The sequence below is a fragment of the Glandiceps talaboti genome, chromosome 3 (assembly GCF_964340395.1).
Source record: "Glandiceps talaboti chromosome 3, keGlaTala1.1, whole genome shotgun sequence".
NCBI classification, from domain to species: domain Eukaryota; kingdom Metazoa; phylum Hemichordata; class Enteropneusta; family Spengelidae; genus Glandiceps; species Glandiceps talaboti.
The window spans coordinates 18,099,073-18,171,161 of NC_135551.1; the positions used below are offsets into that span (position 1 = coordinate 18,099,073).

General features: G+C 35.4%; 3 protein-coding genes and 1 long non-coding RNA gene across 6 annotated transcripts; 2 read left to right on the plus strand and 2 right to left on the minus strand.

Annotated features, from left to right (window-relative positions):
* The first annotated feature begins 5,336 nt into the window (after window positions 1-5,336).
* Window positions 5,337-7,424, plus strand: LOC144433428 (uncharacterized). The gene is made up of 2 exons (XM_078121744.1): window positions 5,337-5,382; window positions 6,763-7,424. The coding sequence occupies exons 1-2, from the start codon at window positions 5,369-5,371 to the stop codon at window positions 7,268-7,270; spliced, it is 522 nt and encodes a 173-aa protein (XP_077977870.1). The 5' UTR covers window positions 5,337-5,368; the 3' UTR covers window positions 7,271-7,424.
* A 4,685-nt stretch (window positions 7,425-12,109) lies between these two features.
* Window positions 12,110-50,986, minus strand: LOC144453951 (palmitoyltransferase ZDHHC18-like). Of its 3 annotated transcripts, XM_078145323.1 has the most exons (10): window positions 50,616-50,986; window positions 34,774-34,934; window positions 33,822-33,977; window positions 31,926-32,063; window positions 31,376-31,427; window positions 29,805-29,907; window positions 22,216-22,325; window positions 21,004-21,121; window positions 18,958-18,960; window positions 12,110-16,046 (listed from the first exon to the last, which is right to left on the minus strand). In XM_078145323.1, exons 1-10 carry the CDS (start codon window positions 50,792-50,794, stop codon window positions 15,690-15,692), a joined length of 1,377 nt encoding a protein of 458 aa, XP_078001449.1. In that variant the 5' UTR covers window positions 50,795-50,986; the 3' UTR covers window positions 12,110-15,689. The 3 variants fall into 3 exon arrangements, with proteins under 3 accessions (XP_078001449.1, XP_078001447.1, XP_078001448.1); XM_078145321.1 differs by lacking the exons at window positions 18,958-18,960; window positions 29,805-29,907 and adding an exon at window positions 24,440-24,542; XM_078145322.1 differs by lacking the exons at window positions 18,958-18,960; window positions 29,805-29,907 and adding an exon at window positions 27,084-27,186.
* Window positions 50,987-51,141: 155 nt separating this feature from the next.
* On the plus strand, window positions 51,142-56,704 carry LOC144432951 (transmembrane protein 242-like). Its single transcript, XM_078121264.1, has 4 exons — window positions 51,142-51,355; window positions 54,092-54,192; window positions 54,989-55,132; window positions 56,192-56,704. Exons 1-4 carry the CDS (start codon window positions 51,244-51,246, stop codon window positions 56,363-56,365), a joined length of 531 nt encoding a protein of 176 aa, XP_077977390.1. The 5' UTR covers window positions 51,142-51,243; the 3' UTR covers window positions 56,366-56,704.
* A 6,811-nt stretch (window positions 56,705-63,515) lies between these two features.
* On the minus strand, window positions 63,516-66,372 carry LOC144432909 (uncharacterized). Its single transcript, XR_013480752.1, has 3 exons — window positions 66,284-66,372; window positions 64,564-64,691; window positions 63,516-64,213 (listed from the first exon to the last, which is right to left on the minus strand). It is a non-coding gene; the product is annotated as an uncharacterized LOC144432909 (long non-coding RNA).
* Window positions 66,373-72,089: the final 5,717 nt, after the last annotated feature.

Consider the following 72,089-nt stretch of genomic DNA (forward strand, 5'->3'; position numbering starts at 1 on the left):
TCTCTATACTCATTCAAAATATCTTTTTTGTTCACAAGAGCTGGTGTTGAATGCTACGATACGTTATTAAATGACAAACTAGTTTCTTTCTTTCTCTGATTGCTTTTTTTATTTAAATTGTTACATTTTGATTTTGTTTAGAACATAAGTCACTTCCTAAAGAGTGCCATTAGGCCAAATAAAAAAATAGTGTACTTTCGATAACCCGACCGAGCCTAGTTTAAGTCTATTTATGTGTACACCCACATGCCTTTACCTCATCTGTGGTCATTTTAAAAAATCGTATTCCAGAGAGAAACCAGGTCTTTTTAGACTATAACAGAACAGTCTGCATAACACGTTCTTCTACTTGTCTTCATTTACTTCTTTTACACCTAATCAAACTCTCTCGGAAGTGTTGCTACCGGCATATATCTTATCTTTGGGGTCGAACTGATTATGGTAAAATAAAATAAAAATTCCGACCTACCGTATTTTCTGAATATCATATTATTTTTGCTTATTGTTAGTAATATACGAATGAATAATCATTATTTCACTTAATTAAAAGTGAAAGCCGCTTGTAAGATATATTTTATGACTCCAGCTGTGATGAGTTTCTAATTTTGATATATATAACTCATTACTCACCGATAGCAGTGACGTCACTGCACACTGCATCATAAACGTTGGTACGCACGTAGCTATTGTGTCAGATGATATTTAGTAAAGTGGTCAACAGACTTAACAGTTCCTTAAAATTAGTCATCTTCCATATCAAAAATTGATATCCATCATCACGCTTTCATCATATGGTGACGGTTAACAGAGAATTAATATTCTAAGAGATCTCTTATCAAAGAACAGTTTTTCTGAAATAAAATGTGTACGTGGCGGCTTCCATCTTTAAATAGTAAATAAATAATAGTTTTTTTGTTTTTTTAAATATTACGTAATCTTATTTGAAACGCCATTATAAGTTATCGTTATAAAAACTTGATATTTTTTCTTACACAGCACCGTTTCAATTAATATTATGGATATATAATGATGTATTTTAATTACTCCAACTAATTACGTAATCCTATATACAATGCAAATTTTACTAGCATGTACGCAGTCCTGCTAAATATTTGCTGAACTGCATGCAATTTGGAACGGTCAAGCAGGACTTAGACCTAGTGCTAAAAAACATATCACTTTAGCCTTCCACAGAATGAATTGTGGATGAAAACAAAGCTCGCATCCATACACAACGTGTTGTTGGTTCTGTTCTAGCTATGAAGATAGGTTTGCAAAAATATGTCAACTAAAGTTTATAGTATATACTATATGAAGAACGAATGGGTGTAAAGAGTCGGTTTGGAGCACTAATATTACTACTGATCTTCGCACACAGCTGATAGACCAAGTAATAACACCCGAATCACTCTCATATCTCATATCTGACTCAACTTCTGTATGTACGTACCAGGATCACACTTGAACTTTAAAGGGAATTAGCTCAGACTACACAGTTTTATGTGTAAATCTACACTCGAGACCAAGGCAAACACCCAGCATAGTGCCTCGTTCATTGACTTCCCGCGAAGCCAAGTCCTCTTGCCAAATCTGAGCTGAAGTGCCTGTCTCAGTGTGCTTTATTGTGACGTCCTTAAAGTCTAAATATACATAACGCATGGCCAATGGCCACATAATTAATGCACTCCATATAGAGTTTTCATGGGCGTTATAATACCCTAAAAGTAATTTTAAAATATTGATGAATGATCACTATGAATCCTAGATATTTATGAAATGCAGACCGTCGTCTCATGTATTCGAGTATGCTTGGAATCCTGTGTGGTCTAAATCCAATATCCTTGAGACAGTCTATTGACCTTTCAGTCAAACTAGGACATGCGATGTTGTTAAAATATTAAGTTTACTGAAATATAAATATGTCATCTGTGACACTTTCCCCTCTTTCCAAAATTTGTAACGCCCTCGTTACAGACTAAAATATCTAAAAAATAATTTACCCTTCATAAATGAAAATTGAAAAGTCTTAGAAGTAATTAATGCTGTTTCGTATGAAGTGTTAGAAATGTAAAATTTATACGACCCTTGAAAACTAAGATTGCTAAAATCTCAAATTCCGAACCAGATATACTTGTTTCGTCAACATGTACTTTAATGAATAAATGACATCAAAGAGAGACATCACAGATAATTAGAAAATTGAATCGTAGAATAATTTTATATCCTGAGTTGGCTATTGAATTGTGTACTTCTCAATCACATCACAAACATACGTTCGACTGGCCAGTCTTTTTCAATCATTCACACAATCATACTGATAGATATGACCATCCATAACATACTGTTCGGGCCCCCTCTATTTTCATTAACACTACCAGACAAGTACAGTCATCAATAGAATTCTCAGGTCTAAAGAACTTTGCTAGGAATTTTATATCTGCAGCATTTAAAAGTTGAACATAAAGAAATATAAATAGAAGAATGTTTTAACGTTGACCAAGTTATACCCGATTCATCGTGTACATAACTGAATTATAACATAAGTATTCCTATCTGAAAGGAATGTAGGTATCTGTCTTGTAAAATCAAATGATGACATTAAATATCTATGCTATGAATAAATATTAACTCTTAAATATTTCATCACGCCAATATTGAAAATTGTCACTGACAAACGGTCAGCATGCCATATTCGTGATCATATTCCAAATTGAATCTTTAACTGCAGACGAAATCAATATTATGAAAAATGGTGTAGCATAAAAGTGTGTGTCAGTGACGTCGTCTTTGTTTAGTGAAGTCAAAATTAACCAGTCAATGTTATTCAAGTAATCTAAGTCTAGTAACTTGTGATTTCACCCTGATATCAGCTATCAAGAACACTGACCTAAATGTATTGTCTTACAGCTATCCTTAAGTTACACTAACTAATCAGCTGTTACAGTCATCAAGAGAAGTCAGTTGCGCCAACACAATCATTGTCGTGTAAGAAACCCTACGTCATTATTTAAACATTACAGGCATCTTAGCTGTTCATCCATGTTTAAAATTTGACATCTTCAGTATGTTAACGACTTGTACAGAACTATTAAGACCATTAATATTAATCCAATAAGTCAATTTAGTTTTCATTACAAGTAACCTGATTGACCATAAGTAGGTTGGCAATTTTCTCATTGCAATTCAATATACCCTTTGAATCTATACCACTAGAAATTATGCACGCAGCTCAAGTGATAATGGTCCTTTCTGAGGAATTTCATAAATTCTTGCGGAATTTGAAAGGAAATTTGTATAGACATTAACACAGCTCATTTCGGTCGGATCTCTGTTTTACACCCAATTCGAATTCAAATAGTTATCTTGTACAGCAGATTCAAAAAAATACTATATCAATTTGGTTCCTTCCTTTACCATAGGAACCTTACATCACAAAATCATACTCAACGTGTGAGCAACGCATTTATCTGTAGCGTTTTCGGCTCACTACAACTCAGAGTCAACAAAACTTCGAGGAGTTTCCAATACTCCATACTTCAATAAATATTCTTATTAAAACTAAAATGTTCTCCATAGAAAAATCATTAATAATATTCTTTCTGCTTGTACGCGACTGTTGAGGTGTAAAACAGCATCACTGAAATGGTTGTGATAAGAAAATGGATTTCAAAAGTGTTTGTCGTCAAACTAAATCGAGCATACAATTATTATTTCTTACACATTTCTCTGTACACACAGTACAAAAATTGCTGATCATGAATAGAAATAAATTCGAGGAATAAAATAATGTCAATCTTTAGCAAATCTCTACTACCGTATGATTAATGGGTTGTTTGTCCTTCAAAAGTCTTGAATATATAGTTCACATGCGAACTGCTTCGGTCTGCATCAGCGTCCGATACGTGATATCTCCAATCGCATGGCAGCTGTTCGGTCCCCGTTGAAGGTTTCACTGCTACAACGTTTGTCAAAGTCTCTATCGCTGTCTACTTATTCACAATTCCACGCTTTGAAACACAATCCCGCCTTCTGAGATGTCTTAGTCCATCACTGCAATATTTTACAAGTTCTAGTTCGAGTTGAATTCCCACCATTGCAACATAATCATTAAAAGTTTCCTTTCGAAAAGTTCTCGAGTCATCGATTTGTCACTCACCCAGCGGCGTTGTGTTTTCTTCTTCTCAAAGGTTGTCAATTATTCTTCATAAAGTTTACATTTGTCTCATTACGCGCACAATGGTCCTTCTAGTCCAAGGACGGTTTTTCCACCAATGTAACGAATTTGGGGGGCCTCTACTGTTAAGGTAACCCCCTTCAATGTTACTCTCTCTCTCTCCACTCTGTACACGGGATCGACTTGGACTTTTAGGGAATTAGCTCAGACTACACAGTTTTATGTGTAAATCTACACTCGAGACCAAGGCAAACACCCAGCATAGTGCCTCGTTCATTGACTTCCCGCGAAGCCAAGTCCTCTTGCCAAATCTGAGCTGAAGTGCCTGTCTCAGTGTGCTTTATTGTGACGTCCTTAAAGTCTAAATATACATAACGCATGGCCAATGGCCACATAATTAATGCACTCCATATAGAGTTTTCATGGGCGTTATAATACCCTAAAAGTAATTTTAAAATATTGATGAATGATCACTATGAATCCTAGATATTTATGAAATGCAGACCGTCGTCTCATGTATTCGAGTATGCTTGGAATCCTGTGTGGTCTAAATCCAATATCCTTGAGACAGTCTATTGACCTTTCAGTCAAACTAGGACATGCGATGTTGTTAAAATATTAAGTTTACTGAAATATAAATATGTCATCTGTGACACTAACATATAAAACACTTGAATATCTTACAGCTATTGTCGAATGTCCGCGGCAGTTACTCCCCTTAATAGTTTATAAAGAATACACTGAATGAAATTATTTTCATAAGTTCACTGAGCAAATATTAAACAGTGAATCGTGTGAAATGATTTTTTGAAATTAAGCTTAATCTTTAGATTTTATGAGGTGAGAGGGATTTTAAGGCGAATTAACAGATGTACATTTCAATACTCTGAATGCCTGGGGAAAAAACTGTACACGTGTCAATATGGGTCTCCACATGCATCATTATCCACACCTACGCATGACATCGAGGATGAATATTATAACCACCTAGGATGTTTATGTTATGTTATGTTATGTTACCAAGTAACAGATGTGACGTTATGAATCGTATGAACATTTCAAATGTAGTTTGTAGCCTGCAAGTATTCATCACATGCTAACCTTGAATGTTGTATAAATTATGGTGCATGCTATGCAGTATTCATCATTTGCAACGAGAGCATCTATGAGCAACATCTATCTCCTGAACAGAAAATGGACATTACTAGGTAAGTATTAGAAATTATCTCTTTTTGCATTGCTATCTTCGATCATCAAATGCAATCATGTTGCGAATTTCTGATTTAAGTGCACCATAACTTGTTCAAATAAGTCGTGTTAAATGACTGTTTAATTTATACCAGTGAGTGATTTTTTAGCATCAGCTTGAAAGTAGTTCAAATGCTATGAGTCGCATAGTTTCTATGTAGTCATTAACTGTGTACAGAGATTGTATATTTTGATGCACAGTGTTTCATAATTTGACAGCTGTTTTTAGAGTTACTGTACTAACATGTCAAACATAAAAAAAAAATTCTGGTTGAATAAATTTCGATTCAATTTTAATTCCATGTCCGAGGCAATTAGTGTCATTCATAGTTCATTAAAAACGCTGAATGAAAATATGTTTATAAGTTCGCTAAGTGGAATCCTGCGTATGAATTATTTTGTATTTTGTAAGTATAATATCGATAGGGTTGTTATACCTCGAGCTCAATATATGTGGGCACTTCGAAGCGTATGTGTAGGCCTAGCAATTCAATATAGCTGCAGACATACAGTAGATTAGTGTTGATAACATCACCTGTTGTTGCACTATTGTGTGATTTTGGCATAATCCCACCACTGCCACCAGTTCCAAGTACTACTGCTGCCACATACCACCACTACCACTGTTGTTGTTGTAAAGTAATATCATAAGATAGCAGTGAAATACAGTAAAATAAGTGTGAGTTGTGGTTTGCGGAGAGGAGGGGGTCTTACAGTAGTAATGGGCCGGGGAACAGCACGGCAAGATGCACAGCGGACTAGGGAGAGGGTCACATTTTATGCCACAGACCGGGTTTGATTTCTCTAAGCCTCCCCTTGCTATCACTGAAGGCTTCCTAAACCATCACTGACAAATTGACTGAACTAAAAGCTCGTATTAAGACATAACTTATAAACAACTCGATGACGTCATTTACTCTCTATGTATTAAACAATGTAGGAATTCTCTACTATGCAATATAGAACAGTTCGAACAATGTCGAATGGCAATTGTAAAATCATAGAAGGCATGCATAGACCATAGACACTCGTCTAAGCATAGCCATTACCATTATACCAGAATAGTTTAGTTAGGATTTTATATAAGATATTTTAACTTGAGCCAAACTCTTTAAAATTGTGTCACCTTACTGTTATTCACTACGCAGTAAATGTCATATTTTACATGTAATACAGTTTTAATTTGTCAAAACACGGATTATTTAGTATGTTTCATTTCCTTTCGCGTGCGTTTACGAATATGTAATCAATCAACCATCGATGTTAAAACTGTTAAAGTAACTCAACATGGTGTTTCTATGATTGATCACTGCAAATAACCACCTATTCATTTCTTTCAGAACCCTCCTCATATGTTATTTGTCAGCCATCCTGATTGTATCTGCTCTTGACGGAGAGTCTGAATATTCCGTCCGTGGCTCAGATTGGGGAGAGTTTGAAGACGCAGTAGACAACACCGAGACAAATAGCGAGTTCAACAGTGACTACTTCCTCGACAAATATAGCCACAGTGGCGCCATTCGATTTTCTAACGCAGGTGGCGACGAAAGCACGGCGAGTGACACGGCGAATTCTGGCTTCCTCTTTCGAGGAGCGAGCTCTGGGAAAGGTGGTGCGTCGCCTACACTGAGGGACATGCTGAAAATGATAGCTGATATCACGCTGCGGTTAGATCAAGCCGGCAAACTCTCTATGCACAAAAAAAGTGAGGGGGCAAGCGATCTTCAAAGCGAGAATGATAACTGGAGAAATAGTAGGATTTTTATCAAGGGATTGGACTTCAACGATAACTGGAAAAGATCAAAACGCGTGCGTCTTACCGAACAAAACAATGACGTTGGAAAATAGAATTAATAGCCGTAGAAAAATCACCAACACTTTTGAGTAAGCTGAATGTTTTGTAATTGTATTTGTAATACATGTACATGAAAGTCAGAAACCTTTAACAATAACCATATTATAATTTTAGTTGAATGGAACGAAATGTTGAAATACATGGACACTGGAGTTTCAGTTTTGTTTTAATTGTGATTTAACCTTGCAAATGATTTGTTTTGAATTACATTGACAGCGAATTTTAAAGATTGATGACTTTAAAAATGACAATAAAGTCTTTTTTTATCATTGACGTCATGCATATGTTGTTTTTCATTCAACATTTAGAGTCAACACACACAAGCGCGCACACACACAGATTACATACATACATACATACATACATACATACATACATACATACATACACACACGCATGCACGCACGCACGCACGCACACACACACACACATACATACATACCTACATACATACATACACACACAGACATGCACGCACGCACGCACACACACACACACACACATATACATACATACATACATACATACATACATACATACATACATACAGACATGCACGCACGCACGCACGCGCACACACACATACATACATACATACACACACACACAGACATGCATGCATGCATGCATGCATGCACGCACACACACACAGAGACAGACAGACAGACATACATACATACATACATACATACATACATACACACACAGACATACATGCATGCATCCATGCATGCACGCACACACACACACACACACATACATACATACATACATACACACAGACATGAACGCACACACACACATACATACATACATACATACATACATACATACATACATACATACACACACATACATACATACACAGACATACATACATGCATGAACGCACGCACACACACAGACAGACATACATACATACATACATACATACATACATACATACATACATACATACATACATGCACGCACGCACACACACACACGCGCGCGCGCGCCTGCCTGCCTGCCTGCATACATACATACATACATACATACACACACACACACACACATACATACATACATACACAAACATACATACATACATACATACATACATACATACATACATACATACATACATACATGCATGCATACATACATACATACATGCATGCATGCATGCACGCACGCACCAACACACGCATACATACATACATACATACATACATACATACATACATACATACATACATACATAACTAGACAGTAGTCACCTCTTGTATAAAATGAATTTATTCAAACATTTGAAGAGTGAAGAAATATGTACATGACACAGGTGAAACAAAATCAGGTGTTAATTGCGAAATGATTGGACATTACAAACATGTAGGATGCTACACCTGATGAGTACACCAATAGATCCACCTTCAAACGATGTACGGTCACTCGTACATCATATCTGCATTGCTGTTTACAATACTAGTTGCGATGGTGTAGGGGGCCTGTCATTTTAAAGACTGGGGTGGTGTTACATGTCTATATAGAATTTATGAAGCACGTGGGTCATTTTTAAGGGCATCTCAGTTCACAACACAAATCCGGTTATACTGATGCACGCCCATTGCGGTTGATGTCGTCAAATAGACCTTCACTGCGAGTCTCGGTTACCAGCATACACAGACTCTTGCCGTTGATGGTAAGAATCTGTGCAACCGAGCGAGACATATATGTCGCTGCTGGCGTACTAGTCGCCATGTGGCATATTTCTCCATAGCTATAGGTAGCTAAATGGTCCAAAATTGAACAGTTGCGGGGCAAAGTGCTAGATCTAGCACTTAGACAGTTTTCGCCGAAGTGCTAGATCTAGCACTTCACCAGAAAACAACGAAGTGGGGGACTGTAAACAACGAAGCGATACACGTCACATACATGCGTAATGTAGTCCGTGTACGTGGTCGTGTGGCGCATGATCGACTCCAAAACTTATCTTTGGCCGATTGTAACAACGACACGATTTATCTGAAGTTTGTTAAATGTTTGCATTGCCGAGTAAAACGGCCGGTTGAAAGTTCACGTTGCCGTACGGTTGTGTCCCGGGGTTGAGTGTTCTGTTACAAACATGCCTTGTCAATATCTCGCGGCGCGGTGGGTGGACTTGCGCGATCACAGAAACAAGTGTTATTATTTTACCCCTTTCATATACAATTGGCTAAAACAGGTCAATATCATCGATATTATCGGCACTGTATTGTATTCTGATAGAAACATTCTGATACATATCTCGGGAAACTAGTGCTTGTGTAGACTAGTGGTCGGGACTGTAATTCAGAATCTGCAATCTACTCTGGGACTAGCCACTCGGTATTTCTTGTACCATGTCTATTTTAGAGCGGGAAAGATATATCAATCGTAACGCCTTGAAATAAATTTGAAAATCACTGAAATCTTTATCGAGTATCCATCTTTCAGTATAGTCACCTGTGTGCTTATTTTCATTCTAATCCATGAAGTAGTAGAAAAAGAATATTGTGCAAAATCATGTCATAACTCTGGCGACTTACACGAGGTAGAGCCCCTCCGGGGACACATTTTAGTCATTTATTCTATAAAAATCTTTTAAAATTTCTCCAAACTTTTTGAACGGATAGTTTTACAAAACAGTAGTAACGGGTTATTTATAGATTTCTATCAAAACATTAACAGCAATGAAGGGCTGAAATTAAAATTGTTCACACCAATATGTTTTCGCACATATGTTTTCGATAGCAATATTTTTTGTCATCTATTAACGATCCAATAATACTGAAAGAAGTGAATATATTCAATAGAAATATAGTGAACATGATATAAACTTACACCCAGACTTTATTTTCGTGTTCAACGATCAAGAAAAATCTTCGCTCTCGCATCTAGACACAGACTAAAACACACACACACACACACACACACACACACCAAGAAATTCAGTTTTCCTTGATATTCTTTCTTTGTCATGCAATGTCACAAATGTCACTGCCATTAAAGCTGCAGTATGAAGTCTGTGACGCACGCCGAACAAAATGTTTCTTCTTCCTGAAATCTTCGAAGATTCGACTGTATATGGGAGTGCGTTATTTGACGTGACAGCTGTCAAAATGGAGGTCTGCGGTTAAGGTTGTTGGTAGTGGTGTCAAGCCGTTGTCAAGTACGGAGTTCGAAACGTGGTAGAGAAACGACTACGTGCTATAGTTGAAGTCTGTGACGCACGCCGAACAAAATGTTTCTTCTTCCTGAAATCTTCGAAGTTTCGACTGTATATGGGAGTTCGTTATTTGACGTGACAGCTGTCAAAATGGGGGTCTACGGTTGTTGGTAGTGGTGTCAAGCCGTTGTCAAGTACGGAGTACGAAACGTGGTACCGAAACAACCACGTGCTGTAGTTTTCGCCGCATAGAAGTTGGAACATCGAAAAAATACAAAACTGGACGTTTCTAAAAATTACGAAGTAGAAACTTGGTTGTGCATTGGCAAAACAGACGAAAAACATACGGAAAATCAAACTCTAAGGTCCTTAAACACGGGAAGTAACACTTTACACTGAGAGCAATAACATGTCCATTAGGTATAACATAACATATTTACCAATGACTTAGCACTTTGTCACTCTTTTTGAAGTGCTAGATCTAGCACTTCGCCACTTTTTGACAAAGTGCTAGATCTAGCACTTCGCTAAGTGCTAGATCTAAGTGCTAGATCTAGCACTTTGTCAAAAAGTGGCGAAGTGCTAGATCTAACACTTTGCCCCGCAACTGTTCGATTTTGAATTCTTTGTTATGATTATCTCAGTTAACTGACGAAATGAGTCATAATATACGAATGATAATCCAACCAATCTAAATTTATTACAGTCTTAGGTTTGATGCTGACTGTCATCATCTTATCTCCGGTCCTATTAGCTACTTTTCTGCCAAAGAGTACACAGATTCCAGGTTATAGTCAGGTTTACAACCTTGGTTAAGCTTATATTTTCTTGACCAGTCCTGTTTTTCATCCGTTGAAGTTACTTGAAGGAGAACAACACCAACGGCATTGTAACATAACTATCTTTACAGTTCTAAAAGATGTCAAATTTGCTTACAGTTTTCAGCAATAATGCTTATCAAAAAACAGAGGTTAAACATCTAATGATCTACAGTCTATCCTAAAGTAATGAAATTTTATCAAACCTTATACCCGGGCTTAATTCACTTTTCTATTCCTCATTCAACAAGTCATTGATAATGACATAGTTTATGTTGTCATTTTCAAACCTGGTTAATGTTGTTTGGCAAGTTGTCTTCATTCTAGACTGTCACTCCAAATTGCACGACAATATAGAATTAATCACAAGTTACATGTTACCTGAAAACATCAAACTTTTATAGTGGGTCTGAATTGTGATTTTAGTGAGTACCAAGAACTCCCACGTTGCTTGCTGCTGGTTGTGGAAAATCGCCCGGTCAGACGAAGCCAGCTTCAACTTCCGGGTCAAATCAGTCGTTTTCTACCGAAAATTCTTGAACGGTCCGGACCGTTACACAACGAGCCTACTAAATTTACTTGCCATGGTTATTTAAAACACATAAAAATCCACCTTTTTGTGAAATTTGTAAACATTCCGGTCCGTATTGAGGAAACTATGACTCGAGCGAAAACCGGGTCGAAATTTCAAGGCCTCAAGTATGCGTCCCGAATTCGTCGGAAAATCGGTATTCCTAAATGTAATGCCAAAATTTATTTTGCTGGCACGAAAGAAGAGATGTCAGTTGAGGTTTAGGCGTTTTCAGTAACCTTTATAACAAATGACAATGTGACACTTTTTGGTAGCAATCACTGGGGTTTATTTCAAGTATATTATGATTCGGGCATTATTACACGTACAACGAATTTCCCCTTTTTTTAAAAATCAATAACTACACTTTGATTTTCACAGATAACAAATTCTTTAGGTACTACAAAAGGGTTTTTCATAACAGTATAACATTCTAACATTACAGCTACAGTGATATTTTCTTTCAATTAAAAATATTTCAAAATATCTGTACATCTCTGGAAAAGAATGACATTTTTAAACTATTCTGTAAATGAAAAACGTAGCTACAATGATACATGCCTTGTGACTTGTTTATGCTTCACATGAATTGCTATACATAACATCAAGTTTGTTGGGCCAAAGTTATCGCAATGTTCCAATAATAAGTGACTTCATAAATGATATATTTTAAAAATTCCAAGTATGATATCCTACCAATTTGGTCAACCAAGTAACATATTAATTATATTTAAAATTTTGTATAACATTAAGGGCTATTATTTTCATATTCACCACCTTGTCATATCTGTGTTGGGCTTGAACTTGAAGGTGTTTGATGTAGTTATACAATTCACGGTGTGCCTGATGTAATAAATTGGTGCAATAATATTGTGATATCTTCAAAATGTATTTTTGGGGTAGAAATTTGGAAATATTTAAACATGACATATAAACCTCATTTAATTATGTGACTATAACAATAACAATTCCAAGTTCTTTTGGAAAATGGTAGTCAATGTCAATATACATCACACTATGTCGAAACTTATGCTGCACTTACAAAATAATGTATACCTTTCTTGCCTTAAGGTTTGAACGAATCAGTTTTGTGATGTAAAATGCTTGAGATGTGGATTATCCAAAACTCAATATTTCTCCCATTTTGTCATGGACGGGATGTGAATTTTTTTTTTATGGCAAATATCTGACACCTATACTGCAACGCTGAAATAACACTGCTTTGATAATTGAATTTCAGTGGGAAGACATAGTACAATTTCCGCATCCAAAATGTATACGTGTCAACACACAATCAAAATCAAACGTCCATCATTTGTAAAACTCCCAACAAAAATATTTCATCTTGCATTACCAAGAATCATTTCTGTGAACCCACTATATTCAGCAATGAATATGCTGCAGTATCAGCCTACCACATTATACTGTGTATAACAGTTTATGTATGTTGCACATGTTTTAGGATATTTCTATGCATACCTTACCGTTTATTAGAACTTGCAGTGTATCATTCCTTTTCAGTTTTACACAGATGTAAGTCAGGCTGTGTACCTACTTATATCTTGCCTTTATACTTGTTAAAGAAGATTAATTTGAAATTTTGGATTGTATTCGTTGATCAGGACTGTTTTACTCATTACTTATGCACACATTATACTGTGGGTATATAGTTATATAGTTATTGTTCAATATCAGTGTCACGCTGAATGCGATGCTTACACAATGGTTTTGTGGAATTCAAATATGTTTCAAAATGAAAATAAATTTATCCATAGTGTAAAAACTACTAGAATGTTATGTAATTACTGTGTTTACAATTCATTGTAAGATGCTAAAATTGTTAATTTCCGTATATGAGTACAGCATCATACTTAATGCACCGCTTGAGAAATCAAAATAATTTTCTTATCAAGGTCTCAAACTGATTTGAAGTTGCTGGAAATGGGTTAGTGGATGTATAACATGATAAAAATTGAACATTCAAAACATTCAATATCTGCCAGAATGCTATGTAAAGTAACTGTAATGCAATGGTTGAGTGCAGACTGACACAAAAGGTATCCTACATTAGTGGTGATTTCTGTTGGGCAGGATACTGGAGTAGCAAAAACTGCACCAAACCTAAGAAGTGGATGCATTCTCTCACACAGGTGTCTCCATTTGTTATTTCTGTATCAAAATCATAGTATGAATTTTACATCAATGAAGGAACCTCTCCTTGCAAGTACGTTTTGTAAATGCTATATGTACTTGAGCTCCGACCTTCAAAAATAATTTGGCTCAACAATTTCCAGATTTATGGTGAATATAGCTCTCAACACCATGTGGTTTTTAAATTTGCTTCTACATATTAAATCTTCACCTTAAGACTCTCATAAAGAAAGAAACAACAACAAAAACATATCTATAAAATTAAAAAGGACACAAAAAAATTATATACACTGATACATTCGGCAAATCAAACTCTGAAAATCTCTCAAATATGACCCTCATCATATGATCAGAATGCATCAAACTCAGAGAGTGTTACATTCAGTTTACATACTAGTGGTAAAACAATGATTGATTGTAAAACGTAATAAAAATTGTGTGGTTCCGATTCTGGTACATTCAATTTTAGAATAGGTGGGGTAGGTAAATTTTGTTTTTTTAATTCACATGTGAGTGTCTAGTTCAGGTAGTTCTGTTTTCCATTATTTTACATATGTGTCATCAGATGTACAGCCATTACAGATTGGAAGAACAGTTTTATATTGTCTTTTTAAGTTGATGTCAGTTTCCAAATCCACTATTTGTTGCGAGACTTCATGATTTTCATGATTTTATTATTTTTTTCCTTGAATACATAAAAAAAAGTTTATGATTGGGTTACTGGAACCAAACAACTTTTTTTATTAGACCTAATTGGTGTTAAAATGATCAAAATCCGAAATACATGATACATCTGTTTAATAAATGGCTTCCAAACTGCAGAGGTAAGTGACGCTCAAAAGTTGCATACTTTTATTTATGCACAGCAGTTGTATAGATTTCTACACTACACAAATTTCAACATAATTACCCAAAACTCTAAAAACCATTTCACAGACAGAAGTGTTACTGATCACAGAATTTTACAGTTACTACCATATTTATACATAACATTTTAATTATAGGGCAGTATAAAGTGATTTCTTCGTTATACAAATTTCCTATGATTGAGCAAATCCCCTCGATTTCATATAATTAGTTTCTATGAAACTCCACTGTTTTATTACTCTTGATCATATTACTACATAATTGTGATCCCCAACCTCAGCGAGTAAGAATTCATAAAACATCAAAGTTTGTAAACGCATGATGCTTCACAACTCAAAGCATCACATTGAATCAAGATTAGTGCAGACAACACGATTCATTCAACAACCCCCTGTGCATATCCAATTATATCGGTTTGGAAAATAAATTGTTCTGATACAAATCAATATATTATGATTTCTGCCATGATAAATATACAGCTAAATTATTTGACCTTCTAGCAACATGAGGGTCTTAAAGTGAGCTTCTGGACACGAGCATCACAATGTAGGAAGTGTATGATTTCTCCCCCATAAGCTGATTCTCAGTTGTGGGATGATCCAAATTTTATCAACCACCACTGAATCAATGTTCTGTATGAATGCAATATTATAGAACTTTGCACCCATTTTTGAATAGTCAGTGTCTTCAAATTAAGCTAAGTTCACTGTACACGTTTACCACATTTGGTGACTTCAGAATGTGTTAAGTTTTACATGCACACTACAGACTTTAGTTTGCACTTAATTTTCTTATGTAAAGTCACTGACGTCAGACTTTTAATTTCAACAACACAGTCTTCACACTGTGCTGAGTTTCACTAACCCCATGGCACTATCTTCAGCCAGTGAGTCAGACTCCTGTGAAATGCTCGTTTTCATTACCGGTCTTACTGGGGGTTGTGCTCCAGGGGGAGGTGGTGACAAGGGATGTACCACATTGTTCCTGCTTTTTTCCTCCCCTTGTACACCTGGTAAATGATTTGGTGGCGAGAATACCAATGACGTTTGACTGACTGGTGTGACATCATTTGCAATGGGTGTATTTACTTGGCTGCCTGTTTTGTCAGGATCTGTGCATTCTATGTTATTGCTATCTACTGCAGTCACAAGTGTTGTGTTGGTTTTGCTGGCTTTATTATTTTTTATTTCATCTTCCTGCAAAGAGACACACACAAAAATTAGAATCACAGGAAGTAATCAGTAGTTCATACCTTATGTGATTGTGCACCTTTCACCCATCACCACCACCACCTGGACAGAAACAGAGAAAGTATGAGAATTACCATCTTGGATATCACAGGTTTTTAGTCGTACATACTCAATGGCAAACGCTTCACTGGTGACTGCATACTGAGTTTAAATGACAACTCAAAACTTCACAATCATGACATGTTACATGTTTGCCCATGTAGGGGTATGTTCAATACTTTATAACCAGCATATTCATTCAAGGCTAGCTATGACGATTATAGAATTGAAAACCCCTGATTATTTCAGATGGCAACACCCATGATTAGACAAACTCGTGTCATGCCTGAAATGGTGTGTACTTGATCAACTGTGTGTAATTGGTTGAAAGAGGTCAGGGTTTCTAAAAAGTGCAGAAAAGAAGTGAGCAGTCAAAATATGTAAATATATGTAAGTTTGTTGTCAATGTGTCTTTGCAAACCTCTTGATACCATCACCAAATACTGCATTCCAACACTTAAAGATAACAACAACAAGTATCATAACCGTAAAATATGTATTAAACCATATTCTGGTAAGGTATAAAAAAAAATTGTATGGTTCCGGTTACATTCAATTTTAGAATACAAAGTAGGTGGGGTAGGTAGATTTTTTTCATTATTTAAAAAAAAATCATACTTGAGTGTCGAGTTCAGGTAGTTATATTTTCCGTTGTTTTTCATATGGTCTCTGTGTTATTGATTTCTTCTCATAAGATAGATTTATAGCCATTACAGATTGGAAGAACAGTTTTATTTTTTCTCAAATATGTAAAAAAAAAAAAAATTTGTTGGGTTGGCAGTGAAAAGCAAGGTGAGGTCGGGTAACCAGAACCAAACAATTATTTTTTTAGGCCTAACAACAAGAAGTATCATAACTGTTATATGTATTACATGATCATACTCTGCTAAGAGTGGCCATTTTTATTTTATGTTTCCTGTGACCTGACAAACCCTATCGTTCTTCAATCCATCAAAATAAAAGATATTATGTCTGCTATGGCAGGATTTGGGAAGAAAATCACGCCACTTTATAGTAATATGGCGACACAACAAATGCATATCTAGGCACAAATTATCACTTATTTAAGAAATGCAGGACCTTTGATAAAACAAATGGTCCATGGTATCCTTTCACCTTAAATTATCATTTCTATTGGCATCTAGACTATTATTAACATATTATGAACGTGAAGCATAAATCCACTTTGTTTCATGATAACACTTTTTACCTTGTTATCTTAACCACATAACCCCACCAGTCAAACTACGCAGCACCATGAATGAAATTTAAAAGAAATTATGGCATACAATGTAGTAGAGATTGATAGATACACATGTGATGATATGGATGATATTGTATCACGATAGCTTGCTTACATTGTGATCTGTGTTTTTGCTTCGCTGCCTCACTTATCATCTCATATTGCTAGCAATGGCAAACAATTAATGTTGTTTTGACGTTCATACACTCAAACTGATTAGTTGCAATGGGGAATGATAATGTACATCAGCGTAATTGACCATATTCAAATGAAGTCAATGTGTAAATGTGCCCTCACTGAGTTGAGTACAAGAGTGCCTTAATTTCCATACAGCGAATAGCATGTAAATATATCTACAAACAGGCATGCTAATTGCCCTTGGGAGTGTGGCTAAATTAATCTTTTGCTGTTGCTAATATTACAAGCTGTTTGTGAGACAGCGAAGCAAAACACACAGATCATAATGTAAACAGCCTAGTATCACTACTGAATTCAGCATCAACTAAAATAAGCTCAGAATAGTTTACATTGTCATGGGATGGAATATGGAAATACTGAATTACAAAAAACATTACAATGACTATTTTGACAACCATGTTAGATATCTCACAAATATTTACACAATATCTCTGGAAAAGTATACTGAGTATGTATTCAAATTGCAAGTTCTGATATTGTTAAATATCACTGTTATAATAATGTTAAATGTTAGTTTTTATATAGCACTGTCCCAGACCGTGCTCAAAGTGAAAATATCTACAACTGCTACCCTTGGTATGGACCTATAATAGCCCAATGGTTCTTCATACATCCTCAACTCCCCGGGGAGCACACAATCCATTGAAGCCTATACTAGCACATAGGATAAAGCATTCACATTGCAACCTCTAACCTATCAGGTCCCCAATTATGTATCTGGGTTGACTAGGGCACCATTGTTATTCAAACCCTGCTCGAAGGATTAAATGGCAGTGCAGATTTCCAGCTGACCTATTCTCTAATTATTCAACCATCATAGATCCAATAGATACGCTATGGGTGTTTACTTTTATATGCAACATGTTATCTATTTCTTAAAACTTATTTTTATAAGCCAATAACCAGTAAGTCAATGGAAATGTGAATAGAGTCAATCTAAAATGAAGCTTGCAAAAGTCAACAAACAGTAATCCAACCCCAAATCAGTGGAGTTTACCATCATGTATGCATGTGTAATGTAAGTACACTCTAGGTACGTGACTGTATGAACTGGGATATGATAATTCTCAAGAAACCAGTTCTGTTGAGAAACCAGGATTATGGTAATAGTTCAATAGTCAAGTTGCTACAGGATTCTATTCGTTGTGACTTATTTGAACCCAAATAAAATTACATTGTATGTAATCAAGAAAAATCAAGAAAAATAAGAGATAAATCACATAAATAAAAGTGACAAAAAAATTATCAGTACAAAGGTTCCAGGGTATGCTTTCAGAAAGACAGACATTAAACTTACCTTCATGAAATGAGACAATATCATTTGTTAATACTAAGAGACACACAGATTGCACATACCCTACGCAAAAAGCACTGCACTTCCTTATCTTACAAATCATGGTTAACAAATCTTCATAGAAGACACAGTTCCCCTCAAATACCTTACTTCTATATTACTGAATGGGAACATGATTTGTGTGACTGTATTATTAAACATAATCTAAAAGAATTTAGTAAAATAATTGCTAACAATGGCTTAATTTTAATAGTCTACCCTGAAGGTCAAGGTCAAAGGTCCCTTTCTTACAAGAAGAAATCGTGCATGTGATAACATGGGGTTAGACACTTGAATTTAGTGTCTATAATTAAAGTTTTTGAGTTATGCATTAAATATATTGATTGTTACCACAAATATGTAAAAAGTACCCCAAAGTACTGTTCGTATATATATTCCTTGTCTTCTATATTGGCTGTACAAAGATTTAAAAGAAATTAGCAATACATACATACTACAAAGTGTCTGTGATACCCAAGAAATGGCTTAATTTCGATAATTGACAGTGAAGGTCACATACAAGGTCAAATATCATGATCTCTTCAGAAAGCTTGCACATGATAATATGGAAGTAGACACTTCAAAGGAGTCTCTATGTACAGGGGTATAACAGTTTCAGTTATCCAGTAAATATTGATTTTCAACAACAATTATGGCCGGTATTCATTCAAATTTGCATATATCATGAAACAAAGTGACGTGCATATGTCCCAAGTAATATGCCACCTTTGTGCCTGGTTTGATAGAGAACGGATTGTGCATTTCTGAGAAATGACATTACGACTGAACGGACACACACACATGCTTACAAGCATGAACTGATGGATGGAGCCCATTGTCATACATTTGTAGTCCCCCTTTGGGAGACTAAAGAAGATAAAAATCTAACTAACTTGAATGTAATGAGACTAAAACCAAGTCCTATGACTACCTTACAATTAACTTAAATTTGAAGAGTAACACTGATAACACTGATCAAAGCATTGCATTGAAGTGAAATGAAATGAAATGAACAGAACAGATAGTAACGATACAGAGAAACCAGGAGCTTTGAGTTGACAACAGATTATACTAATCAATTTCACATTTCCTTGGAAAGTCTTTGGAATGTCTCTTTTTTTCTTTACCAGAATGTTAACTTCTACATCTCAGTGGGACATTATAATTGTGATTCTTAATTCAGAATTCAGAGAATTTAAGAACATATTATGATTCAGATATAAATTCTGGTTCTGATTCTGAACCAGAATTCAGGAATCCATTATGGTTTTAAAAATATGTTCTGATTCTCATTCAAAATTCAGAATTTGGGAATACATTTTGATTATGATTCACAATAAAATTCTGATTCTAGTTCTGGTTCTAAATTCAGAATTCAGAATACAGTATAATTCAGAGATGCATTCTGATACAGTTTCAAGATTCGAATATAGGGACACATTCTGAATCTCTTTTAGGACTCTGACTTGGAGAATCCAGTCACATCAGACCAGCTAATCTGTTGTTGTCACTCAAAAAGCATGTAAACTGCTGAGTATAAAACTAACCTTTGCTGGGGTGGGGGTTAAGACACACATACTAACGTCAGGGTTTAGACTCAGTGGAGGTATCATCATGCTGTAAGTCCACTGTATCCTACATGCATGCAAAACACAGCGGCAAAATTAATTCACGAAAGGAAAAAAAGTGTGATCACAAAGTTTACAGTATCAAAACTTAAATCAACGGAAAGAAATTTCATGAAATAAATCCACTAGTAACAGTTTCTGACACATGTAATCGATACTTACATGCTAAGGGAAATTATTAATAATGAATAAATACCACAAGTAACAAGCTTTCTGGTGACATTCATTATCATACAAAACAAAACAAAATATGTATATTACACTGAAAATATCAGAAATTAAAATTATTTGTGAGAAGGGTAGGCTAACATCAACTTTTGTACAGATTTTGTCACGTCAAGAACTTTTACTGAAATTGGGAACAAAATTTGTTCAAGACTTCTCAAAACTAATTTTCATTTATAATATTTAGATATACTTATATACCAAACAACATTAAAAATAACGCAGTAAAAGACCTACCCTTGGTTCTGTAAACGTGGTAGCTCCATAATTTTGAGGTGATTGTTGCTGACTTGAACCTGATGAACTGTCTGGTGTAACAACTTCTGGTATGACCACTCCCCTTCGATCCATTAAACTATGATAAATACAAAGTGTATACTGTAAAACTAGAAATTTTTGCTAAAGACTTATTTTCGCTAAGTTCACTGAGAAACAAAAATGCCAAAAAATGTAGTGACTAAACTGCCTTCTTGATCATGAACATAAAGTACCAGTCTGGTAATTAGTAAAAATTAGTCTTTCAGAACTAGCTGAAGACTTTAAAATCGCAAATATTATGTAGGAGTGAAAATATCTAGGTTAACAGTATCACTGGTTGGCACACCAATCATCCATTTAAAGGGGAATGCCACTATGAAATGATGTCATTTTCATAAACTATGGTCTTTGGAGAGCCATTTCATGATTTTACATCACCTACAATTACTTGCGCTTTCAGAGAAACATTAAGTTGATCTTGTGCCTATATTAGTATATCTTTGCTGAGGGCCAAGGTCTCATTGGAGTCAGGAGAAATAATATATTCATGTTTGCACAATGATATATTCACGACATGTTTTAAACTGAAGGAAATAAGCACCAGGAATCATGAATATTCATGTTGCAACCATGAATACACCACAAGGGTTACTGGAAAGCATTCATATATCTTTAAGTGAACATTATTTATAGAGGACTATATCATAAATAATGCGTTTACAGACTGTTCACAGGCTGAGTGACACAACATATCTTTCAGTCTACCTGACACATTATTTATAGACGAATATATCATAAGGCCTAATGTGTGGTTCCGATTACGTTTAATTTTAGAATAGGTGGGGTATGTAGATTTTTCATTTTACTTTAGTATTTTTTTTTTTTTCTGTGAGTGTCAGGTTTTCCATTGTTTTCCAAAATGGTCTCTGTGCTGTTCATTTCTTCCTAACAGATGTACAGCCATTACAGATTGCAAGAACAGTTTTAGAGTGTCTTTTTAAGTTGAAGGCAATTTCCGCATCCACTATTTCTCATGGAGACTTCACAATTTTTGAGATTTTTTTTTTTTCGAATATGTTAAAAAAAAGCTTAGGGTCGGCAGTGAAAAGCTAGGTGGGGTCGGGTAACCGGAACCAAACAATTTACTTTTTTTAGGCCCAAGTAATATTTTGTTTACAGTCTGCTCCGTACCTGGTGTGAGTTGGACCACACAGAACTGCACAACAATTCCTACATATTGAACCGTAGCTATATGGATTGTAATTGTTTTCTCCTCGCTTTGATGACCATGATCCTTTTATCTGTAAGATTGAAAACATACAAGTAAAAGTAACAATCATCTAATCCTAGTGTGATAGTATATGGCATACACAAAACTTTTTTAGTCCAACTTTCTCATTTCCATAGCAACTGCAAAGCACTCAAACAATGCATACGTGTACTGTCATCACAAACTTAATATCAAATGATGACTAACAGATTATTAGTGTTATGTGTTCAATAATCTGATAGAGGTTAGCAAAATATCAAAAGCCAGGCTTATGCCAGCTGATGAACTAAAGGTGTACCATGTCCCATGTTAGAATTATGCCAACACACACACACACACACACACACACACACACACACACTTTACCATGCTACTATTAAAGTCACCCTTATATTTGGGCACAATAACACAATACTTATATTCTTCTTCTAGAAGAAGTCAAAATGTTATAGTCTTGTAAGGAACGCTGTGACAGGGTGCCCTCACACATCGATCAACCCCTTTCTTAGAGCAGGTCAGTGATAGGGAGCAACACGACGTATCTTACAGTTTAAAAAGGTTCTTGTATTGTAAGAAAAACGAATGTAAAATTTTTTTAATGGGCAGCCATTTTCATATGAAATATAGATTACATTATGGTAACTTTGATTTATGATAGCACATTTTCTTCATTTTAGAAGCAAGCTTAGATCTCGGTTCCTTATTAGTCAGAGATACAAGGTATTGTTAACTTAAATATTCAAAATCAATCATTTTGATACACACAACGGATAAGGCTCATGACATTTCAACATGCCTCATACTAAAAGTATAACCACAACTGACTAAACTTTGGCACTAACAGATTTTGGGCAGCCAAAGTTGCCATTTATAATTTAGGTTTCCAGGTTGAAGTAGGAGATACAAAATTTGAAGATACACTTTGGTAGCTGTTACAACTCAGACAAATTGATAGCAAATGCCCATTATTCATTCATTTCCACCATGCACTATAAGTGATTCTGGCACACCAACTTGAATGAATTGATATGTTTGTATCAATTTACAAATGTGAAACGGTAGCATGAGAAATTCTTCTGCAGCAAAAGACTTTTGTTTGTGATGGCTAAATTGATTAAGGAGTCATCCCTTTTAAGGCAAAATACTGAGAGTAGGCATTGACAATAGCTTCAAGGTGCTTCTTCACACAGGAATGATTGTCCACATTGTGCATTGCGCAGACACATATGTACAAAGGACTGTGGGATTATCTGTAGTCTTTATAATACCTAATTTATGGTGATCAGTGAAATAACCCCAAGGCAATGAGTCTTGGTATAAACCAAGACTAGATTATTAGTGGCTACAAAGAATACGACATAAATTTTACAACAGTAAGTGATTCAAATTTTTCATCACATTCTCAAAATGCATGTTCAAGCTTCAAAATACTGGTGTGCAAGTTCCCTATCAACAAACTGGCTACTGACGTACTGTTATCTTAGAAGATTCGTTTAATTGATCTTTTAGTTTGAATGATGTCCTACACATAGAATAGCACCCTCTGTTGACAGAATAGGGAGAGATAAGCATAGGTCAAAGGTTATCAGATTTGCATATACTCATTGAATCATACTTTTATTTCACTGAAATACCACTGACATGACACCATATACGTGTTGATTGAATTTCTTACTTTTCTTGTACAATGAAAATGTGTGTCTATCAGTCTATGCAAAGTTCACTCATAATGTACAATATGAAGGTAATTAGTGTATTGTTTGTTTTATGCAATTACAATGTGAGTGAGTTACCATTGTCAATGAAGAATATTCCTAATCTCAGATTATGTGCTCTATTATACGCCCATCTACACCACTGCATATACTTGTTCAATAAAAATATTTTGACTAGTAAACTGGTGTAATATGAACAAAACTATTTGCAAAGTTTGAAGCAAAAGAACCGTCTCAAAAGTTGGTAGCAAAAAAATCAATCACACCTCTGAAATAATCCATGGAGACAAATTTGTTACTGTGTGAATCAGACTCTCTCAATTTTGGTGCATGGGATTATTTCCCTAGGAAAGTGCAGATATGTGTGCTTACTCCACCCACCATCCCGAAACCTCATCCGCATCCTTCTTTAACCTAATATAAGACTTACTTCTTCATTTGTAGTGGCATTTACGCATACAAGATAAGAGTGGTAGCCACACAACCCTATGACTGTCATAAAGGAGAAAACAGCTATGACACCAACAATCACAGTGCGAATGAAGTCAAGGAAATTAATCCAGCAAATAAAGCATGCATGTGAAATAACCTACTTATTTTCTAGTTATCTAAATGAATAATTGTGTACCTAAGTTCAAAAAACAGACTTCTACTGACTCTCGGATTCAACTTTAAAGGTTACATTTTCACAAATTATTCAAGTGCTAAACTGGTATTTAAAAAAAAAAATAATTTTGCTATATTTTCAAGAGACATAAATATTGGCCTATTCTTACTTAGGATGACAGCATAGATAGTGTTCTAGCAATCGAAGTCTCGGTTTACTTAGATAGACACTATTACTGTGTTGCCTCTGTTGTGCGAATCTGATGACCCTATGATAGTGTAACCTGAAGTAAGTGATGTAAGTGATACCTCAAGATAGTGCAAACACTGGAAGCCCCCAAAATTGCAAGATCACGGAAGTCATCAGAAATGCAATCCTACTTTGAATACAACAATATCCCCTCAATAGCTTATTATATCAACATGTCACAATAGTTTTAGTTTGTGTCTATCTTTATACACCAAGACCTCAATTGCCAGCGTATTAGCATAGTTGAACAAATCTAATCTTATATTTTTTCTTTACATGGAATCAGTCCTGTCCAGACACTGAAAAGCATTGTTCAAATGGAATACATCCGGTCCAGAAACACAGTTTTCCTTTGTACTAGTATCTCTAAGAACATTTAATTCAAATAATTCATGTATAAAGCCAACATGAGTTGAGTTTTCCAAGAGTGGCAATAAAATTCTAAAAATTTCAAGACAATGTTGTAACAAGCTTGATAAGGATAGTCCTTGGATTATATCACTTTCAAATGGAATTTGTTCTCACTAATCTAACTAAAAGTCTTCTTTCTTTTCATCTTGACTTTTTTTTTTGCATGTTATTGTAGATAAGTGAGAAAGAAAGAAATTTGCATGTACATGTAATTCATTAAGATTAATACTGTTTTCATAGAAAATACTGAATGGCAATTTGTCTGAAAGACTGGGAATACAGTGATGTTAGGTTAAAGTATGTTTACCAACATAAGTAGCTGTCATCAAATATGTTCTATATAATTCAATTAAATGAAGGGGGTAATTGATATGACATTTGGGCACCTTCCGAGAAAAATAGGTAAGCATTATTCCTCACTTCTCTTGCATCTAAATGCTGCCATCAGCATGCCAGCATCATCATCACCATTAAGCATTTCTACACATTGTCTAAACAATGGAAATGCTTATTTTTTTTCTATTCTAAATTTTACTAACTACTTGGACCACTTCACAAGGAAAATGTGAATGCGAACATACACATCATTCAGAGACAAAACTATCATGTTCCTACACCTAATGGTAAGTGCAAAGCTACTGCATACTTCAATAACTTTCATTTGATCTCAGACTAGTTCTTGAATTCATAAACTTAACATATATTGACAATGTATCTATTGAATATTAGATAGCAGAATATATGTTGAACATAAACACATTAAATATAAACAAAAGAAAAGTTAACATTATTTCTCTAAACAAAAGAAAAAAAATTATTTCCTTTTTCACACAAAAGGAAAAAAATGCCATAGAAAATGAACATCAAGCATTTCAAAAGAGGAGATTAGGTACCTGCATATTAAATAGAAAGATGCGAACCTTGCAAACCCTTGGAGTACACCAACAGTGGAATTAAAATTTGTTTAAACTTGGGCTATACTTTTGTGGGATATGAATTCATGGAGACACATTGACGAAAATGTTTATGGATTGTGATCAAAATGCATCTGTAACCATAGTAACCTAGAGATGAAATAATCAAGTGTCAATTTAACTTTCATCCTCATTTCCTTTTGGTTGGATTATTCTGGTATTCCTGCATGATGGAAATAAATGAATAGATTGCAAGAGCCTTGTGTCTAGTAGCAAACAGCAAAAGTATAGAGAGATGCATGAAAATATTGGGTGCAATTAAGTAAGCATGTGTTTTTGGCTGGTTTTTTTTTGTTATAAATGAAGTTTATTGGTTGACTGGTTTCTTGTATACCTTGAAATGATTAGTTGGCATATGTTATACTCAAATATTATTGGCTGTAATGATCTTGTAACATTGGATATAAGACTTGTCAGCATCAACTATGCTAAGTAGATATGATTATATTTATAACCCCCATCCCACCCTATCCCTAACAAACAACTGCCCACACAAAGATTCATGCATACAAACAAACAAACACACTGTGTGTCATTCTGATAAGACAACCATTGGAAGAGATAATGTGTGAAAAACATTCATTCTCACATGACATATCACACTGATGCAAATTTTGAACATAGTGTCAAAACAGGTTTGTGCATGGAATTGCCAATGACATGACACTTCTGGAACATCACTGAAGTGATGCCTTATGGCACACACATTTTTGCACAAGTCTTTTTTTATCAGTCTATGGTATGCAACACACTGATTTTTGGTGCCTTTGTGTTTCACTTCAAGAAAATTGATTTTGTACAGAAATAAAATGTAAATCTTGAGGATGACTTACATCTTCGTTTGTGGTTTGATTAGAAGTGATAAGGTAGGTGTGAAATCCAGCAAGGCCTAGAATGGACCAGATAGACACAAAACAAACTACCGCTTCCAAGATAGTGAGAAGAGTCAGTCAAGGAAAAGAGCTACACTCAATTCTACACACACAAAAAATGATGTGAATGACAAGCTTGATAGAAAAAAAAAAGGAACTCTCACCCAAAATATCATGGTGGGACGAACAGTTCTTGAACAGAATGACATAACATGACAAGATCTATGCTTTGTCTGCAGATACTTTAAAAATAAACCCGCCTTTTGAGTTAAGCCAAATCTTGCATACAAAAGTTGATTCCGAATATGGCAGGCACAAGTGGTACTGGAGGCATCATATGAACATTTGGTAAATGTAGTTTGAAGTTTTCCTCAAAATGAGTAAATTTTATCAATGGATACAAAGTGCATTATATTTGAACAAATTATGATTTCTGTAAATATGCTTAGGTATAAACGCAAGGTTGTCTTCTTCACTCAATCTTTTGAAGTGAAATAATCCATTTTTAATGACCGAAATATAGCACATATACATGTATGAAGTATTGGCAGAGAAGGAATAACAAAGTTTAGGTGAATGAGTTCCATTTTCTTTGCTTCTATGGTATACAGTGTAAGCATGGAAATATTTTAAAACATGTGAGAGGAAGACAGGACTACACATACATTTACACTCTGCAAAATAGAATCGTGCTGTCAGAAACTTTGAGAATCAAACAAAAAGAAGAAGAGAAGCATTCCCTTTTCATAAACAATGTGAAATTCTTATGTGAAATTGTTAGGTACTGTAATTATACAGACATTAATTACTACTTTTTTTTTCGAAAATTCCTGCTCATTAGACAAGTGAGTGTTTGTGAAAAAGAACAAACAATTTATGGTGGAAAGAGTTTTGAATTAGTTTTCCTGTCATGAATTTAAGATATAAGAGTAGAGATTGGTAAATATTGTAAAAAAAAAATGGTGGCTGACTAGTTTCTTCGATATTCAGGAAGTGGATGCATAGAAAGAAATGTGCACACACTGGTAACAAAGACATTAAGCACATTTCTTTCCCGTAGGAGTTATAATCATATTGTCAGTAATTTTCCTTTAACAGAAGAGTCTAACTTTAGACACAGTACAAAAGAAATTATACACTGTGTGTATGCTACATAATGAAGAGCAAGCTATTCCTTTTTTGTTACTTTGTTTTCTTTAGCCATGAAAATTAGTGAAGGGTCTGAGCATGAATTGAAAATATATAAACATGCTCTAATCACAAGTATTACAGCGCTGAATCAAGAAACATCAAAGCAAAAGTTACACTATTGTTTAAGCAAAGTTTTTTGAGATTTGATATACATGCGGGATGACTTTCATGTTTTTTGGAAGTATGTCATGCACAGCAAGATGAATGACACAACAGAATGTTATTTGATGAAAAAAACCGGCCAGTAGTTATTCCACACAATGTCAGTTGATAGTCATTTTTGTTACTAATACTAGTATTGCTGTAAATAGAATAAATTTTGATGATTTTCCAATACTTTTTAGCAGAATTCCCATCAAAATTTGAGTATAACATATACATAATTAGTATAATTTTACCAGACTTTCCCATTTTTTTTTTTTTTGAAAGTTACAATTTTGTTTGCTTGTAAACACAATTTGTTGCTATACATGTATAATAGAATTTTCTTTTCAAGGATATGTTTTTTGAAACGTTACAGTTTTGTGTGATTGTCAATACTGTTAGTTTGTTGTAAGGTTATAACTACTGTAACAATATCACCTTCTTTTCAAGGCCAAGCTGTTTTTTTGAAATGACAACTTTGTTTGTGAGCGAAGTTTGTTGCAATATAATTATAGAAACCGTTTCTTCTATTCAAAGAGAAGTTGGGGTTTTTTTTTGGCTAATTACTGACATTGTGAGACTACATGTACTCATCAGACCACTACTACTACTACTTAGTACAACTCATGCAAATAACATATCTACATCATGCACTTCGTGTCACTCACACATTGATTTAAAGTAGTACCATTCTCTAATCACTCACTTTATAATAACAGGTCATAGAAAGAGAAAACGATCAATGCAATTGCACTACGATCCATCATTCCACCATGCAATATGCCATGCAACAAACAAATTTATGCAACGATAAGAACGAAACTTTCCGAACAATTTCATATTTCAGACCAAAATGAGAATAGAAGTGAACGGAAAAATTAATATAAGTGTCTATTCTCAGCAACAATGAAAAAATGGTTAGTTTTTTTCTTACTTTATCCTGAATTTTTAAGTAGATATGATAATGTTGTTTGCGTGAATATTTCTGATGCTCTTTGGGTTAGCATATATGTTTAGTAATAACTGCATTTTGAGGGTTTCACACCCTCAGATCAAAGTGATCCAATTATTAACCAACTTGTAACGTAATGAAAAAAAAACTATTTGAACTGAGTTATTTATGAAAACACACTTGATGCACTCTTTATAGCTTTTCCCTTTACAAATTTACAAATGTTATTATCACGACACCAATGTTACCATGGTGACAACACCCACACCTTGCCACTGTTGATATGGTAGACACAATAATAGGGTTTAGTTGACAAGGAAGGGGGGGGGGGGGGGGGCACGTTAAAATGAGGTGGAAAGCTGTTAAACAAAAAAGCCTTATAATAATACACTCACATCTTCATTGGTAGTTAAACTGGAAGCTACAAGGTAAGTGTGAAAGCCAGCCATTGTCATGATAGACCAAATAGAAAGAAAACAGATAAGGATCTCTATTATAGTGAGAACTAACAGTTAAGGAAGACAGGAACAATTATCAAATGAGCGCATGGTCTAACGTAAAGAAAAAAAAAGGAAAACATATTAAGCTAGGGTGCAACATGCTACACAAGCAGTTAATTTGCAACATAGTGGCAGAAGAACAAAAGACAAACAAATAAAAATATAACAAACAGAAATTTCCATCTACACTAACTGTCCTTGGAAATTGATCTTGTCAGCAATTAGATGCAACGATTCTATGAAATAGCGCCCTCTGGTGTTAGAGTTGAGCAGCATGTGAAAATGTGATACTGTGGATTTTGTTCACTTTTGATCTGCAGGTTCCTTGAAAACAGCCTGCCACTGTAACATGTATGACACATCAATAAGAAATTCTAAACATGATTGTTCTCAACCAAAGAGACACTTTGAGTAAATCACTGTGAATCCACATTTTGCTTTCCCAATGAAATGTTCGTGCAGGATATCTTTAGCTGCAAGTTACATTTCCAAGAAACCTTAAAGTAAATAATTATATTTTAGTATAACTAATACAACTCGGTGATGACATTTTTGAATGTATACACTACCACAAGAGGGCGCTGTTTACTATTAAGCCAATAAAAATTGCAATCTGGATATTAACGTATGTAAGCTTCAGAATTGAATAACTGATCATTTACAAACCCTCCCACTGCAGTATTCTGAAACACAAAATTTTGGCTACTTTTATGAACTATCATTTCTCTTCCCTGTTTACTTCAATGCATTGCTTATAGAGATGAAATTCTATACCAATCTCAACAATTGTGAATAATGGGATAAAATGTTGATACCTGGAATGTGGAGATACAGAACTATGATTGAATGCAGTGAACGGTAAGACATCTACAATGCATACCATGTCTGGCTTTATTTTTATTACCCATGCACAAACCATGCACACACACAATACTCTCTGGCATTCTTTTTATCGCCCATGCACAAACCATGCACACACATACACACACATACACACACACACACACACACACATGCAAACTTAAATACTAGTACTTATAATCGTAGAGAAATGGATGATGATTAAAGTTTGAACATTAATGGGATGTTGTATTTACCCTCTTGGCTATTTAAAATGTACATGAAACTCTGAGTGGACAGGACAGTTAGTTTAATAAAAAGTTAATTTTAGGAAATCATGTTTCATTACCATGCCCTTCTTACAAAAAAAATGTATATGCTAGTATACATCATGCGAACCGGCAAAACATAAAGTTAAAACATAGCATTGTGCCAGACCTATATCTATCGATTACTTCACCATATCAAAAGAGCTACTGAATATTGAAAATGCATATTTCAAGTTACACTAATAAAATTCATAAAACAATTCACACAAATTTCACTGATACACAGTAGTTCATTGCACTGTGTGATTAGAAATAAAACTACACTTTAGAGATAAAAAGTGTATACTGAAAGGATATCTGGCTGGTGATTCTTTGATTGCTTCTAGAAAACTGCCTGTATCATCTGTTCCTGTAATGTAATAAATCAAACAATGATGTTACTATTAGAACTGCTGGTAGAACTTCCATATTTGGGTAAGTGCGCTGAAATTTGACATTAACTTGACTTCCATATTTGGATAGAAATGCTAATGGAGCTTCCATATTAGGGTAACCATGCTGGCATCTGACATTATTTGGCTTCCATATTTGGAAACAAATGCTAATAGAACTTCCATAAATGGGTAACCATGCTGACATCTTATATTTCTTTGATTCCATATTTGGAAAGAAATGCACAAACTTCCATATTTGGGAAACCGTGCTGGCATCTGACATTTATTTGACTTCCTTATTTGGAAAGAAAAGCTAGTACAACTTCCATATTTGGTAAACCATCATGACATCTTATCTTATACTTCCATATGTGGAAAGAAATACTTTGGCCTATAGAACTCGCATATTTGGGGAAACTGTGTCAAAATTTGACATGCTACAAATCAGTAAAATGTCATTTACAGATACTTACGTAGGATAAGGTGTGTGATGACGCATGCAAATACAAATACACAGAGGAACGCTAGTGATAGTATAAAGAGGTAGAAATATCTGTAGTTTCTTTTACCAACACAGTTGCCAACCCACGGACAGTGATGATCAAACCTCTCTGAAAACAAGAACCAAGAAATGAATCAGTACTCTATTGTTCAACTTGCACAAAGTGTACATGTACATTTTTTTTTCTTGTGTTGTCTTATTATAAGTAAGGCTTCTCATGCACCTAATCTAACTGTATTGAAGTCAACACATATATATAGATAGCGATGACACGGAATAGACATTGAATCTAATCTGCCAAATTTAATACAAATATGAACAGTTAGAGGGGCTAGTGGGGTATGACATGCTTAGGGGGTCAAATCAGATGATGGATAGAATGAGATTTTTATTGATACAAACAATCGAGGAAGACAGAAATTTCACTGCCATATGCTTAAATGTAGTTTAGCATTGAAAATACAGATGAAGGTAATTGCAATATGAAAATGATGCATGAGCTGAATGCTGCCACCATACATTGTACATTTGAAAATAACACGACAGATGCATTGAATTGTGGTTATTTTGTATTAGATTCCACATGGCAGAAGTTTGACGATTATTGTGAGTTGTACTTCTGTGGTTATTTTTGACAGACGATCTCAAATTTAATAATAGTTGCTGACACTTGTTACAATAAGCATCGAATTTGTCATGTACATAATCTAATACTTAGCTATAGCCAGCCACATGAAAATGTTGACGTTTGTTCCAGGCCTACATGTACAATGTAACTGCCATTTATAATATTTCCTGATGAATTCTTAATGTGGAAGTCTACATGTGTGGTCTTCTCATGCACAATAACAACTTTCTAAATCATCTAAACTCAACAAGATAACCTATTCTCAATGAACGTCACATGACAGACGGACGGATGGATGGATGGATGATGAAACCCAACAAATAAGTCCTCTCCCGGCGGTGCCCATGGAGACTAATAAGCATAAACAAATGTCTATGAAGTTGAAAAGAAGCTAGGAAAGAGTGCTAATTGAGTCTTGCCACTCAATATTCAGAGTCTACCGTACATGCATTTACACTGTACTTAAATATGAAATACATTGTACTCCATGTCTGTCAAAATGACAGGTAGTATTATCAGTTACTGACTTTCAACATAAGAGGACCAACATGAATTACATGTACTGTAAACCCAAGATGTTTTCGCTACTAGAATATTTTGCGATTTTTCATGTAGTCTTCAGCTAGTTCTCGAAGACTAACTTTCACTAATTACCAGACTAGTAAATATTGTTTATTTACAAGAAGGCATTTTAGTTACTATTTATTTTTGTGTTTTAGTTTTCCTGGGAAGGGAAAATAAATCTTTAGCAAAAAGTTCCAGGTTTACAGTATTACTATTACATACATGTATGTACCAGAGATCACTTGCACTAGTGCACGCACATACCGGTGGTATTTGCACTGCAGCACAACACCGAAAACATATTGCATACCCGTATGCAAATGATATGCAAATGTCAGCATAACTTTTCGATGTACATGAAAGCGTGTGATCACACAGTATATTTGGGGAAATTTGCTGTTCCGGATATACATACATGTACGTAATAGTAACAGAACCCCATGCCACGCAAGTGCCAGTTTGGGTGCTCAGGGAAATTAGCACTTGTGCTTGCTGTGTTTGTTGCTGCACTGTCAATCACTATGAAAGCACTGTGGCAGAGAGTACTTGAAGCACTCAATGCAAATACAAAGATACTTGCATTCATGTGTCTTGGGGTTCTGTCACAGCATATGATGTAGTTTTTATGTCTTACATCTTAGTATACATGTATTACTTGACTGACATCGTCCTTACCTACACAATTATCACATATACTACAATGTGATGCTCTGGGAGGCCGGAATATTTTACATGTAAAACAATATTTAAGTTTGACTGTTTGTCCATTTATAGTAACTTCTTTTACTCTGGGTGGTGGTCGGTATGTAGGATTATTTGGATTAGGCACCTCTGTTGAAGAAAAAAAAATGAAATATAAACATCTCTTTCAGTTATACATGTATTAGCATTTTACATTTGTATTTCTGTCAGCACTTTATTCTAATAAGGCAATTCTTACATTGTCTAGGACAGGTTTTGATAAGAAGTAACAGAAAAATTTTCCAGTTTTGATCAACAGGCTTTTGTCACAATCTGGGAGCAAGTGTATGACAGTGGTGACACTGGTGGTCATGTGTTGTCAACCATAAATATCAGGTTGTTATAGGAGGTCCAACCCCCTGCGACCCTCTAACCTAACCCAACCCAACTCCTTAGTTTGTAGTTTTAACACATTGTTTGGACAGTCAGTCTACTGTTCTACATTCCTGCCTCTATTCATGTATTGGGTCTCAATGGAAAGAAGCCAACCCTTGCAGTGTGTGTGTGTTGTGAAGACTGGTTGGTCTCAACAAAACTCATCTCAAAAGGTTTCCAGAAGTTCTGACTAGCATTCACCCTGTTAGTATATAGCATAACAGGTTGATAAATAAAATAATAACATATATGAACATGTATATATACATGTACATAACATACAAATGTATATAATTTGTCTGTTGATTGCTTGACTGATAGGTGAGGATGCATCTTTGATCACTTTTGCATGTTACTGCTGAGGACTACAATTAAACTTCACATCTCCAGTCTCACTGAGAAAAAGTCTACTACACTTGATACTATTAGCACACAGTTGGCCCAATGCTTGCACAGCCAGAAAAGCAATCTTGAGATGTACTATTATCTCTTACTGACAACTTTAACTTACCAATTTGTTTTTCTATATCTGCGGCTTCGTCTGGAGTTGATCTGGGTATTACTCCTGGATCACTAAAACTTGTCCGAAGTAATGCTGCCATCACAAAGATAAATAACAATATGGCTATAATTGGGATGGCTGGTGTGAGATTTTCAGCTAGGTATGGACAACTGAAAGGAATAATAAAGACAACACCACATTAAAAGCCATGAAAAGTGTCAGGTGTAAAACCATAGACCCTCCACCCACGGTGGGTCTATGGTAAAACACTCCAGTCACAGGAAATACATGTACTGTTGTGAAAAAGTAATCAAAAGTCAATTATTACATTAACTTTATTTTTTTTACTATAAAGCAGCATATGATAGAACTCACTCTGCTATAAAAAGTGGGGACAGGGTTCTTCAAACATGTGTACATTATGTATACAACTGTATTGTGTTACATGTATGATGCGCAAACATCTACTATTGTACACTGTATATGTATGGTTTTTGGTGCTGGATTTATTCTTACTCATTTTGTGAACTGGTGGTCCCCGGACCAGTGCCTTAAAAAATCCAGTGGTCCTGCTCAAAGAACTAGTTGTCCCAGGTTCCACTATGTGAAACACTAAATTTTTTCCATGAATATATATATATTCAGACATGCACCATTATTTTTTGAAGGATAACACAATTATGGATACAGAGATGAATAGAATTGGCAGAAACCAAGCATACATGTATCAACTTCAATTTCAATTTTATTTCAAATCTGTGATATGGCAAAATGAATTTACCAATAAAATGACAGGTAAATCAATATTAATGGAAAACAAGGTAAGTGTCAATGTCAGTAATTGTGTCCTGTAGATGGGATTGGCATAACATGATCACCTAAAGTTTGAAAGGTAAGAGTTACATGTATTTGTAAAGTAATGTCTAACCATCAAGGTTACATGTACAGTACTTAGTCACAAGATAAGATATCAGTCAGGCAACATCCATTTCTTGCACAAACTTTGTCCAGGTGAGTGTTACTTTTTCTAATTTTCAACAATAATGTCACCAGCAGCATCATAATTAGATCCAGTATTGCTTGATGCCCTAGCATGCCCATGGATGTGTCTGTACCCCGTAGTACATTTTAAGCCAGTGTTTAATGGCTTCGTTGGCATTGAACTCATCTAATGCTGGCCCTTCACACACTACTAGTAACTGGTCTCGAAGAGACCCCTGTGTCAGTTGTGTTCTTAAACAATTTTTGACATTGTTCATGTTACTGAATCCACGCTCACAGCTAGCAGTTGATGGAGAAATTGCCATTGTTAATTCAACTAGATGCAGCACATGGGTCAGAGCAGGATTGTTCATTCTCATTAGTCCACTGTACACATCCAGTAGATCATTTGATCTGAGTGGCCTGATGAACATTTTCAGCAGGATCCATTCCCTATCTATACACTCTCTGTCTGCATCTGTGAAGCATGACTTCATGCTTGTATGTACCATGTCATGCACTTCTTGATTTCCAAATGTACCAAGTTCTCCATCATGGATTGGCCACTTATGGAAATATAGAACACACAGCTTGCTCAATGGTTCAGTATTCAGACTCCTGAATCGTTTTTTTCAAACCACCAGAATTTTCACCCCACTTCTCACCAGGCCCCCCTTCCGTAAATTCTGACCTTACATGTACAAATGTATAGTTGTCTTTCATAATGTCGACAATGTCTAATGTAGCCACCAATCAAACCATTCCATTGACACACAGTGCAGTCGGCTCACCCTTTCTCCGTCAGAAACGGCTATGTCATGCCATGTGTGATAACACAGTATGGTGAATTGTTTTGTATTAAAATTGTTCCAAACAGCATCAGCTTAATTCACAATTTATAGTCATGCTGCCATCATTTCAAACGTTTTTACTTCTGTAATAATGCACATATTATTTTCACACTGTATGCAGTTCCATAGGATCTACAAAATGTATATACGTTATATATTGTATATTGTACATGTACATTTTTGTATGACTATACAATGTACAGTGTATACACAAAATGTGTATACGATGTACATTGTATAGTGTGACAGGTGTTACAAAAATGTATTTGTCACTGCTGAACAGATGCCTATTTATTACATTTGTATGCATTATAGGTATAAAATGTAAATGTAATTACAGTAAAGTGTCATTATTCCACATTCATGTATATTCATATCTAACTCATTCCAGTACACAGAATAAAAATTATATGCTGTCTGTTGTACATGTACATACCCAAAATGTACATATATTTATGTGAATATTATCATTTGTAAAACAGTTCATATTCTGACTTTCCACTAACGGCATTGCTCAGAAATGGCATGTTAATGTACATTTTTGTAGGGATACATGTAGCTGGCATTTCCTAAAGGGTTGTCATTGGCCGAGTGGTTAAACCACTTGCCTCTTACCACTGCGGTTGGGGTTCAGACCCATTCAGGGTTTGATTAAATTTACAACGCTGTAAGTAAGAAGAGTGTCATTCAGTTTGACTCTACCATACAGTGCAGGTTTTCTCTACTCTGGTTTCCTCCTGCATTAACATACTACTAATAACACTGAACCCATGAGGGCTGGCCTCACTGAACCTCTTGAAAGTGTTTTCAAGTGTTTATACATGCACATGTATACTTAAATAACAATCCAGTATAAATAAAAAATGATGATTATTATTATTACACCTTTCAAATGAAACTGTTAGTGTATGGTTGTTCTACTCAGGATAAATTGCAAGTAGCTAATTTGCATGATATTTTGCATATCAATAACATGGTAATTTGCATATAATTTGCATAATGGTCAGCATATGTTTTATAACATACATGAACATGTACATGCACATGTCTTCAACCTTGAAACATACTCTGACATGTTGATATTTCATACATACATTTTTGTACACTCATGCACATTTCTCTTCATGCGAAAGTACATGTATTATAATTCTATTATAATATTGTCCTTCAAATATTACTAAAGCCTGTACATGTACATTGTATAACACTTTTGAAACAGCAGAAACCTGACAAGCATGATGGCCTGGATAGCGTTAGCAGCACCATGCTTTCTCTATAGTGGGGAGAAGACTGTAGTACGGTAGTACATGTACATGTAGTAGTACCACTACTGTAGTAGTAGTAGTAGTAGTAGTAGTAGTACCAGTAGTAGTATATGTGTACCACCAGTAGTAGTAGTTAGTAGTAGTAGTAGTAGTTGTACTTAGCAGCAACAGCAGCAGTAGTAACCCCATGTGTACATGTGTATAGTAGTAGTAGTACACAAGTAGTAGTAGTAGTAGTAGTAGTAGTAGTAGTAGTAGTAGTAGTGCAATATTATAGACTTTGTACATTGTAATACCTCACTGTAGTGCACTGTACATGTACAATCATTATGTATACAGGACAATATATTAATTCAAAACGTCAATGACAATACTGATTGATAGGGACTTTACATTTGTATATTACTTGTTACTTACACACTCTTATTTTACAGTACAATATTATTAGTTTAATACCCTGTACAAATGTACAAATGCAGAGTACACATACAGCTACAAAACAAAATGTACAGGCACAGCCGCCACACATACATGTACAAATCAAATGTATAGACAACAATGAAGTGTCAAAGGAATGTGTTTATCAAGACACTAAATGGAAAAATCAGTTTGGCCTTCTCACCTACAATGAATGTACACATGTACATGTACATGACTAAAGTACAGTGTCCTGTGTGATATATGACAGCTGAACAAGGGGTTTTGTTAATACAGTTGTATGTGTACTATACAATGTACATGTAAGTGTTCCTTTCACAGAATGATGTGCATGTGGGGTTGCAAGACTGGCACTGTTTTATACAAATGTAGCTTCGTGTATAAAATATATGTATTTAAATTGCACAATGTACATGTAGGTGTGTCTGCCAACACACCATTTGTCTAGTACTACATATACAAATGTACAATGTAGTAGAACAGTAGTACTGGTACATTTATGAACGTGCAGTTGTCAACAAGAACAACTGTCAGTTGGCTTCAATCCAAACAGGTTGCTGCAAAGATACATGTACAATGTAGTATACACCTGTGGTCTGGCAGTGAGGGCACGAGTAGACATCTGTTAGCCTGATCTGTTATCCAACAACTACATTATGTATTTCCCAAGGCTAATACTTATGTACAGTTGCTTTCACAGCACTAGGGGTAATACATGTACATGTACATTATGAATGTGACATCTACTAGTGCTCGACAATAAGTGTTTTATAACACATCACATTCTCAGGCACGTACATTGTGAACATTGTATTCTTTCAATAGTCAAAGCAAATCACTGAAAAGACGAAAGTGCTATATGACTAATACCCTAGGGAAAATAGAACATGACTAGTGTCTCACTGTATGGAAATTGAGGTCACTATATAGGTCACTACTAGTAGATTAGTATTTTAGCTGAAAACTTGTGCACAGCATAATTTATGCTTTCACAAATTGATGCCATAGTCAGTAATAAGGTACGAGATGTTGTACATGTACCACACCTTCAATCTACATGTACATGTGTATCAGCCAGCATTCACATTTGAGAAGAAGTCTGAACAACACAAGATACATACTACATGTATGGCAACTCTATTGATGCCATAAATCCCATTTGTATATTTCAAAGAAAAACAAAAAGTTGGTGATAATTATGGAATGCCTTGTCCATACATGTACATATACATTGTACATATACAATGTACTGTGATGTACTTGTACATATACAAGTTACATACATGTACATGTACATGTACCATGCACAAGCCACGTTATTGTCTTTGAACAGAAAATATGAATAATATATACATGTACATGTACAAATGTACTCTGATTATTACATGTCATGACAACCCATGTCACTGGTTGAGCGTTGCTCAAAATGGTAGTGAAAATGTTCCAAAGCACTATTATTTTTTGTGATAGTTTTATAAATTAATATGCTTGAGGGGGTATAATTACATTATTCCCCAATATTTGTCACCATTGAGTGAGAAAATACATGTGACCTAATGGTTTGTCAATACTCATCTCATGACTTGTAGTGACAAGCCCCCCTACCCCTACCCCCCCCCCTCCCCAGGTCACTCATTTTCCTTGACTGAATGAAGAAAAATATTGAGGAATTCTGTTGAAGAGATGCACATATACATACATTGTACATACATGTACATTTGTACATATATTTATACAACAATATACATGTACATGTACATGTTTGCTATAGTTAACTAACAAATTGTGTGCATTCTGACAGGCTAATAATGTATTTTTCAGTTAAATGCAACATACATGTACATGTACATTTACATGTAAAATGTACAATGTAGCCAAGGCATGAGATAGTGTTGTCATAAACATTATGATGACCAGTTGGTTCAATGGTTGGCCATATCTGAGTAACTGAAGTGAAAGCTATTTATTTATCACATTCCATACACATGCACATGATTTATACATGTATCGACATTGTACATGTACATAGTACAAAGATGAATCATGGCTCAAAATCAGCTGTACATTTTTGTATACATGTAGTTCAGGGCACATACATGTAGACTTAATATTGTACATGTATCTACCAAATTGATATGCCAGTAATCTGTTAAACCAATGGAACATGATTGAAAACAGCAGCTGAAACACTTTACTTTTGCCAATTCTGATTGAATGTCAAAATTATTTTTTTTAAGTCCTGTGAACATACTACTGTACTTTCAAGGGCAGTGGAATACAAGGAGGAAGTACAATTCGGAAATGTTTGTTACTATTCTTTCTATCCAATGGTATAAATAGAAACTATACAAAATGTACTGGGTATTGCATACAAGAATAACTTTCCTCATTTGAACTTCATGCAATGTACAATGTACATACGGTATACAATGTAATTTTTGTGCAAGAATTTTTTTATTAATTATACATGTAACAACATTCCCATTCAATTTTAATGGCATTATCACATAATATTATGCATACTTTTATTAACGTTCCCCATACAAGCTTTCTCATATAAGGTTATACTTATAACAAGCACTATTAAATTTTATACACCATACAACTCCCATGCCAATGTACATCAGTGCAAGTAATCACTGGTACATAATTATGAAATACGTCATATTGTGTAGATTGTACACATACAATGTACATGTATCCTAAATGTACAGCAAATGATTAAGTGGATAGAGATATACATGTACATTAGTATAAAGCCAGATAGACCTTGCCATACATATGTCTAAGGGGCAATCAAATTGATCTCTAGCATTTCCTACACTTTGGACCATATCTTATTTATAATTTAATTGGATCTCATCACCTCCATGACTTGCATATACATGTACAAGCACATTCAGCAGGGTATGATTTATTGACTGGTTAATGCATACTCTGTTCTTACAAATTATTACTCTCTGGAAAACTGCAACATAGAATTCACAGCTCTATTATAATAATTCCTGTATGTGATTATACTAGTCATATCTTCTCTAATTTTTTAGTAGTACATGTATATGTATTTTACATGTAATTTTCTGTTTGTGCTGCTCCTGTTTAAACATGCTTATTGAGCCCCTGATACAAAATGTACAAAAGGGATGCAATAAATAAATAAATTCCCTGTCAATTTATCTTTATTTGTCTTGTTATTATACCAGTATTCACCCCAGGAATTTCCAACAGCATGGTAGCTAATTTACATGACATTTCATAATGTTGTTATGCAAATAAAGTCAAATTGTTTTTATAAAATCATAGCAGGATGGCTGTCATTCACAGTCAGTCCACACTGCACAGTGCTTGTACAAAGTACAACAGCCTTCATACATGCAGGTATCTTGTTTTACATTGAAACACAAAACTAGTCTGCTTACACATCTCTGTGTTTGGTTCTTATTGTTAATATTTGGTGTTCACTGGGATCAATTTAGTGAATATCAAGCCCTGTACATGTACATGTAATTTCCAATCCTTGCTGTTGGTATATTTTGGACAATTCTTTTGAAACGTTTTAAGTTTTTAATCATTCTAATACTTGGCTGATATTTTGATTTCTTGAATGTTTATACAGGAGTGACTTTTGAACTTTTGAAATCAGAGATATCAACAATACAGTCATTACATGTATATATGGGACTTTTGGAATGCCAACATTGTGAATTTGATATTTTTGGAAGTCATGCCAATGGTATTTCAATAACTTCATCTTATACATGTATACATTTGTACTTGCTGTAGCATCACACTTTAATACGTGTGTATTAGCTTTATGAAGTTTGACAGATAACTTCTGGGAATGCATTTGCAGAAATGATGCGTGGCATGTTTACACATATATGTATTTACATGCAAGAGCAGTAGTAGTGACTAGTCCAATAAATAGGCATCCATGTCCCATGATGAAGTAGCTTTTGTTTGTTGACATTGCAATCACAATGTTACATGTACATGTACATGTACATGTAGAATGTAACTTTTACTCATCCAAATGTATGACCATCCCATTGAATTTCACTCATTTGCATGATGCTGGTGAGTTGATGACATTGAATTTGACCATTGCATAATGCTGGTGAGTTCATCACATTGAAATGGTTCATTTGCATGATGCATGATGGCTTGATGATGGGGAGTTCATCACATTGAATTTCACTCATTTGCATGATGCTGGTGAGATCATCACATTGATTTGGTTCATTTGCATGACGCCCAAGTTCAATGACACTATTTTGTGAAATACGTAAATTTCTGCTCAGAAACTAAGTTTTGTTTCAGCATCCTAAGCTAATCATGAATTACTGTCTAGGTTTCCATAGCAAGGTATGCGAGTCAAATGATTCCATTACTATATAACTATACAAAAATGATCACCGTTTTATTAGAAGCCTGTACTTACATTTGTAATTCTATGTTTCTCATTGTAATACTTTACATACATTTTGTATAATGGGCCGGTCAATCAGTTAGAAAAAGAAATTGTAAAAAGAAAGTGCATGTGAACATGTTGTCACTGCTGGTGGTACTGTCAATTCATAATAATTCTCTTAATGCAGTGTTGCAGCCAGAGGTTTTTTTTGGGTCATTTGACAAACATTTTTTGGACCTGACCCACAATTTTGGACATTGTATGCAAATATGTTTAGCAATAGTGCGCAACATGACCACGTCTATAGCAACAGCCAAATGATCGCGTATGTATATTGCAAAGATAACAACAGGGTTGGATAGGCAACTGCATAATCATTCAGCAAATATCTAGGATGGATCAGCATGTGAATAAATATTTTGCAGTTGTGCTACAATGCCATTGGTGCTTTTTTTTAAATAATAATGTCCCAAAAAACTTATGATGACCCAGAAAAATGAAAGTCTCGGGACACTACATGTATGTCCCACACTTTCCAAAGGCTGGCTGCAACACTGCTTAATAGTCTGAATGACTTAGAAATGACAATAAAACTATGGACCACTTGTGTTATCAAAGTTCCCCAATGTCAGCAACAAACAATAAATTTTCCTCAGATACATACTCGTGGGTCAACATAGTACAATCAATGACATCATGATTTTTTTTTCTAATACTTCTGTAGAGAGATTTCATTTATTTATTATATCACCAGACTGAACAAATATAGGGTTGGTCACGTCATGAGAAATACAGAATTAAGTACAGTCGCCCTTTTAATTTTGAAATTTTCAAAATGCAATATGATCTAACCTGCAGGGTCAGTTTTCATGCATTATGCAAGCTGAGCACAGATGTTTTGGGTTTATACATACAAGTACAATGTACATACATGACGTGAGTGATGTACACTGATACAGCTATTTTAGCATGTACATGTAGGTCATGCTTCCTGCTGCCTTGTAACATACCACAGTTAATATAGTAAAAACACTGCGTACTCAAGAAGGCCCACATTTTTTTTCCATATTAACATTTCATCATTTGTACATGTAATTAGATACATGTATCATTCACATTTCCAAATAAATTTTCGCCAGTATTCAAAACTAATTTGTTTTTAAAAATGTACATGTATATGCAAAAGCAAGGGAAATATGACCTCACTAGATTTCCAAAAATGATGCTACTCCTAGTTCAACTGTACAAAGCATGTATTATTATGTATGTACTTACATTTTGTACTTACATATGATATACATGTACCTACATGTAGTCTAGTTCCTGTACATGTACATATGATATCGTTATGATTTACACCTCATAGTTTAGTTAGAGATCACATTGGCATCCAGACTACATATAATAATCTTTTTAAATATCACAGAAAGCTTTCAGTCCATTTGTACATGTAAATATCATTAGTAATAAGAAACTCTTCCAACACTGGTCTAGACTATCACGCAAACAACCTAAAACATACACCAGTTGGTTGAAACTCTTCCAACACTTGTCTAGACTATCACGCAAACAAACTAAAACACCATTACAAATAACAGATTGGAAGAACAGTTTTATATTGTTTTTTTAAATTGATGTCAGTTTCGTTATCCACTATTTCTCGCAAAGACTTCAACATTTTCGTGATTTTTAATTTTTTTCTTGAATACTTAAAAAGTTTTGGGTCAGTGTGAAAAACTAGGTGGGGTCGGGTAACCAGAACCAAATAATTTTTTGAAGGCCTTACCTACAAAAAGACTATATACTATATATGTACACGTAACTGTTATAAATACAATTACATATCATTATAAATACAATATACTCGAGTACATTTTGCATTTGTAATTTCGCATATACCATCATATGTACATTTTTACTTGATACATAATGCAAACATTGGTAAAACCTTTCTGTTTTCATGTACATTTTGTATATGTACATGTATGTTTCAATCCAGGGTCATCACATTACTGTTATCTAAGTTACAATGAAGCTGCAAGCATTATGACTCTGGTAATCAAGCCCTTGGTTTACGAAGATAGACACAATTATATATTTGGTATGCCATAGTGTATGTTATTCCCCCACACCAGCATTCAACACTAGAGAGCGCGATATTCATAACTTCCGGTTTGCATTCAAACTACTGAGACTATCATTAAACCATGGGCCATTCAATAGCTTATCCCTGTTGCATCAACATGTTGTGACAATAGTTTTAGTTTGTGTCTATCTTAGTACATTGTAAACTGAAGGCACAATTACCAGAGTATAAATTATTAATAGAATCATTCTAACTTTTTCTGGACTAACTTTTGCTATACATATACATGTAGCGCTGCCAGAAAACTGCTCTCACCCCTACATTTTAATTCTAATCGGGCATGGGCCTTTAACCTATTTACATGTAATAGTATACATGTACATGTATGTACATGTACTTGGTTCACATTACAGCATTACAATGTACAAATACATACATGTACATTGTAGTCTAGAAACTATACATGTACATGTGGGCTCGTTTTCTATGACCTCCCTCTCCACTGTGTAGTCAAATGGCTTTCTCTAACACAATCTCCAACACAACATACCGTTCTTACACGTACATGTACCAATGACAACAATACATTAATTGCTATGGAAGTGTTAATACAAATGCGATGATGTCATCATGTACACATGCGACTTACTTTCAAACTGGAGGCTGAGTTTGTGGTAAACTGAAAAAAGCAACCAATTACAACTCAGTGTCAGTGTCTGATGGATTGTTACTGATGCACTGTTCACCCTTTCCCTACATGTACATGTAGTCAGTAGATTCAGCTAGATTTTCAGTAGAATTTGTCCATTTGACTACATGTACATGTACATGTACATGTATATGTGTGCATGTACATATGTGGAAAGAGAGAGAGTATAGAAAATAAACCCACACGTTCATTTTCTAGACTACAAATTATAATGTACAACAAGTACAATGTACATTGCTAAGCCTATTTTTGTATTAAGCCTCCAGATAGATTTTTACTTGATAAATAATTTACAATGTTCAACCTGAGTAAAATCTTTTCCCATGACATATGTAGGTAAGGTTGTCTGATATTGAAAACACTGTCATATTAAGTATTTACATGTGAATGTGTCACAAGCTGCGACAACACTGTCATTCACAGTAGCCTACTCATCAGTAATCAACGCCATAATGAGCCTTTCTATCAAACATAATCGTGTTTCATATTACAGACAAAAACACACATTTCACTTTGTCTGTAGAGAAACAATTAACATTTGGGGATGTAAAAAAAGGAACAGGCATACATGTACACATGTACAAGGAAACAAGAGTCTGTGTACATATATGTACACTTACATTTACATTTAGATATGCATTGTACATGTACAATGTACATGTATTGGTTGGACAGTAACTTTCAACTCCTGTAATAACTTTCAATTGTAAACTTGTGCTTGTAAAATGCTGTAATATCTATTTACTCATTCCAAAACATGTATTCTACTTCAGCGTTTCAAATCTAAATCACAAACGAATTTACAATGTACGGTAGTAGAAAAATGTAAATCTTATCAGAAAATCATCTACATGTACATGTACATGGGCAAGGTTCAAGAATAATGGCAAAACCAAAGCTTAAATCTTGATTTACCCTACTTGTATTTTTTGTGTGTACAAACAAATAAATAACCTGGCAGAAAGAGGATTACAGTATGATAACATTGACAAGCTGTGCATCTCACACTACATTCTAATAATTTAATAATTTATACCACAACATACAAATTATGTACAATGTACCTTGTACATTTGTACCTTGTACATTGTACATCATTGACTGTCACAATGTCACTTTATGCATGTTGACAGTACTTCAAGTTGTACTGCATTCCTCCAAAACACAGTGCAAACACAGTGATATGATATGATTTAGAATCCCTTGATACAACTGGTTTTTAATTATATAATTATAATTAGTGTTCCACACTATAAAGTTGTTTCATTCAGCCAAGGAAAATATGTGACATGTTAATAATTATCGCCCTTCAGGCAAAGTTCATGTAAAAGATAATGGCTGAGGCAGGATTAGGGAAAGGGGCCGTTTTCTTCACTAATCCAAGGAAAATGTGAGTTGACATAAGGGGCCTTGTCACTACAATAGTACAAGTGAAGAATAAATGCATGTACTGTGATGAATGAAACTGTAGTGAGAAAACCCTTACATACTGTAAGTTACAAGTACTTTCTGGCTGAATGACAAAAACTATTATGTATTAGCCTAGGAGCAATATATTATATATGTAATTATACATGTGTACATTTACAGGCTAAATTTAAGAAAAATGGGGGAAATAATGGCAATTCTAAATGTTCTAACTCGTACATGTATTTCTCAAGATGTAGAATCCAAAATGTAGAAATGATGAAAATTGTGTGAAACGACCAGGTTACAGTACATACATCCCATCTATAAATTTCAGATTTTCTGTTCAAAACACATTCAATGTACAACTTGGCTACATCATGTACATGTAGTGTGCATACCTCGAGTCAATGTAAAGTAGATTTCACCAATACAATCCTAGTCTATTTGCCTTGAGGATATGGCGTGATAAATACACTTGGGTTTTGACATTTTCTAGATTATTGAACACATGACGCAAGATTCCTTTTCAGACTTATATCTCAATCACTTAAATAGATTAAAAACTACAGGTATAGAAAAAAAAACTACAGACTTACATGTAGTCCTACTATCATTTACTTCAATTATTGAGATTTTGAATGAAATATAAAAATCTTACATACATTGTACAATGCAAGTTTCAGGTCTATATAAAAACCATACAAAGTAATTTGTACAGGGGTCACATTAATCTCTTTAACCTGTTCATCATTTTGTAAATTTGTCCATTTTCAAGACAACATTATTTGCCATATTATCCTTTGCCTACATGTACTTAGACAATGAAGCACTTAACTTGAGCTGAATGGGCTGGCCAGTCCTACATATAAACATGTATGTTCCTGAATGTGTGCCTGTATATTTCATTTCTTTCTAACTATATCTATTTAAGGGCTGGGCAATAAAACATGTTGTTTTTTCTTTCAATTGTTGAGTACATGTAGTTGAATGTAATAAAATTTCTATTTAAAAAAAAAAATTAATGGGTTGATTTGAATACATGATATACAAAAAATGTAAATGTAATAGGCAGCATTTGCAAAAATCTAATCAACATACTGAAACATTTTCCTTCTAAGACCTGTAAGAGTTCAATTAATGAGTAATGTTAAAATATGCATGTGAACATTGTACATACATGTAATCATGTTAAATTGGATCCATGAGCAATGATGTACAAATGTATATACTGTACATGTACAAATGTAAGCTTTTCACCGTCATTCTGTCAGGTCAATTTTGTCATAACATGTAAAACTAAAGTATAGAAAATGTATGTTTTTGTATAATATAATTTCAATTTAATGGTGACTTTAATACACAAATTCAATGTAGAAGTCCATTGGCCTGGACTACAAATGTATTCTTAGTCTTGCTGCTACACCCCTCATGCTATTCTGCTCACTGTGAAGGCAACTGAAGGTTGCTAGTGAGGGCGATAGCCAGAATGGAATTGCAGGAATCAGAAAGCCTGAGGTCCAGCGGCTATTCTTTGAGTTGCAAATCACAATAACAAATAAACCACTGTCTCTGCTACTGCTACTACTACTACTACACTGTACTACATGTACATTTGTACTAAGTACTATGCGTGTTGGAAGTCTAACATACACCAATGTATGGTTGTACATGTACATGTACATGTACAATGTAGTTCACTGGTAATTACAGTGTATGTACATGTACAACTACACAAGTACACATAATATTATGTTAATACAATGTACAGAGAGTAGATTAAAATTTGCTTAAAAAATACATCTTTGTGAAATGCCTCAACATCAAAAACAAGCTCACTACACTAGTCAAATGATTCAATGCTATCAGTTTAGATGTTTTCAGACAGGAATCAGATTCATATGACATGTACATGTACATGTATGTTGTAAAAATCCACATCACAATCATTCATTTATCTGCAATTTATGTATGAAAAGAAACTCAAATTATGCATATTTAACTACTACATGTACATGTACATGTAGTATTTCAAATCTATAATAAATGTAAAAAGGATGAAATAAAAGTTACTCAGTAACTCTAGATCTTAAATTGTCTCTTCAATCCCTTGAACTCAATGCAATGCCTATCCAATGCTTTTATTCCTAAATCATGTACATTTGTACATGTATGTACAAATGTACATGTACGACACTCTCCTGGCCACATACATTTGTATGATCTCCCCAAATATGTAAATTTGTATGTATCTTCTCTTGTATACAAACAATATACACGATTCAGTGAAATACATGTAAAAGTGTGGTAGCCTACTAGGGTATAAGGTTAAGTAATGTAATGGACTGGTGCCCGTACATGTACATGTAGGACTTGGTGACAAGGTTGGAAGTGTATGAGCAGTGTCCGCAGGAGTCCCCAGGTTCAAGCCCAAGCTCTGTGAACTCTTGTCCTTCTCGGCTACATTTGGCAATGGGTTAGACTAGTCTGCTTCAGTTGTAAGAGACCTGATGTTGCAGACTGTAGTTTGGGTGGGCAGAAAGAGATTACATGTACACATAGGTACAAAATGTAGGTGGACATTGGCCTACAAAAAAACATGTAGTGTGGCAGAGTTTACGGTACATGTATATCTATATTTATCTAGTTCATGAGATCCAAAGCTCATGTCCAGGTCTGAGCCAACTGTTCTCCTTCTCCATCACAATTTATAATATCAGTGCTGAAAACAAAAATTGAGCCCAAAATTGTACATATACTTTTTCAAAATCTGTGCATATCATTGTCAACTACTTTGGCATCATAAACAACATGTACATGTACATGTACATGCTGTCTGGGACATCTACAAATGTACAATGTAGTAAAAAAAACTTGTCTTAAAAACTAGTAATTATGATATCACAGATAGATAGAGATTGTTGAACTTGTTCAACTATCAATGAATTAAACAGATATATGTACATGTACACATGGATATATTAATTACCGAGATGATATTCATGTATTTGTATCATCTCATTCTCAAGGTCACTGACATGTATGTCATGCACATACCAGGTAAAACTGTAATATCATAACTTAGTGTCAACATGAATGAATATCTCATATAAATAACAGGGGTGTCATATTTCTTATTCTTCCTGGGCGTATCATACCAAATAAATCAAAAACAAGTTTTTTTAAAATTCAATTATCATTAATTAAAAATCAAAATTGGTGTGAAAAAAAATTTCAATACATGCATGAATATATGGTGGCGGGGTGATTTCAGTGAGAAGCATTATTATAGAGTTGGAGGGAAATGGTAATAGAGTAGAGCTCTCACTGCACTACTTTCAAGGACGGAAACCCAAGAAGAAAGTCACTTAGCATACTATGAAGTATGAGTCATCACATTACAACGGCGGTGACTGTGAGTTACATTACATGTATGACCAAAACAGTGTGAGTGACACAGAGACTAGAGATTTGAATTGTATTTTGACAGTAACCGGTACAATACTGACGTGGGCACATCGCACCTTTTAACAATCTAGTCATAGACCATACAAAATCTGAGTACGGGTAAATCGGTTATCTGACACGGAGTCAATATTTGACAACGAACAATATGTCATGCCAACTGTGTATTGACTATTGTTATGTATTGCAATCTGCAAAACACGTTAAAATACGTCTGAAAAATCATGGATATACTTACTCGAAACCAAAGAAAAGACCCATCGTTACGATAATTAACGCAACTGTGAAGTAAAATACACTAGTTGATCGAGCCATCATGATGCGACCGTCACAAAAAAACTTATTTCGGCCCGGGTGGACCTCCCATTTTCGTTTTGGCATCTTGATAGGAGTATAAGTTGTATCCGAGCCCACCATGTACGATCAGAAACGCGATAAAAACGAGTCGAAGAGAACAAGACAGACGAATATAGATTCACTGCTATAAAATAGAGGTTCACCGGTCCTTGCTAAACCTAATTTCGAGTCCAACTTTGAGCATGTTTCACCTAAAACGACCGAGATTTTTGGAAATTTCCATACTTTTGTATTTCTGTGTTGGCAAGCGCAGAAATTTTTTAGGCTGGACAGAGCATGCGTGTCATTTTGGGGTCAATGGGGTCAATTGAAAACGAGGCTCATGTTTTTCTGAAAATGAATTCCACTTTTTAAAAATATCTAACTGAATGGCATATTTCCATACTTGAAATAGCGTTGTATTGCAATATATCATTTTCGCAAAATAATTCTTCTACAATTTTTCGAGGAAATTGTTGTCCTTGGCGTTGTGCTGTGTCTGCCACGAAAACGAGGTTGGGGAATCCATTATGGAAGACGAGTCAAGTGCTAGTGGAACCCGTGGGGATTCCCTACAAAAATCAGGAGCGTTGGTAGAGAAATCCCAGAGAAATGACAGAGATAAAGTAACGCTCATCAAAGGTGGGACTGTGCAATTTGACATGACAACAAATGAAGTTGCAACTGTTGTGCATATGAACGGATGTTGGTTGCACGCGTGTAAATTGACTAGACCGTAGACGTGTGTGTAGAAACAGGACTTTCTTAGAAGTTAATCAGTGCCTGTTTTAACCGCTACCCTCTCCTATTAGTATTCTTTTAACTATTTTTACGAACTTGGCTCTCAGCAGCAAGCCTGCTAAATGCCGAATACCATAAGCCGTAATGCCTGCTACTGAGATGCAATGTATCCATTTCAAAGTTGTAGTAATACCATGGTCTCATAGTAATACAAAAGTACATCCATGCTAATACTAATGTTAGCACCTCCAAATACACCATGTACTAATACTATGTCTATGTAGTTTGTTTGCACACCTATGATCTGCAAATTATCATATACACATTAGTCTAAAAACCTTACCCTGGGGTACCAGCTACACTACATATTAACACAAAATGGTTAAAAGAACAAAGATTATCGAAAGGAGAAACAAAGAATGTGAGAAGTACCTCGTCCTTGAAAGTTTTCCACTAGATCATATTGTAGGACTTTTGCTTTGGTCATTACTGTGGATTTTACAGTCCTCTCCACAAATACTTCGACCTTTGATTTCAATATTTTAATTTGCTGAGGCCTTCGCCACAAAATAAGTGTAAATTCCTACTTGATTTTAAATCTACCCACTACATTGTATGTCAGATGACATCAGTGATATCCCCACTTGATCTGAATCAACGAGCTTGGCGGATCTTTACAATTAATCTTCATGACGAACTTAGACATAAGTGGTGTGAGTCATTGTAGTCTAGTTCCAATACAATATGATTACTACGATCATCTCCACTCACAACGTCTAGTCAACGTCGAACATTTTACCATTAATCTGACTAAACCACATGCTGGGTGAAGGGTGCGTAAACAGCGGATGTCAGTAGAAATCCATCACAAATTGACAGGCAGGCAGTTGTAATTGGTTTACTTCCTTTAGACATATTGCTTATTAATATTCAATTAGTACAACTGTACTAAAGTAAAATAATGTGGGGACACGATAACGTCATCACGTTTATATGAACGCTGTCGCGGGGAGGGGGGTAGCACAGATTTCTGTGCTAGAGTAATGGCTTTGACTAGATGTAGTGAGTGGAGGTGATCTTAGTAATTGTAACTCATATTGTATTGTATAGGAACTAGACTAGAGTCATTGCTACATGAAATCAAAATCAAATTGAAGACAGAACCGTTGGTATATATATATATAGTTTTGGTAGTACTGGAACTCTTTCTTGGTTGTAACTCGGAGTTTCACGCATAGTGCGATCATCAGACAATTCATATTATATATATATATATATATATATATATATATATATATATATATATATATATATATATATATATATATATATATTTATATTATTTGTGGAGAGAACATGGTCGAAATCCATCAGTGTTTAGGTGCTTAGCTAAGCTTTCCTCAGTTTGTTAATATCATGACCTCCCTAAACCTCCATAGGTCCCAAGTATTTAATGGCTGAGTAAAGACATGCCTTGGGCTATAATTATACTTACACTTGTAACCATAATATATGAAATATGGCAGCAATTTTGAACACTTTGACTCATAATGTGAGCATTGTATTTTTCAAATAGTCTTTTTCATAAAGTGTACCATACCACACTCTCTGCTAGTGTGTGTTAGGTAGATTGATTAATTGATTGATTGATCGATCGGTTGTCGGTCGGTCGGTCGATTGATTGAATGAATGAATGAATGAATGAATGAATGATTAATTGATTTTTTGAGAACCACAGAACAAATGATAAAGATGTGCATTGTCATATCATGTAGAAACACCAGGATATAAATTCCCATATTTTTTGCATCCCACCGAGGTGCAATCATTATTATGGTATACTGTAACTTGGGAAGAAATTGACTAGGAACTTGCTGTGGACTACACTGTAGAATTTTTTGGCCTCTTGCACTACCTCAGTATCCATACAAAAGCTGCGAGGTAGCAACAAGCCTGTACAAAGGGTGGAACAACCTGGTAGACAGCTTGCAAGTGTTTGCTGAACATTGCAACAAGCTAAGTTGTACAAGCTTGGAAGGCAGATGGTTGATATGTAAAAGAAAACTCTCACCTCTGCAAGCATGCAACAAGCTTGTCCTTGTACAACCTTGCAACTTTTGCATGCTCCTCATCCTGAGAAAATGTGTAGTCACAAATAGTTTCTGTTTACTGCATGATTGATTGCTGTTTCAGTTAATTGTAGGCATAGCAACAATTCACTACAGACAAAAAAATAAATGATTCTTACTTTCATTTTGATTTTAAATAGTACAACAGTGTTTCCTGTTGTGTACAATAACAGTTATACCATGCACAAGCCAAGTTGAACAAAAAATATGGAATATATACTCTGGTCATTGTACATCATGACAGCGCGCATCTATGTCACAACATCTACATCTGCTGTGTTCGAAATATGATTCAAACTGTTCAAAATTTCACTGATTTTTCTTTGATATTATTGGCGCTGGTATAATTATGTTATTTGCCAGAAAATGCTCGTGACCTAAGGGTTGTCACTACTCGTCTAGTGACTCATAGTGACAAAGGCTCCTTAGGTCACTTGTATTTTCCTTGGCTGAATGAGGAAAAATATTGAGAATAACAACTAATTCCTGTACTTCTACATTTTTCCAGGATCTATAATGCTGACAGGTATAGCAGGTGCTGCAATGATATTTGGATTTGGGATGACATTGGGTTTAACAAAGAGAAGAAACCCTGCCATGTTTAACAAGGTAGGAAGATAGCTGGTACACAGTATTGGGGTTTTTTTTAAACATTTAAATTTGCCTCTTTCATGACCTCTGCGTGACCCAGGTGTGGGCACACCCAGCAGGAGACTGTAAGATACGTCATGTTACCCCGCTCTCACCACCCTGTGCTTAATGTGTTGACCGATGCATGAGGGCACCCCGTCATGGTATACCATACAGATTAGCCCATTAGTACACATAAAAAATATCAAAATCAATCCAAACCAGAATTATAAATCACTTGAAATATTATAGTAGACTGTAAGATATGTTGTGTCACTCTGCCCTCACCGACCTTCTTTCTCTGACTGATGTGTGAGGGCGCCGCATCACAGTATCTTACTAATATTCTAGTTATTCAATCATGGATATGTTTTACAAAGGGGTTTATTTAATGCCAATAGGACAGCAACTGATGATGAAAAAATTTGCTGAGAGTCAAAATGATAGAAACTTACTTTTATCTGTGTCACCTGATGATAAGGTAAGGGATTGGGATCACCACAGTTTTTGGCTGTGTTTTGGTGGTATGTCAAATTGGCTTAGAGGGCACACTGCATCAGGGTGTATGTGGTTACTTTTGTTTCACATTGAAATATTCCTGTTATTCAGAGTGTGTTTTATCTATCTATCTACAGTAGAAATTATTCCAAACCAACAGGCACTGTCTGTAACCTTATAGTTTTTTCATGGTTATACTATTATAATAGTGTTGTTTCATATTGAAATATTCTAGTAATTTTTCAGTGTGTGTGTTTTCATCTGTCTATCTCCAAAGGGATTCATTCCAGTGCCAACAGCTGAAATGCCAGAGAGTGGTGCAGCGTTAGGTTTAAAAGCACTTGGCTGGGGAACACTGTTTTCAATATCTGGAGTAGGATTCCTTACAATTGTTGTATGCAAAACCCTGGGAATCCAAAGTGTAAGTAAATCAAACCTTCAATAAACAGCACCCCCAACTTGATGAGTGTGAGTATATATATAGATTAAACTTCTACCTTTGTGTATCAATAGAGGGCGTGCTTGGCTGGGAACACTATTTTCAATATCTGGAGTAGGCTTCCCTACAATTGTTGTACACAAAACCCTGGGAATCCAAAGTGTAAATTGTCAATTTGAAACCTTCACTAAACAGCACCCCCAACTTGATGAGTTGTGAGTAGATTAAGCCTCTACCATTCAGTATCACTAGAGGGTTCACTTGTCCGTGGAACACTTCAATATCTGGGCAACCCTCAGAATCTAAAGTGTAAGTAATTCGGCCTACAGTAAACAGTGCCCACCACCCCCACCCCCACCCCCACTTGATGAATGAGAGAGAACAGTTGCTTTCCTTCACTGCATAAGAATACACTTCTGCTACACCATATCGTTATTTGAATGTGTTTATGAAAGCCACTATTTCCTCAGTCGGTGTGCAGTGCATGTAAGGAGGTAAAACTTACCTGTGTCTCAAGATATCTCTCTTGGGATCTCCATCAAAATTATGGCACTGGTAACTCTTATAGCAAGGGCTTTGTCAGTGTTTATGTGCCATTGTGGCTCTTGGAATCTGCATGTTACAGGTTCAGTGTCTGTATGGCTATAGCTATATGGCTCTTGGAATCTGCACATTGCGTGTTCAAGCCTTGCCTCTGCTGTTCAGTTCTGAAGTGATTGACTAAACTCTTCAAGCAAGATTTGAACTATGGTTTGGCCCCAGCTATCCCATATAACCCGTATAATTGGGGACCTGGTAGGATACAGGTTGCTGTGCAAATGCTTGCAATCCCATTCACTTACAGTGACTGCAATAGATTGTATGCTCCCCGGAGAATTGGAGAAGTATAAAAGACCATTGTGCCAGTACAGATTTGTGCCAGGGGTAATAACTGTGGAGCGCTTTGATGTTTGAACATAATATTTGGATGTGCTGTAAACAAGCTAGTATCATCATTATTAATGTATGTCACTGATTTTCACGTTGTGTTATTTTTTTCAGCTTGAACACTTCAAAGAAACCATGCAGTCTACCATGCCAAGGATTAAAAGACGGGATACTGATACTGCAGACATTAGTTGGAATACACTGTCAGATAAAGAACAAACCAATCTAAATTCTAACCTTATAGATTCAAACTCTCAAAATCAAACACAAGATGAAAACGTCAGATAGTATTACTTTATGTTGGTTGGAGTCAATTTTGGTTCAGTTGGGTACAAGGTCTACAGTGTTGTGAAATCAGATTTGCTGATGATATATATTGACAAAGATATTCCTGAACCCATACAACATGAAGTATTAGTGATCTGCAAAGCAAAGAAGTACCCTCCTAGCATGCAGAATGGTATGGTTTGCTAGTAATCATGCTTGGAGCCTAGGGTGTCAAACTCCCAATAGTAATAACATTTTGCTCTTTGCATGTTAACAAATGTTGTAACACCAAATATGTACATGAAAAAGGTTCAACCATTCTGCTTAATTGAATTGATGGTGTCACAGTACATGTACTAGTCGATGGAAGTATTGTGTCCATGTGTATTCATTTTTGGGGACTGAATTTTGGCCCAAGTACTTGTTTGTCTAGTCTCACTGCCAGACTTGTGACTATTGTCCCTAATCTCTGTACGAGCGGCTTAGCCATGAGAAGAGAAAGTCCCTCTTTTCTTGAGGCCTCGCAACGCAGCTAGGGCACACTTCGTGCACCTTACAAAGCTAAGGAACCATAGTCACAAGTCTGGCAGTGAGACTATTGTTTGTCAAGAGTTTGTAAGTTTGAGGAATGTTGATAAGGTTGGATTAATCTGTGATTATATTAATCTGGCTTTAAGTCTTTCACTGCCAGCTTGAACTTACTTGTAGTTGGGTTCCTGACAATTAAGGCATGATGGGTAACTGTAAAGTAGTGACAGACAATGGAAGTATCACTTCCATTGTCTGTCAATCCTTCCATGGACAGACAAACTGCAAATTTAACTGTTTCAGTTATAACAATTTATTACAAGTTGGTCGGTCCGACTACAAGACGGTACAATTTAGATACCTTCAATGTAATCTAGTACGAGTAAAGACAGTCAAGTGCAATTCATTGTAAGTTGTACTGGTTCTGCCACTTACAATATTTACAAGCTGCTCAGACTGACTACAGCATTAATTCGAGACCGAGTCAGCTGCCTTGACTACCACAGAGTCTGAGATGGCTAAGCATAATGAAGTACAATGTACTACAAGGTACAATGTAGTCTACCATCAGAAAAAGTAGGTATATGTTGGTCTCACTTCATAGTCAGTAATTTTCGACAGGTTATATAGTCCTGACTCAGCATACAGTTCTGACTTGATCAAATGCACTTTACTTGGCTGTGCAGGAATGTTCCAGCACGCAGGAACTGAACTTGCATGAACACAGTATTGTAATAGGTTCATCTACAATGTATATTGGTGACACACACTACTGCTTACATCAGTGAGAAATTGTCACAGTAAGATTGATATCACATTTGGCTTATCTCCACTTCATCTCTTAGCTGTACTCCATTACAGACCTGTAGGATCACATGACATGAAATGATTGATGTACCTCCAAAATTGCTGAAAAGCCTGTTTGCATGTTGTTATAGTTACTGCTACGATTGCTGCCATTGTCATTGCTGTAAACAGGCATTTGTATATGCATGTTTTGGTCATTGTCCTGATGTACATTTCCCCCTTGTATAGATGAACATATATCAGATTGTCCTATATCTTGTTCTTCATCTTCATATTGTTCAGATGCTTTAATTTTAGCTTCTTCCTTGGCAATCTTACCAGTGACCGCTAACAGTTCTCTTTTCTTCGGAATTTCTTCTTGTTGCCCGCACTTCTTGGCTTCATATTCTTCGAAAGCTTGTCTTACCTTCAGGTCTGCAGCCCTGGCTTTCCGTGTGGCTCTCTTGGCCATGGCGCTGGCTAAAGATGTGTTAGTTCGCTCATTAAGTCAACTTGATGACCCCCATGATAACAGCAAAATGGCGGCCATATTTGTCATAAATATTCTCATTTTGGCCGATAACTCTTGACGCTGAATAGATAGAGACCCTATTCAAGTGCCTTTGTGGTGGTTATCAATTATAAACTTTCTAATGTCACACTGACTTTTGACCTTGACCTTCATCTTCCGGGTCATATAGCTATGTTCTGAGCTCCTATTTTGAAATCATAAAGATAATATAAAATATAATGCTAATGTGCCTGAAATTGTAAAGGATCTACACATAATAGATAAGAAATGAACTAACCTTTCAGGTGTTGTCAGTGTATCCTTTTTGATTGCCTTAAAGGCCATCGATGCCATAATTGTTGTCTTTTGGGAACTGAAAGCCTGCGACATAATATACAAACGAAAGAACTTGTTGTAGTCACTACTTTTTGGGGGCCTATGTCTTCCATGAAGACTTGCTTGACTTAACATCATTCAATGTTTTGGCTTTCCAACTCATCCTGTAACTTGATCTTTTCCTCTCACACATGCCTTACACTAAGCAGACGACATAGACCATTCGTACTCATTCATATATTCTGGCTCCCTGTACGTCTTCTTATTTCATCAAGTTTGACATTCTGTTTAAGTGCATGGCCACTAGCCCCAGAGTTTAACAAGCTGGGTACATATTTGCACTATTCACCTATAGAGGTGTAAAACTATCAATTATGAGTACAGCACATGTCCTATTACAACAAGCCCTCATCTAAGACATAGACCCAGGACATTAAGTGGTTAACTTATAGTTGCAGTGGTGAGATCGTACCAACATTTTTGGTACTGACTTACACATTTACTTTAATTTTAGTTATTTCATTCTCAAGTACGTTGAGTCCTATGTTTTCAAGTACTGCTGGTGGAAGACGGAGTACATCACATGCTTGTCTACTTACTCAATTAAATCACTATGTTGTATATATCAGAATCCTCAACTAAAACTTGCAATTGCTTTTTGTTGAAGGATAATCTCTTTTAAAGTAGCCATATGGATGAGTTTTGGCTATTTTTTAATTTTTTAATTTATAAAACAACTTTATCGTGGCTTCCTACTTCAAAAATTAATGTAAAATAACAGACCAAGTCTGTGTTTTGTAACTCAATAAATTGCAAAAAGCTACACAATGAGTAAAAATTTATGAACATTAACAACCATTTCATACATTTATCAGTCTTTTGCATTTTATTGAGTTACTAACAAGGACTTGACATGTGTTGTTTCACATTGATATTTCAAATAGGAAGCCATGAGAAAAAATTTTATAGATTAAAAATCTAAAATAAACAGCCAATCCTCATCCATATGGCCACTTTAACCATAAAATGACTGTATCTAGGGAAACATTTTTTTGTAAATGTTCGAGTTGCAGGTAGCGCAGCTTTAAAAAAAAAAACTAACAAAACAAAGTGTCATACAGATATACATTACAAAATGATATAAAATCATGATACAATATAATAAGTATAAAAGGCTTCATAAATTGTAAAATGCCTGGAGATAAACTTCTGAACATGCACTGCTCTTGGATGAAAACTATTCTCAAAATGTACAGTTCTTGATCTGAATGACCTAAAACGTTTCCCAGAGGGAAGCAAATCAAAAAGGTTATGTGCTGGGTGTCATATGTCTGCAGTGATGTATTTGCATTTGCCAGATAAATGATCATGATATATTGACTTAATATAGAGTACATCACTGCCAATGACTTCAGCAGGGTTTAGGCTATTCTCTCATCACAAGGCTGGCCTTTAAGTCTATGTATGGTATGTAGTGACTGAAAATACAAATTCTTATTCCAATTGCATCATTCCTAATTATAATTTAAGACAATCCTATGGACTGTATTGTTCAGCTGATAGTGATACAGAGTGCTCCACTGTACTTTTCATCTCTGGCTGAAGGCAAAATTGTAAATAGCACCCTCTTGTAACCAAGATTAACACAAGTTTGAATGCATAGCCTGTAGTATACAGAAAACAATCAATTGTTTTTACCAGATGTTTTCCATTGTAACATAATCACCCTCACTATCTGCACCTTCATCTATTGGTACTTCCCCCAGGCTTTGTCTTCCTCTAGGCATGTATGTGTGTGTTGTTACTGTTGGAAATTGTGGTTATCTTTATTTCTATATATATTTTTTTTTCTTTCGCCGTACCTATTTTCCATATCTGATATTTTCTAACTACATGCATTGCATAACAGGAACAGTTGTCACTTGAATTATATTGCTAATTGTTGAACACTTGGTAATGAGGCTGAACTCCATTAGTTGCTAAATGCAACTATTTTCAGTCTTTTTCTCTTTTCAACTTAGTACATTAAATATGTGCCTTTATCCGTGGGATAGCAGTGTCACTGGTTTCCCCTGAAGGACTTGTCGGGTCTTGACCGCATCATATTCATCAAATGTATGGTGACCTCTAATTGAAGTATCACCTGATCTTGTTTGAGATTACATTCACCCATGAGAATTGATGCATCACTGTGAGTAATTTGAATGGAAAGTTCTCATAGTGACATATATAGCATGCAGTTCAAGGATGGATTATGCACTGGATTATGTCTTGCAATAGTCTGTAAGATACAACATTTGTGCAACGCTATCAGCCACCTGATTGGGCTGAACAACTTGATTTATTTGACAGCCTAGTCCAGCAATAACATTGAAAGAATATCATATCCATTTGTCAGCATACAAATACAAGCATGCAGCAATTCTTGCAAAATGTTATCAATACCAGTCAAAAATTACTGCACTAAAGTGAGATCAAGCCAGTCATTGTCAGACACAGCAGGCTAAATCAGACTACACCATACTGTGTTGATCAACTGGCTCACAATTGTATGTATCAATGGTCAGCAAAACAGGGCTTACTTCTAGTATGTCACCTATTTCAAACTCAGTGTAGTGGTAGGATACTATTAAATTATACTCACTTTATCCATACACATCATACTGCCTTGTAACTAGTCGGTCTGTAAAGGCAGATCCAACTTGTGTGTTTTGTTCAAAAATTGGTTTCCTCTGCAAAGAAGTGATTTTTTGTGTGGATGCAATATTTCTACCCTGGCTGTGTTTGGAGGGTCAGTTATTACAATGTATATGTTTGGCTACCATCCAACTATGCCAGCATACATGAAGGATGTTGACTGCCTTACCCTCCCACAGGGGTTGCTCAACATTCCTTGAAGGAAGCAACTACAAATAATTCTGACTTGGCAGTGAAAGAAGTCAGTGTTATTTAGTAATTAAGTGCAAACTGGGACTTAGAGTGTGTACAGTTACAATTTGATGATGATGATGATGATGATGATGATGATGATGACAACGATTGGGTGATGATTATCATCATGACGACGATGACGACGACAACGACGATTACGATGGCGATGATGGTGATGGTGATGATGACAAAAATGATGATGATGATGATGGTAATACTGGTGATAAAAGTGGTGATAATACTTTTTACTCTTGTAGTTCACACATTTTTGCAAAGACATTGACCTGTAAGAAATGTAGTGTGCATAATCCATGTATAAAAACAAACAAAAACTTCACAAAGATTTACAATATTGTGTACAATAAAATGAAATGTGCAGACATACACAGAGGTGGTAAACAGTATAACATGCAAATTTCAATATATAAAGAATATGATTCACAATCCAACAAAAGGTTATACTCTGGTAAACACTGGAAACTTCCTTTATAGAAGCAGTGAAGAATGAAAAGATAAGATGTAGGTTTTCTTATTTAGAAAAGTCCCCTCAGTGTTATTTCTGCCTTAAAGTGGCCATATTTATGAGGATTTGTTATTTATTTTGGATTTTGGATTCATAAAACAATGTTATTATGGCCTCCTACTTGAAAAATCAATGTAAAACAACATATGCCAAGTCCTTTTTTGTGACTCAATTAATTGCAAAAGATTAATTAATGTGTAAAATCTTTGTTATTGTACATAAAATAACAAACATTTTAGTTTTTTAGCAATGTCACAAGTTACAAACACAGACTTTGTCTATGTTGTTTCACATTGATTTTTCAGGTAGGAAGCCATGAATGATGATAAGATTGTTTCATAAATTAAACATCCAAAATAAATAGCCAATCCTCATCCATATGACCACTTTAATACAACACTTGTATTGATTACTGCATGTGATTTGGAGTGATAAAATAGCATCTTGATATCTTGCTCAACTTTGGAATTTTGTAAAGAAGCCCAACTGCATTTGGCCCATGTTTGACAATTTTAGGGATTTTGTGCAAGGTGACAAATAGCGATAAAATATGAATGAAAAAATTCTGTTCAGGACACACAAAAAATTGCTTCAACCCAGTAGTTCTTGCTATTATGAAAGGAAGGTGTGTATAAAATTTCTTCAAAATGGATGCAGTAATTTTTGAGATATCATGTTCCCAGACAAACACACACACACACAAAGGTATACCATAACCTTTGCTTATGGAAGGTTAAATTTGTAGTAAACTTAATAGCAACAGCAACATACATACACAGAATCAGTAAATGTGTTGATAAAGGAAAGTTACTATAGATGATCAAAACACTTTACATGAGAATGGAGCGCAGTATGCTGACATGTCTGTCTGTCTGTATGTATGTATGTTTGTATGTATGTATGTATGTATGTATGTATGAAGACAGACTCAAATGAAAAGAATGTTCCTTTGAAAAAACAACAGCCGACTGTTTGCTTGGAATTTAGTGTCTTTATTACTTTCATGCTTATAATTATATTTTTTCAGAAGTTTAAGCACATGCAGTACGTAATGTCTAACACTTTTCAACGTAAAGGACCGGAATTCCTTGAAAATCAAGATGTATCACATACCTATTTCACAGCAACGAGGATTCCTCTGGGATTCATAAATGTTGACTAGCTTTGCTATGACATGGCAAACTTTTACAGTGAACTTTTTGCCTTTGTGAACCTTTACCCAATTTATTTTCATTAACCTACATATTGATTAACTCTCCCTTTGACACCAAAACAAGATTTATGTAAGTACCAGATTAATCTTTGATAGTTTAGTCAACTTTTATGTTACATTTGTGTTTTGTCCAATGTTTCCATATTTATTCCATTAATCAGCAAGAGAAAAATCCCATCACTCGTCATCCCCAGTGACCACAAAGTGGTACATTTATCACTGAAGATGTTTTCTAGCTGCTGTTATATCAACTTTCTAATAATCGTCTACACTGCTAGTGTTTCTGTGTTCCAAAGTCATGACTCTCATCAACTAATGGTTTGTTGCGCCCCCACCCCCACCCCCTTACTTGTTTTGCCCTCTTGAAATGAGATGCTGGTGCCCAGTACATAAGATGATCTTCAATGATGCATTATGGGAAATAAGAGGAAATTGCAATCCCACCATCTTTTAATGATGCATTATGGGAAACATAGCATCATTCCTTAGATTGACATGAATTTATCACTTTTGTAAACCATATTCTTATACACAAAAATATCTAATCTTGGTTACACTGACTCTTCCTTCCATGAGTTGGTGTTATGGCAACGGCATATATAATCTAACCATCCTTTGATCTACACATGCTCGATTTGGGTGGGGCTGCAAATTTGCTTTTGATCTTTTTCAGTTTTTAAAAAAATGTCCAAAATGACAGGAAAACATACAAAATGAACACTGTAAGTAATAGTTACATTAATTTTGATATCAGTGCCAAAGAGTTGTGATAACGAAGTATCCATAGCAACATTCAGCAGGTGGAGCGATGTGCAAGTTGTTATTAGTAACAGTTAAGTGACTCGGCATTTGAAGAAATTCAACATTTTGATTATTGGCTCCTATAATGTCCAATCACTTGAAATATGGATATCTACAAATACACATTTCTTCATGCTTGGAACAGTAACTACCACGAACATCATAACACCCCATATTTCCACAACATCGGTCATTGCTCTCAGGGTCACACAGGGCTCCTTTTGGGATGCGGCCAACACACTGAGGAAGAGTGTAGAAATAAAGAAAGTCATTCATAACTCAAATCTTGCCAGAAAGGTGAGAGTTAACACCATGACATTAAATATAGCATTAGCCAGTTTACATCACTAGAAGTGGTTTGTGAAACAAAGTTGATATATGATATTAAATGTTCCTGATGACACTTGCATGTCAAAATCAAACTCTAGAAAGATGTTACAGTGTTTAATATGATGGTATATACACCATAAAGGGACAAATAAAATGAGAGCCCACCATTCAAAATTAGTCAAAGTTTCTTTTGGATCAGAGAAACCCAGTAATACTGTTCCTGTCCTTAGTATTATTAAATTTCTTCACTTTCAGCTTACCGAATTTTGTTTTTGCACTTTGTTTTGTTGGAATTTCATCATCCAGTGTGGTCCAGCTGTTACTGTAGTAACAGTCAATAGTAAGAAACAGATGAATATGATATAAGTTGATCTCATCCTGGAAATTCCTGTCACAGCAAAGAAAAAGAAAAGTGTATCAATCATATTCAGCATAAGGAAGAACCCAGTGTGATTATGTAGTGCATTTGTGTCCGACTGACAGTTTGAATAATTGATATTTGTATTTATTGGACAAATTAGAATGTGAATTGAAAACAGAAACAATACACAAATCAACATTAGATAGAAGTTTTTTTTCAAATGCATCACTTGGAGTCACACACAGAGTTCCTGTGTTTGTGGCGATGTGTTTGAGGTTATGTTGATTGATGGAGAGGTTTACTTATTGTCATTCATAGCAAGTCGTGTTTGCTGGGTATCGTACACCCGAGACCGGGCCCTCTCTATAGGAAATCTTAAACAATGGATAAAACTGTCAATTTCGAGTAACCTAAAAGAAGAGAAACAGCACAGTGAAACACAACACAGAGCAATGCATCACATCACATTACAACACAACACAGCACAGCACAGCACAAGACATCACAATGCATTACAACACAAGACATCACAATGCATTACAACACAACACAACACATCACAATGCATTGCAACACAGCACAAAATGCATTACAATACTGCATATTACAACACATCACAATGCAGTACAACACTTCACAATTCATTACAACACAGTACAGTGCATATAACATTACAGCACAAAACAATGCATTACAACGCAACACATCGCACTGCATCACAACACAACACAACACAACACAACACAGCACAACACAGTACAATGCATATTACAACACTAAACAATGCATTACGTACGACACAACACAACACAACACAACACAACACAACACAACACAACACACCACACCACAACAAAGCCGACAATTCAAACTTATGTATTGGATTTCAAATAAAGGCCATGATAGTGATATGCCCACAAACACTTGATTTGTTTCTGATTTAGATGATATACGATTAGTAGAAATACTCAGGCTTTTTCTGATCGAGAAATTCAGGAAAATGTTATTAGTTGTATTAAAGTGTAGTTACGTTTCTTATATAATGCTAATCGTGATAAAGATATTCGAAATTGTGAAAAATTCTCCCAAGTCCAAGTACCTGGGTGGATTGGAGTAAGTATTCCAAATTTCAAGTTACACATCTCCATTTGAAAATTTACTTCTCATGTCACAAGGAAAAAGATTTCTGCGAAAATAATAGTACCTAAAGACTCTTTCGATTGACAGTGATTTAGGCACGTATCCGTAGCAAACATTTGGTTTTGTAAATTCATTTTCCAAAGAACATGTGACTGACGACGTTTCGTACGGATACATTGATCACTGACTTGGATTTTGCGCGAGTTGGTGTAAGGTTTCTGGCGGACCAACTATCACTTTGCCGCCAAATTATCTGACACACAATTTCTGGTGTTTCTGTAATATTTTGTTTCGTCTAAAGTCAATACAAAATACATTACTTTACGTTGAAATTGTCTCAAAATCATGACAAAAAATTTAAAAATTAAAAGGAAAAACCCTGAAAATTAATAAATAAGCTTACGTATCGATCAGTCATATTTTTTCTAACCCTGATATCCGGAAGTGAAGGGATAAAGGATATTAGAAATTATACTCACCTTAAATTACAATATAATACTGTTCAAGCTTATAGACAACTTTGCTTACTTGACAACTTGTACTATATAGTGTACCGCGCCGACCGATGTCTGCAACTGAACATGTCCGTCCACACAATTCCCACAAAATCTTATATTCGCGCATGCGTAGTTAAACATACTTTAGTATTTGCAAGAATTATGAGCCACATACGCGTACACTGCCGATGCTTAAATTTTGTGTATGATTTATTTAGACCCAAGACAGTTCACTTTGTTACCCATGTGGCTAGTTCCCTTCATCAGAATTGTACAGTTTCGAAGATTGGTTCACGCTTGGGTTGAGATTCACTTTCTGAAATATAAACTTTATTAACCTGTTAATACCTATTCGTCTGACAATCTGGAACTAAATGTGCATACAATATTTATATGAAATGTAGAAATATTGTTGATAACAAAAGTTAGTGTTATTGAGTAAGATTTCAAAGAACGTTCTAAAATGGTCCTTAGTTAAAAAAAAACAGATAGTTTTACGACTAAGTAAAATAGTTGAGCAATATGATCGATTTTTGCTTGCTCTTGATTCGACATCCAGACTCGCAACCCATTTCTTTACCTCAGTTTATCAATGAAGAAAATTTCAACTACATAATTTTAATATGTTGTATGGCAAGTCTCCTACGTCACTTCCGCCAAACTTCGGATGGATAACAACTATGTACATTTTAAGTGAATCAACTGAAACCAATGCACTTTATTATCTAATTAAATTTAGTATTCATGTCTTAACAACGTGAATTCACAGGCTATCCGTCCCCTTTAATATAATCAATTCAAGGAATACATTTCAAATCTGAACAGAGTTATTATTTATGAAGAGTTTCTTATATCATTCAGATACTTTAATCGCCGCTAGTAAGCCGTGCATTTGTAACATCTCATTCCACCAAACTAATGAACCGTATCATTCGATGGCAGAATTTCTAGCTACATCCCGAAATTGTCACTAGCTGCCACCCCGCATCTTATAGAGAAAAAAGCCACATACTGCTATAGGGTGATTTAATGATTGTATTATTCTCATCAAATTTTATTGTAATCAACATGAATACGATACTACATGCCGTTTTGTTTCCCCAAGTTGGACTCTTGACTTTTAAACTAAAAAGAGCAAATATAGCGTAGATATTTTGTCTCGACCGATTGTACAAAACAGAGACGAGTAGATGCTATCAGACTGAGCAGTTTCTACGTTTGGGACGATAACATCATATTGTGTTATCCTGTAGCCACGACTCAGGCATTAATGTTAGTAATCCATAAAAGTTCATCTTGCTTGACGAGTGAACAACCTGAGTCTTCGTACAACTACACGTGTAAGAAATCTGTAAGTTTGATCAGCAAATTTATAAGTCCGTGGTCTAATTAGTGTACTGCATTGTTGCATAAACCCTCTCCAGGGTCTAAGGTTGTCATAGTTGTGTATGAAATGTTTGCGAATCACCTATTAGTTATGAATATAGTCAGTGACCTAAAGTCCACGGTTGTTTGACATTCAGCTATAGCTAGGGGTTCAGTAGTCTAGCTGCTAGACCAAGCTTTCTTCCCACAGGCATTTGTTTCCCGAGTTATGTCTCAGAATATTTCTATCAGAATACAATAAAATGTCGATAATATCGTTAATATTGACGTACTTAACCAATCTGATTAAAATCCGATGTAGATGTCGGCTAATCGTGCATTGCTATCTTACCATCGTTATTTAGCTTGAATTGACCTTCGTAGTAGATGTTTACGTTTTTAGCCTGATCGCCTCCTCTACGAGGCGATCAGGCTAAAAACGTAAACATCTACTACGAAGGTCAATTCAAGCTAAATAACGATGGTAAGATAGCAATGCACGATTAGCCGACATCTACATCGGATTTTAATCAGATTGGTACTTAACCAACTATATATGGAAAGGGGTAAAATTACATTTGTTTCTGTGATCGCGCAGGTTCACTCACAGCGAAAGAAGATACGATACTATACGATACGATACGATACGATACGATACGACAAGCAACCGAAGGTCGCTTTATTGAGGGCGTTCTGGTGCAAAGCGGTCTTCGGTTGTTTATCGTATCGGAAGAAAGTCCGAAGGTTTAGCAGCAAGGCTAGGGATTCAGAAAATAACCCAGTATAATGGCTCCAGACCTTTTATGGTGTGCCATCATTGGTTGCGATGACAGAGTTCACCTGCCTCACTATCGTAGTACATAGTATGTACTGGACTGACATTTCAACGTAGACATTGAGTTACCTAGAAAAGACTCACTAATCTTGTGATAGGTACACTCAAGGTCTATCAACTTTCCTTGTCCGGGGTGACAATAAACAGGTGAATATAATTATGAGAATTTACTAGAAACATTAAAAGACTGTCCGTAAGGCAACAACTCTCATACATGATTCAAGTCATCCCGTCCTTTATATGTCAGCTATTCGGCACTATCTGATACTATGTAATAAAGATAAATATCGTAAATGCAATGAAGTGAAGGGAGCGCCTTCAGTATTTACTGGGGGTTGGGGAATGGGGGGGGGGGGTTACTCGTAGGAGGGACATGTTTTAGAAAATGGGATCAAGAGAGGGTCACGTTTTACTTTGATTCGTTGTATTTTCTAACTTTGCATTATTTTGCGATTTTTTTGCATCCCACCGCTGCCACCAGTTCCATTTCCCAATGCTGCCACAGTAGTTAGGGATTAGGGTTAGGGCTAGGTACCGTAATATCAGACCATATCAATCAAATCGCTACTGACACTGAGTCATGCAGTGAATTGATTGTTAGTTGTGATATGATGAGAGGAGTGGGTCTCACATGTGTATAACGGGAAAGGTTGGGTGAGATATTATGGATAATGTTGTGGAGGTGTTGATCTCGGTCTCGACAATGTGAGCGTGTACCCAACTAGTCTTTAGTACATAGTTCTGGCCTGCAGGTCAGCCAATTATATCCAAACACCGGTACGATGATGTAGTGCCTTCACACAATTGACGGTGGTGGTGGTGGTGGTGGTGGTGGTGGTGGTGGTGGTGGTATAGAGGGAAAGAACCAATTAATACCTTTGAAACTATCAATGTGGTGGAATCAAATCCTTACTATTGATTCAGGGACTTGAAGTGTCTTTTTTCATGTCTGACAGCATTTTAAACCATGGTTTTTACATATCTAAACAAAGCGAGGGTCATATCTTAGTGGAAGGAAATTGAGGGTCACATTTTATTCAACAGACCGGGGGCCTGCTTTACCACCACCCCCACCCCACCCCACCCCGTTCTTGTAATAACTCAGGGCTCCCTAAATTCCCTGCTACAGTAATTGTAAATTTATGATTAAATTTGAACACAATGACATTTGGGATTGACTGAAAATTGAATTATTTATGCTTTTAGACTACCACTACTTCTATTGTACCGTTCGTTTTAGTCTCTATTGATACCGAATATAAATAGATGGCTACCTGCCACATACAGTTTTACTCGGTAAGCAGTAGAGTGTACTGGGCATATATTTTTTGAGACCGTACAACAATAAAATATCCTACATCACCGATTTATTCAAGGCCAAATGCAACAACCTATACTGCCATACCGTGAATATGCTGTCCGGACCCACTTGCACGTTATCGGTATGGATATGGGTGAAACGGTATATATACACATTGTTCAGGGTGTGTGGTGAGGGGGTAGGGCGTTGAAATGACGTTTAGTGCTTTTTCTGTGTATCGGAGAACACCATTCTCAGTGGGGGGGGGGGGGTTTCACAGAGATGGTTGTGGTTTTACAAAAAATGGAATACAAAAATAAAATTTGAACGAATGACATGATGAAGTTCAACATTGTATTTACCAGAAACACGATTGAACTGTTTATCTCTTTCAGATACCTTGATCGAGATTCTTTTTGTCAATTATTGCTAGGGAGACGATTTAGGTTTGGAAAATCAACGTGCTGTGTTTTATTTGTCTTCAATGTCAACGTTAATACAATCATTCCTGTAACATCTGGTTCACTTTAATAAAGCCATCTCATTTAAATATTGTGTGTAGATATATGTAGAACCGTGGTATTAAACATGAGAAAAAGTTATTCTGCAGTTGAATGTATATTAAGACATATTTTGATTTCAGATTGTTTGCAGACGATTCGAACCTTTTTCACACTTTTCCCACAAAGTTCAACAATATTGACCTGTCCATAGTAAACCACGAGTTTCATAATGTGACGGCTTGGTGTACTGCAAACAAGCTCACAATAAATGAGTCTAAAACAAAGTACATTCTTATGAGAAGTCGTAGGTTTTCACCCAGTGTCAGTGGAACTCTTTATGTAAATAGGAATGCTATTGAGCAAGTTAATTATGCGTCGTTTGTTGGTATTGTCATTGATGAACATCTGCTTTGGAAGGAACACATTTGTCATGTAAATAATATTATAAGAAGAAAAATAGGCGCCATTTTCAAACTGAGGGAATTCGTACCGAAACATGTACTTACTTTTCTCTACACCACTTTCATCCAACCTCATATATCCTATGGGTTAGAAGTCTGGGGAAATACTTTTCATTCATATTTAGATTGTATTTTATTATCCCAGAAAATGGCTATGCGTGCTATTTCGCATAGCCATTTTCGGAAACATTCTTCTCCTCTTTTCAACCAATTAGAAATTCTCGACGTTTTTAAGTTACACAAGTATTTAGTAGGGGTTTTTGTTTACGACTTAATACACAATAATTTACCACACTCTATAACCGATTATTGCACGCTGTTGACTTATGAATACAATACACGACAGAAGGCTCAGGGCAATTTATGTATTCCGCCAGTGAAGACATCAGTTGGACAACAATCAATATCATATACAGGTGCAACTACATGGAACGACATCAAATACAATATCAGGAAAGAACCAACACGACATAGTTTCAAGCGGTCACTTAAAATTGATTTACTAAAAGAATATATAGCATAGTTGGCATTCTTCAGCGAACTTTCTTCTCATCACTTTTAAAATGACTTGGATTGGGATGGGGGTTGGGGGGAGGGGCTAGTGCGTTTAGTAACACCCGTGAATGTTTAACCATTAACCATTAATGTAAGGGGTCAGACTTGATTAGCAAAGTTATTTTCTGACTCCCATTGCCTGTATAAATTGTGTATAAATATTTTTTTTTCCAAGTGATATGTAATTATTTATTGTACAGGTAATAAAAATCAATCAATCAATCAAAATCAATCACATATAAATCCCTCTCTTAAAATTCGTCAGCTAAATCTGCTTGTAGATATGACCTGATATGAAACTTTATGAAACATGTGACCCCTGACATCATTACTATGTGTACCACGTTACATAGAACTTGATGCCTGCACTGTCAGATACAGGCTAATTTCAAAACACTCACTAAAACCAATAGCTACATTAACAAACTTTTCAGGACATGTGCACTTTGTTATGGTTATAAGTATATAACAAATTATATTGAATTGGAAGTATGCATTCTTCAGATATAGCATGATTACTAAAATCATTGATTATGCAAATGACTCACGAAATCTAACAGTTTCATCAATAATCTTTATAGGAGATACTTGTACCCTGGCATCATGAACGTATGCCAAGTGTTATAAACAATTTGAAGCTTGCACTCTTCAGATAGAGCCTAATTACTGAAAATCATTAATTATGCATATAACTCATTAAAACTAAAAACTACAATATCAAACTTTATAGGACACATGCTCATTGTTATCATCAATGTATGCACTATTG

Bases quoted from the DNA above. Each gene is read 5' to 3' on its own strand.
- LOC144453951 (XM_078145323.1), bottom strand. From the start codon at position 50,794: ATGGTGGGCTCGGATACAACTTATACTCCTATCAAGATGCCAAAACGA. The intron at 33,978-34,773 runs GTAAGTTAAAGT...TTTCTTCAACAG, and splicing joins AGATATAGAAAAACAAATTG to AGGTGCCTAATCCAAATAAT. The intron at 22,326-29,804 runs GTGAGTGTATTA...TCAATCTTACAG, and splicing joins GTTTAACTACCAATGAAGAT to ATAAAAGGATCATGGTCATC.
- LOC144432951 (XM_078121264.1), top strand. From the start codon at position 51,244: ATGGAAGACGAGTCAAGTGCTAGTGGAACCCGTGGGGATTCCCTACAA. The intron at 51,356-54,091 runs GTGGGACTGTGC...ACATTTTTCCAG, and splicing joins TAAAGTAACGCTCATCAAAG to GATCTATAATGCTGACAGGT. The intron at 55,133-56,191 runs GTAAGTAAATCA...TATTTTTTTCAG, and splicing joins AAACCCTGGGAATCCAAAGT to CTTGAACACTTCAAAGAAAC.